The following is a 72,089-nucleotide window of genomic DNA, read 5'->3' as shown; positions in this document are numbered from 1 at the left end:
AATAAATAAAAACCATAATTTAATGGTTATCATCTTTTCTAGCTGAAAATTAGAAGGAAGAACACCATTTTTAGGATTTTTAAGGTTTGAAAATTGTTCTTGCAAAATTGTAAGTCGTTTTGACTCGATTTTTAATGATTTCTATGTTTTTTTATCATTATATCTAGTACTAGCTAGCCAGGGACTATTTTGCAAAACTATTAAAGATTTTAAATGATGCCATTATTGAACACATGTGTATTTTGAAGTTTCTTGATAGATTATGAATGGTTGTTGATAGTTAAGAAAGTTTTGTAAAGTGATTTTTAGTGAAAATGCAATATAGGGATTAAATTGAGAAATATATAAAGTTAGTGGTTAAAATGTGAAATAAATGAGAAATATGGGCTGCTAGGGGCATAATGATAATTCGAATAGCTTGGGTATATTTTGGATTTCATTGATTTTTTATTTTATGAAACAAGGACTAAATTGTGAAATATGTGAAATTTGTGGGGCAAAAGTGAAAATGTGTTTTAAAGTATGTTTTGGATTAAATTGAATGAATAGATTATTGAATAACTCAATTTTGAATATAATTAGATTAAGAAAGGAGAAATACTGACTTGGATCGAGGAAAAGATAAAGTTATCGACTAATCGACTCGGTTCACCGTTTTAATATTTAAGGTAAGTTCGTATGTGACAAGCATCGTTACAATTATAATTTAAATGCTTTGATATTGCATAAATAGTATATGTGAGATTATAGTCATGTAGAGGACGATTCAGATATATATATGGCACTTAGTGTGCGATTTGAGATAGCTTCGGTTATATATGACACTTAGTGTGAGATTCGAAATAGCTTTGACTATATATGGCACTTACTGTGCGAGAATGAGGTATTCAACTCCAGGGATGAATCGAAAAAGAAATCTTTATCGGCTCTACCTCCTATTTTTTATAAAGAAAATAAATCTTTTTATCGAAGGATCAGAAAAAAATGGGTCCGGATCTCCTACGGGAATGATTTGGAAGATCCAAAACCAAGTTTTTTAATAACCTTCTTTCTAACAGTCAAGTATTGGAGAAAATGTGATTCTTGCTTTTGATTTTTAATGATTTCTTAAGATTGGCTCTCGAACAACTGTGAGATTGCTGGATCTATTCTACCGAGTTATTTGATCTATCGGGTTATTTGAAGATGCACGGTAGATTCAAAAAGATTAGTTTATTTGTGTTATTTAGAATATTCATGATATTATTAGTATTTTCGTAATATTATTATTAATGATATTCTTTATTTTTATTTTTTTATTAGAATCGAAAAGTTTAATTAGAATAGAAAAGTATAATAAAAGTTTAAAAAAATAAAAAAATATTGCATTCAGACAATCATACAATGTGGGGTAGTTTGAATTCTTATTGAGGCTTTTTCTTCCTAAATTATTTATTTATTTCATATAGCATATAGAAGGAAATTGATTTTATATAGAAAGTATAGATAGATTACTATGTATCGACTGAACCAATGACTATTCATGATTCCATAATCGAATCAATGCTCCAAACTAGAGGAATGTTATGGTAAAACTTCGTTTGAAACGATGTGCTAGAAAGCAACGTGCGACTTGAAGGACATGATCAGCTGTGGATGTCAAAACCCAACACTTTCCGTTATGTAGAAATGAAGGTGCTTTTTGCTCGACATCCTTTGTTCTATTATAATCCGTCTTTTTGTTGGGTTGTAATGTAAATAGTACAGGATGGAGCTCGAAGAGAAACATCCATTTTTCAGGGGCAAGGATCTAGGGTTAGTTAATGGAAATCAATAAGTTGGAACAACTTCGTAAGTCTATTTGTGATATAGAAATCGAAAGGATCCGATTCAAACTATTTCAAATCAAAAAGAAAAGTTGTTGGAATTGGTAAAACTCTTTCGATCAAAAGTGTATCATGTGGGAATTAATCGTTCATATGATTCTTTGATAGAAAAAAAAAGAGAGAAAAAAGGGCATGTTGCTGCCATTTTTGAAATGATTTAAGAAGACTATGCCTTCGCCATATGAAATATGAATTAGTAAGTAATAATAGCATGGCACTTCGAATTCGATATGAAATTTTTTTTGATTTCTTTTTTTTTTCAAAACATTAGATTATGTATCGAAAGAGTAGTATGAGAGAAAGGGCATTTCCAATTTTATCTTAGCTTTCGTGGGCCCATCTCAGCGTCACAAACTTTTTTTCTTTTCACACCAGAGGCTGAATACGAATGAAACCTCAATTCCTCTGTTTGAGCTAGAAGAGAATGTACAAATATTCCTTGAATATTCGAAGTTGTAATTAGTTTCTTATCATTCAATGAGCGTCTTGTATTTCATAAAAATTGGGGGCAATGTAATCCTTACGTAAAGGCCACCCTATCCAACTTTCGGGCATTAAGATATGTTTCAGTCGTGGATGATTTTCATAAGAGATTCTTTTTATTATCTGAATATTCAGGAACTAAGACCATTCCAATGCTCCTTTTTGCCATGCATAAACTGAACCAACAATTAGGATAAGCACGAAAATGAAAGCTTCTATGAATACGGGTACGCCCAATACAAATTACTTCTTTTCAATTTTAATGGAAATAGGAACATTAATAAAAATATTATTGAAAATAAAAAAGGGACTCCCTTATAGCACCAAACGAAAAACAAATTATTGGATTAGAGAATCGAAATCAAGAAGAAAAAGAACCCATAGGTGAAGAGGGTCTTGTATCAGATGCACAAAAACAAGGAAATTTTAAATCCGTTCTCTCAAACCAAGAAAAAGATGTTGAAGAAGATTATGATAAATCAGACAAAAAAAACGTAGAAAGAAAAAGCAGTACAAGAGCAACACGGAAGTAGAGCTTGATTTCTTCCTAAAAAGGTATTTGCGTTTTCAATTGAGATGGGATGATTCTTTAAATCAAAGAATAATCAATAATATCAAAGTCTATTGCCTCCTGCTTAGACTGATAAATCCAAACGAAATTGTTATATCCTCTATTCAACGGGGAGAGATGAATCTGGATATTTTGATGATTCAGAAAGATTTAACTCTTAGAGAATTAATGAAAAAAGGAATATTGATTATCGATCCAGTTCGTCTATCGGTAAAAAATGATGGACAATTTATTCTATATCAAACTATAAGTATTTTGTTGGTTCATAAAAATAAACACCAAATTAATCAAAGATACCAAGAAAAAACTATATTGAGAAAAATCATTTTTATGAATTTATTGCAAGACATCAGAAGATGACAGAAAATAAAGACAAAAATCATTATGATTTGTTTGTTCCTGAAAATATTTTATCCCCTAACCACCGGCGAGAATTGCGAATTCGAATTTCTTTCAATTCAAGGGATAAAAATGGTATGCATAGAAATGCAGTATTTTTAAATAATGTAAAAAACTGTGGTCAAGTTTTGACTAAAAACAAACATCTTGATAATGATAAAAAGAAACTAATTAAATTAAAGTTCTTTCTTTGGCCCAATTATCGACCGAACTTATTCCAATTCAATGAGCATTCTCAATATTATGCCTTGAAGAGGACTCGAACCTCCACGCTCTTTAGCACGAGATTTTGAGTCTCGCGTGTCTACCATTTCACCACCAAGCATCTTGAAAGTGAATCGTATTCCATGAATATGATATCTATCTAGTGTGATGTATGGAATATATGACAAAGGTGGAGTGTTGGAGTATTTCTATTGATCGGTCATGTCATATAGGCCCGAGTCGGACATCCAATTGCTTTGATTTGAAGTATCCGGAGGATGTCTATATTAAGATTATATTAAATATATATAGATTATATTAAAAAGATGGACAATCGCTTCTATTTGTCTAGATGTAATCCAAGCGGGTTCAAGTGCTTGAAGAGCATATCCACCGAAACAAATCCGATTACCTCGATAAGATATCCCCTTCATTCTTCCTCTATATTGTTTACGAAATCGGGTTCTTTTGGGGTTATAGTTGAGGGTTGTTGTTTATGAATTCCATCTCTACTACAGAACTGGACATGAGAGTTTCTTCTCATCCAGCTCCTCACGAAAAAAAATGAATAAAAAAATATTTAATTCTTAATCTTAAGATATACAGGTAGTTAATGAATAATTGAATCTTGGGATTCTTTGCTTTTCGATTTTATCTGATCTATTAGAAATTTGTATATCTTGTTTGGATCTATTGGATATATATATAAGTATAAGGAATTAAACACGGATTCTATTTTTAGATAATGTCTTATCTTGGTTTTGTTATAATGTTATAACGAATCTTTATTTTGTTTTTTATCATATTCATATCAGATTCAGATCCACAAAAATTGAACAATCAAATAAAATTAAACTCAAATTTTCGCGGGCGAATATTTACTCTTTTTCTAGTTCAGTTGTCGAGTTAACCCATGACCTCTCAGAATCAGAATAAAAAGAAATGCAGTGGTCTCTGGTTTGTTCCGCCATCCTCCCCGAGAAATCATTAGGATTCGTTTTCAATAGAATCCTCCGCATTCACGGGTTCTCGGGTTCGAGCCCCGTCAGTCCCGACGGATAAAATTTTTAAAATACATCAATTGATCCCTCCGTTTTCTGTCAAAGGGGATACAAATGACAGAATTTCATTCCCAACGATATCTTTATCTTTTTATTTATTTATTTTTTCCTTTCTCTTTTTTGTTGGAGATTATTTGCAAACTATTTGTAAACGGTGAAAGTGGAAAAGCAGTCAGATGATACATCATCAGATGATTGTACAAGGAAGGCGGTAGATTATCGAAAAGAATGGGTGGAAAAGAATATAAATATATATAAATAAAGGAAAGGAATTCTTCTGATTGGACCAGGCATCACTTTTTTTATTCGGTGTTCTGAAAAGGTATGAGTTCATTACAAAATTGTACAGGTATGTACATGTAAAGTATGAAATTCATATAGAAGAAGTTATGAATTTGCATATAAGTATATGATTGAGTATATGGAAGGTTGTTGTTATCATAAATTATATGTTGTATAGTTCAAATTGATGATTTGTGTATTATGATTTGTTGAGTATATTTCTTACGAGCTTACTAAGCTTTATAATTCCCTTTGTGTATTTTTCATGTCTTATAGTGATTTCAAAGCTAGCTCAGACTCGGGGATTGTCGGAGGCTACGTCACACTATCTAACCTTCATTTTGGTACTTTTAATCTCATGGTTTGTTCATATGTCATGTATAAGATTATGGTTATGTTTTGGTTTATATATATAGCATGAAATTTGGCTTAATTTGGTGTATTTGGTTTTGTGCATATATGTGCATATGTGGTTGATAATTAGGTTCATGAATGGATGTGTGAATGACTTATATATTGAGTAAATGAAGTTGAATTGATGCATGTTGGAATGGTTTCACCATATGAATCACATATGTGAATTATGTTTAGTAAAGCAAGTTGAGTTGTTAGGTACTTGAATAGGTCAATGACATTGAATTGAGTACTGAACAAGTTGAAAAGGATATAGTATGATTCTATATTGGTTTATAACTTTTGGCTACATATTTGTGTCTTAAAATGGTACCAATTGGGCTTGCATACGTATGTGCAAAATGGGTGGCAAAATGGCTTGGTAAATGGTCTATTTTTGTCCACAGGGGCAGAGACGTGGGTGTATGTCTCAACCATATGCGACACAAGGTCATGTTGCATAGCCTTGTGTCTCCTGGTGTTGAAATTAAAATAAAGTCAGTATGCTTCACACGGTTTCACACATGGGTGTGTGACTTGGCCGTGTTGCATAAGTCAATATACCTGACAAGTTTGGCATGACCTAGTACACGTCCTGGCACATGGGCGTGTGTGGCCACTTCGAAGGGCACACGGGCTAGACAATAGGCGTGTGGTTGGCTGTATGACTTAAGTCAATATGTACTCCATGTTTTTACACGAATTGTGACATGGGCGTGTTTGGCGGTCGTGTGAGACACACGGTGTACCCACACAGGCGTGTGTCCTCTATTTTGAGTAAAATTTTCAAAGGTTTGTGAAAATTTTATAAGTTATCGGTTTAGTCCCGAACTACTCCTAAAGCATGTTTTAGTCCTGGTAGGCTATTATAAGGGACAAATTGATTGAGATTGAATGAAAATTGTATGAATTGATCGAATGTATGAGAAAAGTACGATTGTATGTGTTAGAAGTTCGGTAATGCTCTGTAACCCTATTTCGACATTGAATACAGGTGAGGGGTGTTACATTTATTAGTATCAGATCTATGGTTTAGTCATTCTAAGGCTAATGTAGCATATGTGAGAGTCTAGCTATACATGCCATATTTAAACTGTGATAGTGTGATGACTCCTGACATTTGAAAATATGCTTTCATATATAAATGGATCCTAATCAAGCTATAGTTGATGAGGTTGAGAGTAATGTTCCTGCTCCTGCACAAGGGACATCGCCATCTGATTCTAGACCTGATGGGTAGCTAAGGAGGAAAGGCTAAAGAAGCCTTCTTCCAAATGATGAATGAATAGTTCACTTAATAAATTCGAAAAACCAGACTGCTCATCAACCTCCACCCTTTCCTAATTCCCAACCGATATCTATAGCTCCTCAAGGAGTTGAGCTTTTAAGATTGAATAAGCCTCCAGTTGACAAGATCTGTAAACACGGGGCTGAAGAGTTCAGAGGTAATGTTGATGATGATCCTGAGAGAGTCGAGTTTTGGCTTGAAAATATGATCCGAGTGTTTGATGAACTTTCGTGCACGGCAGTTGAATGTTTAAAAGTTTCACTGTTGAGAGACACAGCATATCAATGGTGGAATACCTCGGTGTCTGTAGTATCGAGAGAGCGAATGACTGAGGAATTCTTTCAGATGGAGTTCTAAAAGAAATATATAAGTCAGTGGTTTCTTGATCAAAAGCATAAAGAGTTTCTAGAGTTGAAACAGGGTCGAATGACCGTGACAGAGTATGAAAGAGAATTTGTACGGTTTAGCAAATATGCTCGGGAATATGTTTCCACTAAAGAAATCATGTGCAAACAATTTGTAGATGGGCTTGAATGAAGACATTAAACTTCTCATTGGAATATTAGAACTAAAGGAATTTTTTTTTAGTAGACAGTGCTTGCAAAGCCGAGGAACTTAGGAAAAAAAGAGAAGGCTGATTCAGAAGCAAGAGATTTGAGGAAGAGGTCGATGAGTAAACCTTACCATTCCTCATTGAAGAAACCCAAAGATTATTTTAACCGATAGATTACTTCAACGGGATATTCCAAAAGAGATCGCGAAAAGTAATACACTAGCCCTAAAGCTCAAGCCACATCAATATCAAGTGTTGGCAACGTAAAAGATATCAAGCCCGACTGTCAAAAGTGATAGAGACAGCATTTTTGAGATTACTGGGTTAAAAATAATAATAGAGCTTGTTATAGTTGTGGTTCACGAGATCATTTTTTCAAAGATTGTCCTGAGCTAAATGAAAAAGATAAATCTCAGCATGCAAGATTAAGCAATACGACAACGAGAGGGAGACCGCCAAGAAATATGGGAAATGTATCTAGTGTGATAAGAGATTCTACTGTGAGATCTAAGGCACGAGCACCTGCCCGAACTTATGTTATTCATGCACAGGAGGACTCATCATCGCCAGATGTTATTACCGGTACTTTTTCCCTATTCGATACTGATATAGTTACGTTGATAGACCCTGAATCAACTTATTCATATATTTGTACGAATTTTGTATTTAAAAAGAGTTTACATACCATGCCTACAGAGTTTGTAATTAAAGTATTGAACCTCTTAGGCAAGTTTGTTTTAGTTGATAAAACTTATAAGAATTGTACTTTGATGACTAGGAGTTATTGTTTTTTTGCTGACTTGATGCTTCTACCATTCAACAAGTTTGACGTGATTCTGGGTATGGACTGGCTAACTATGCATGATGTAGTTGTGAATTGTAGACAAAAGATTATCGAATTGAAATGTCAGAACAGTGAAATTCTTTGGATTGAGTCTGATGATTCGAGTGAGTTACCTACTGTGATATCATCTGTGTTAGCTTAGAAATGTATGAAAAAGGGCTGTGATGCATATCTTGCATACGTACTTGATACAAAGGTGTCAGAATCAAAGATTGAATCTGTAACTATTATTTGTGAATTTTTTGATGTATTTCCAGAAGTGTAACGCCCCAATTTTTGGGAATTTTAAAAATGTTGGAAAAATTAAAAATTCTGTGTCCTATTTGTTTGTCATAGGATTAAGTACGTTAGTGGGCCTCTAGAAGGCCCAAGCTTAAGGTAAAACCCGGTAGTTTTAATTAATTTTAATTCCATAAGAAAATGGGGTTCTGGTTAATTGGGCTTTTAGGTATTAATTGTGTAAAATAAATCACAAGGAAGCATGTGGTAAAGTGGCTAAGTGATGCCACTGGGAATGCTATAAGTGGCATGTGGATGATTGGGAGGACCCAGGTTCAAGTCACAATGACAGCAAATAAGGGATTAATTTTTATGAATGGAAAAGGTAAGTAGTGGAACTGAAGTGAAAGACAGTTAGGAAGAGTTGGAGTTGCTCAGGAGATTGAGTAAGGAGGGGATAAGGGAGAGAATTTAGAAGCTGATTAGGAAGAGCTGTGTTGGCCGAATAATGGACTCTTGAGGAGCAAGAGTTGGCCGGCCAAGGGGAGCTTTAGGGACGCAAAATTCGGCTAGGGTTAAGGTCAGTATAAATTCGACATTAAGGGGAAGTTGGGCCGTTTGCTGACCATTTCCCTCTTCATTTTTCTCCCCTCTCTTCATCAACCTTTTTCTTATTCTCCTTTCTCCTTCATAGCCGAACCCTCCTAACCTCTTGTTCATCTCCATCCTTCCCTTCAGACGTTTCAAAACCTTCATAGCCTTTGGCCATAAAAAGCTGAAATCCCAAAAGCTACACTTTCTTCTGTGCCAATTTTTCCTAGCAAAATCTCTTATTTTTCTCATCATCTTTGGCTGATTCTCTCAACCTCTAAACCCCAGGTTTCTTTCGACAATACCACAAGTTAAAACCCTCATATTTTATCTTTCTCTACACTTTTGCAAAAAGCCGAAACTCCCACACTATCCTAGGGACATAGCCGAATACTGAGATCACTGAGGGATCGACTTTTGTTATCATTTGAGGGCTTAGAACTGCATCAGAATCAAGTAGGAACTAAGGGGGAACGTTGACTGGAAGAATCGGTGGTAAGTCTTTCCAACTTAGTCTATCTTGCATATTTTAAGAAAAGCCGGAATCCCTAAAAGGTTAAGGAGGTTGTCATTTTTTGGACTTGTAGCCCTAAGGGGTTGTGATAATAGTATTATTTTGGTAATAGTGTGATTAAGAGGCTGTTGATCAAGGGCTTGGACAAGTGGAACGAACGGATCTGGATCGAGAGACTATTTTCGCAAAGGTAGGAATGCTAAGGCCTAAGGTGTTGTTGGCCGAATATGGTAAGAAGTTAATATGTAGTTCATTTCGGTAGTAAGATTAACGTGGTAGTATTATAATTGTAGGCAGTTCGTGCATGGATCTCGTCAGTGAATCGTCATAAAACAGATGTGTAACTAACACCCTCTCATAGACTAGATCGGCAAAAGCTGAAAAGCCGAAATGCCGGAAAGTTGGTATCTCGGGAATTTACGAGTGTACGAATGCTCGTAATATAGTTGGGTTTGCATGTTTGGTATTCTGAAGGTAATAAACTACAGTACGTGCGATTTCTTACATTTTGATAATGTGGGCTTAATGGGCCAAAAATCGGGTTCATGGGCCAACGGGCTCTATTTGGTAAGTATGCGCGGTAAGTATTCTGATAGTACGTAAATGGATAGGATATGCATGAAAACCCTAGAAGTAGCTAAATCACTACAATACCCTTATGTATGGAAAATTCCATGATACCCCTAGGTGTAAATGACCAATATGCCCCTAGGGTTAATTTTGTCTGAAAAGCATGTTGATTTAAATCTGTATGATGTATGCCATGAATGAATATTTGGTGCATGGGGACATGGGTTATATTTTGGAGGAAGCGTCCTGGTGGCTATGCCACAATTATCTGATCTAGTGGCTCTGCCACATATTTCTGTTCTGGTGGCTCTGCCACGATTATCTGTATCTGGTGACTCTGTCACATTATCTATTCTGGCAGCCATGCTGCATAATTCTGTGGCGTGTAGCGGTTGGGTGGGTCGAGTAGTCTCCCCACATGGTGAAAGGTTGGTAGGGGGTGTATGTGGTTGGTTATGTGTTGGGTTTTGCATATACATGAAATATTTGATCTGATCTGTTATGGGCCTATAGGCTTAATTCTGTATTCTGTTATGGGCTAAGGCCAATTTATTCTATTTCTGTGGTTTGAGCTGATATGGGCTATGGTTGGGTTAATTTTACACACTGAGTTTCTCCAAACTCATCCCCTATTTTCATCCATGCAGGTAATCCCCAGCCATAGTGGGCTTGGAGCTGCGAGGGATTCGGAGTGGCCACTCGTTCTGCAATATGGATTTCTTTTGGTGATTTGGACTTCAATTTTCTTTACTTTGATGATTTGGGTTTTGTTATGTAATAAGGCCGCTTATGATTATTTTAATTGGGTTTCGATTTATAACTTATCATGATGACCTTAAATTATATTAACTATCAAAATGGGCTACATCTAGGGTTCGTTTTCCAAAAACATAAACTGATTTCGAAGTAACACGATTACAAACAAGGCTTCTGCTATGATAATGTTTTACAAACTTAAATACGTTTTATACTAAAATAGACATAATTTCAATGGTAACCTAAAAATATACGCGATGTTAGAGTGTGGCAATGGCGGTGTGCATGTCTAGGATTAGATCCGAAAGAGCTTGGTACTTAAGCAGTCCGATGGACTCACCTCCTTTTTCCGGTTTCCTACCTGGTGCACAGCTTCCATTCACTTTAACCCTTAATAAATTAATCCTTTGAACATCAAGTACGATTTTCTGAACTTAGAACAGAAAACTGTTTTTAACATTTTTGATGTGGCACGTCGGATCCGGTCATAACGTCTAGGCCGGGTTTGGGGTGTTACATTTTGTGGTATCAGAGCCAAGTTGCAACAACTCGCTGAGGAATGTGTTTACAAAAACGAAGATTTCAAAAAAAAAATCGATTTTTAAAATCTGGACTTCTGAAGGTGCCATTCCGAATCTCCGGCCCAAGCCTGTAAGTATTCTGAATTTTTCTGAATATATTCTGAATTATCTGTCTATACTGAAACTTTACTAGAATACTCTAGATAGGATGCTACTGAAATCCTAGAAAAGCTTGCTAAAAGACTGAAACTGTAGCTAGACATCGATTCTGCGAAAACCAACTCTGAATTACTGTCTGAATCATAAAACATCTGTAATAAACATTGGAATGATATTAATGCATAAAATTCATAATCAGATAATACGATATGAGTACAAGAGCCACTCGTAGAAGAGGCTGTGGACGTGGCCGAGGAAGGGCTCGAGCGGTATCTTCATTTTCAGGACATATGCCGACTGCAGATGCACCGGTACCATCGGCAACAGAAGTGGAGTCTCATGATCGTGGTGCTGGGGATGATGCCCTGTCGCAGGCTATGCTTCGAGTTCTAGAAAGGGTTGCCGGGGCAAGTTCGGGCAACGGAATTCGAGGATCGATTTCTGAGCGGCTCCAAGCTAACGGAGTGGAGATCTTTAGGGACGTATCTGGTGTAGCCCCGAATGTGGCGGAATATTGGTTGGAGGCCACAGAACGAATTATGGATGACTTGGAATACTCGGTGGAGCAGAAGCTGAAGGGGGCCGTATCGCTGCTGCGAGATGAGGCTTATCAGTGGTGGCTCACCGTGAGGGATGGAACCCCAGCTGATAGGGTTACTTGGGAGCTGTTTAAGACAGCCTTTAAAGGAAACTACGTCGGGGCAAGTTATGTCGATGCCCGCAGGAAGGAATTCCTGAATCTGGTCCAAAGATGTAAAACTGTTGCTGAGTATGAGGCTGGGTTTCTAAGGCTGAGCCGGTATGCTGTGGGGATATTCGCTACGGAGTATGAGCGTAGCGTTTGCTTTGAGGATGGACTCAGAGATGACCTTAAGGTCTTGATTGCTCCGCAGAGGGAGCGAGATTTCGCAGTTCTGGTGGAAAAAGCTAAGATAGCCGAGGAGGTAAAGCGTACTGAGAGGCAGAACCGTGAGAAAGATCGGAACCGTTTTCGGAGGGATTCTGGACCTTCGGGTGGAGCAAATAAGAATGTCAAAAGGGTGAGAGTGGAGGAGCCAGTTCGAGCAGCTCTGGTGAATGTGGTTAAACCGCCAATTTGTGGAGACTGTGGAAAGGTACATTTGGATGAGTGTAGGAAATGTTCCGGTGCTTGTTTTCGATGCGGATCTATGGAGCATAGAGTTAAGGACTACCCACAGAGAGCTGATCATGCTCAGGTTGCTGTACAGAGGGTTGTTCAACCCGCGAGAGGTGGACCACAACCACCGAGAGGATGTGGACAAGGTAGGGGCGGAAATGGAAATGGAAATGGTCAAGGTCGAGGGGCGCCTGGCAGGGGTGCCGGAAATGCTGAGGCTCGATAGCCAGCGTTGGTGTATGCGGCTCGTCATCGAGAGGAGGGCGACGCACCTAACATCATAACTGGTAAGTTTTTGGTTTCTAGCATGCCGTATACTGCTTTGATGGATATTGGATCTACTCATTCCTATGTTGCATGTGCTATATCTGGGTCTTTGGGAGTGCATTTTGAAAAGATAGTGAGTGGGGTCTCTGTGTTAAGTCCTTTGGGCCACTCGGTTAGGGTAGACAAACTGTATAGGGATGTAGCCCTAGAAACTCAAGGTAGGATCTTTCCTGGAGATCTAATGGAGTTGCCGTTCGGAGAGTTTGACCTCATTCTGGGAATGGAATGGCTTGTTAAGCATAGGGCGACTTTGGATTGTGCTGCAAAACGAATGGTGTTAAGGACCATGGAGAGTGAGGAGGTTCTGATGATAGGTGAGCGAAGGGATTATTTGTCTAACGTGGTGTCGACATTGAGGGCCGAAAAGTGGATTCGAAAAGGTTGTGAGGCCTATTTGGCATTTGTAAGCCAGTCGGAAGAGAAGGGATTGACAGTGGATAAGGTAAGGACCATAAAGGAGTTTCAGGATATTTTTTCGGATGAGCTTCCGGGATTACCTCCAAACCGAGAAGTGGAGTTTGGAATCGACTTGTTGCCTGAAACGGCGCCAGTGTCTATCGCACCGTATAGGATGGCACCGAAGGAGTTGGTGGAGCTAAAGGCACAAATTCATGAGTTGTTGGATAGGGGCTTTATTAGGCCAAGCGTGTCTCCATGGGGAGCACCGGTGTTATTCGTGAAGAAGAAGGATGGTACAATGCGGATGTGCATTGACTATCGCCAGTTGAACAAACTGACCATTAAGAATAAGTATCCACTGCCAAGGATTGACGATCTGTTTGACCAGCTTAAGGGGGTTTCTGTATTTTCTTAGATCGACCTTAGATCTGGATATCATCAGTTAAGGGTCAAGGAGACGGATATCCATAAGACGGCTTTCAGGACTCGGTATGGTCATTACGAATTTCTGGTTATGCCATTTGGGCTGACGAACGCTCCTGCGGCATGATCTGATGAATCGGGTGTTTCAACCATTTCTGGATCAATTCGTATTCGTCTTTGTTGACGATATTCTGGTATATTCTGAAACGGAAGCAAATCATGATGAGCATCTCCATATAGTGCTACAAGTGTTAAGGGAGAAGGAACTTTATGCAAAGTTTAGCAAGTGTGAATTCTGGTTGAGGGAGGTAACTTTCTTAGGACATGTGGTCTCTGCTGAGGGGATTAAGGTGGATCCTCGAAAAATTGAAGCAGTTTTGGAGTGGAAGCTGCCTAGGTCAGTATCGGAGATACGGAGTTTCTTGGGGTTGGCAGGATACTATAGAAGGTTTGTGGAAGGTTTTTCGGTGTTGGCTGCACCTCTGACTAAACTCATAAGGAAAGGGGTATCATTTGTATGGACTGAGACCCAGCAAGAAGCTTTTGAAAAGTTGAAGAAAGTTTTGACTGAAGCACCTGTGTTAACTCAGCCGGAGTCTGGGAAGGATTTTACTGTGTACAGCGATGCATCACATGTAGGTTTGGGCTGCGTGTTAATGCAGGAGGGTAAGGTGGTTGCATATGCGTCACGGTAGCTTAAACCTCACGAGGGGAACTATCCTACTCATGATTTGGAATTTACAGCAGTGGTTTTTGTACTTAAGATTTGGAGACATTACCTGTACGGAGAGAGGTGCATTATATACACAGACCATAAGAGTCTTAAGTATTTGTTGACTCAGAAGGAGCTGAACCTTAGGCAAAGGAGATGGATTGAGTTACTCAAAGATTATGACTGTTCAATCGAGTATCACCCAGGAAAGGCTAATGTGGTAGCCGATGCTTGGAGTCGTAGAACCGTATCTGATTTGAGAGCAATGTTTGCTCGTTTGAGTCTGTATGATGATGGCAGTTTGTTGGCTGAATTGCAAGTAAGACCAACCTGGGTGGACCAGATTAAAGGAAAAGCAGTTGGAAGATGAGTCTTTGGTCGCTCGTTTTCAACAAGTTAAGGAAGGGGAAACTTCGGAGTTCAGTTTAATTGGTGATGGAGTTCTGTGTTTCCGAGGAGGAATTTGTGTTCCGAAGGACTTTGATCTAAGGCAGACAATATTGAAGGAAGCTCATGGGGGACTATGTGCCATGCATCCTGGAGGGAATAAGTTGTATCATGACTTGCGGGAATTGTACTGGTGGCCTGGACTTAAGCGACAAGTGACGGAGTTTGTAGGAAAATGTTTGACGTACCAACAAGTGAAAGCTGAGCATCAATTACCTTCTGGACTGTTGCAGCCGGTAAAGATACCACTTTGGAAGTGGGAGAGGGTAACCATGGACTTTGTGAGTGGGTTGCCATTGACACCATCGAAGAAAGACTCGGTATGGGTGATTGTGGATAGGTTGACCAAATAAGCCCATTTCATACCAGTACGTACCGACTTTTCGCTTCAAAGGTTAGCCAAACTGTATGTGGCAGAGATTGTGCGACTTCATGGAGTCCCAAATTTGATTATCTCTGACCGGGAACCCAGATTCACATCTCAGTTTTGGAAAAAGTTGCATGAGGTATTGGGGACGCGGTTGAACTTCAGTACGGCTTTCCATCTCCAAACTGATGGTCAATCGGAAAGGGTCATTCAGATTCTAGAGGACATGTTAAGGGGATGCGTGATTGACTTTCGAGGTAGTTGGGAGGACTACTTACCGTTGGCAGAATTTGCGTACAATAACAATTATCAGGCGAGTATTTGAATGGCACCATATGAAGCACTGTATGGTCGAAGGTGTCGTACACCTAGTTGTTGGACAGAACTAGGGGAGCGACAAGTTCTTGGACTGGAATTGGTGGCTGATACTGAGGCTAAGGTCAGAATAATTAGGGACTATTTGAAAGAAGCATCTGATAGGCAAAAATCGTATGCAGATTGTAAGCGTAAGGAGATTGAGTACTCAGTAGGGGATATGGTCTTTCTAAAGGTTTCTCCTTGGAAGAAGATATTGAGGTTTGGTAAGAAAGTCAAGTTGAGTCCACAGTTCATTGGGCCTTATTGGGTTTTGAAGCGAGTAGGCCCAGTAGCTTATCAGTTGGAATTACCTCCATAGTTGGACAGGATTCGCGATGTTTTCCACGTCTCCATGTTAAGGTGTTATCATTCTGACCCTACCTCTGTCGTGCCGGTTGCAAAAATTGAGGTGCAAACTGGTTTGACCTTTGAGGAGGAGCCTGTGCAAGTTTTGGATCGAGATATTAAGATTCTGAGAAGGAAATTTGTTCCATTAGTAAAGGTGCTTTGGCATAATCGTGCCAGAGAGGAAGCTACTTGGGAGCCAGAGGAGGCGATGCAGCAACAATACCCTCATCTGTTCAGACCAGGTAAATTTCGAGGACGAAATTTCTTTAAGGAGGTAGAGTTGTAACGCCCTAATTTTCGGGAATGTTAAAAATGTTAGAAAATTTAAAAATTCTGTGTGCTGTTTGTTTTTCGTAGGATTAATTACGTTAGTGGGCCTCTAGAAGGCCCAAGCTTAAGGTAAAACCTGGTAGTTTTAATTAAGTTTAATTCCATAAGAAAAAGGGGTTCTGGTTAATTGGGCTTTTAGTTATTAATTGTGTAAAATAAATCACAAGGAAGCATGTGGTAAAGTGGCTAAGTTACGCCACTGGGAATGCTATAAGTGGCGTGTGTATGATTGGGAGGACCTAGGTTCAAGTCACAATGACAGCAAAAACGAGATTAATTTTTTTGAATGGAAAAGGTAAGTAGTGGAATTGAAGTGAAAGACTGTTAGGAAGAGTTGGAGTTGCTCAGGAGATTGAGTAAGGAGGGGATAAGGGAGAGAATTTAAGAGCTGATTAGGGAGAGTCGTGTTGGCCGAATAATGGACTCTTGAGGAGCAAGAGTTGGCCGGCCAAGGGGAGCTTTAGGGATGCAAAATTCTGCTAGGGTTAAGGTCAGTATAAATTCGGCATTAAGGGGAAGTTGGGCCGTTTGCTGACCATTTCCCTCTTCATTTTTCTCCCCTCTCTTCATCAAACTTTTTCTTATTCTCCTTTCTCCTTCATAGCCAAACGCTTCAAACCTCTTGTTAATCTCCTTCCTTCCCTTCAGACGTTTCAAAACCTTCATAGCCTTTGGCCATAAAAAGCCAAAATCCCGAAAGCTACACTTTCTTCTGTGCCGATTTTTCCTAGCAAAATCTCTTATTTTTCTCATCATCTTTGGCCAATTCTCTCAACCTCTAAACCCCAGGTTTTTTTCGACAATACCACAAGTAAAAACCCTCATATTTTATCTTTCTCTACACTTTTGCAAAAAGCCGAAACTCCCACACTATCCTAGGGACATAGCCGAATATTAAGATCACTGAGGGCGCGACTTTTGTTATCGTTTGAGGGCTTAGAACTGCATCAGAATCAAGTAGGAACTAAGGGGGAACGTTGACTGGAAGAATCGATGGTAAGTCTTTCCAGCTTAGTCTATCTTGCATATTTTAAGAAAAGCCAGAATCCCTAAACGGTTAGAGAGGTTGTCGTTTTTTGGACTTGTAGCCCTAAAGGGTTATGATAATAGTATTATTTTGGTAATAGTGTGATTAAGAGGCTGTTGATCAAGGGCTTGGACAAGTGGAATGAACGGATCTAGATCGAGACACTATTTTCGGCAAAGGTAGGAACGCTAAGGCCTAAGGTGTTGTTGGCCGAATATGGTAAGAAGTTAATATGTAGTTCGTTTCAGTAGTAAGATTAACGTGGTAGTATTATAATTGTAGGCAGTTCGTACGTGGATCTCGTCAGCCAATCGTCATAAAACAGGTGTGTAACTGACACCCTCTCATAGACTAGATCGGCAAAAGCCAAAATGCCAGAAAGTTGGTATCTTGGGAATTTGCGAATGTGCGAATGCTCATAAGATAGTTGGGTTTGCATGTTTGGTATTCTAAAGGTAATAAGCTGCAGTACGTGCGATTTCGTACATTTTGATAATGTGGGCTTAATGGGCCAAAAATTGGGTTCATGGGCCAACGGGCTCAATTTGGTAAGTATGCGCGGTAAGTATTCTGATAGTTCGTAAATGGATAGGATATGCATGAAAACCCTAGAAGTAGCTAAATCACTAAAATACCCTTATGTATGGAAAATTCCATGATAACCCCTAGGTGTAAATGACCAATATGCCCCTAGGGTTAATTTTGTCTGAAAAGCATGTTGATTTAAATCTGTATGATGTATGCCATGAATGAATATTTGTTGCATGGGGACATGGGTTATATTTTGGAGGAAGCGTCCTGGTGGCTATGCCACAATTATCTGATCTGATGGCTCTGCCACATATTTCTGTTCTGGTGGCTCTGCCACGATTATCTGTATCTAGTGATTCTGTCACATTATCTGTTCTGGCAGCCATGCTGCATAATTCTGTGACGTGTAGCGGTTGGGTGGGTCGAGTAGTCTCCCCACATGGTGAAAGGTTGGTAAGGGGGTGTATGTGGTTGGTTATGTGTTGGGTTTTGCATATACATGAAATATCTGATCTGATCTGTTATGGGCCTATGGGCTTAATTCTGTATTTTGTTCTGGGCTAAGGCCAATTTATTCTGTTTCTGTGGTTTGAGCTGATATGGGCTATGGTTGGGTTAATTTTACACACTGAGTTTCTCTAAACTCATCCCCTATTTTCATCCATACAGGTAATCCCTAGCCATAGTGGGCTTGAAGCTGCGAGGGATTCGAAGTGGCCACTCGTTCTGCAATATGGATTTCTTCTGGTGATTTGGACTTCAATTTTCTTTACTTTGATGATTTGGGTTTTGTTATGTAATAAGGCCGCTTATGATTATTTTTAATTGGGTTTCGATTTATAACTTATCATGATGACCTTAAATTATATTAACTATCAAAATGGGCTACATCTAGGGTTCGTTTTCCAAAAACATAAACTGATTTTGAAGTAAACCGATTACAAACAAGGCTTCTGCTATGATAACGTTTTACAAACTTAAATACGTTTTATTCTAAAATAGACATAATTTCAATGGTAACCTAAAAATATACGCGATGTTAGAGTGTGGCAATGGCGGTGTGCATGTCTAGGATTGGATCTGAAAGAGCTTGGTACTTAAGCAGTCCGATGGACTCACCTCCTTTTTCCGGTTTCCTACCTGGTGCACAGCTTCCATTCACTTTAACCCTTAATGAATTAATCCTTTAAACATCAAGTACGATTTCTGAACTTAGAATGGAAAAATGTTTTTAACGTTTTTGATGTGGCACGTCGGATCCGGTCATAACGTCTAGGCCGGGTTTGGGGTGTTACAAGAAGAATTATTGGGTTTTCCACTGATCAGAGAGGTTGAATTTGGTATTGATTATTACTAGGAACAACACCGATATCGATAGCTCCATATAGAATGGCTCCAACAGAATTAAAAGTGTTGAAAGCTTAGTTGCAAGAATTGATAGACAGAGGTTTTGCACGACCAAGCTATTAACCATGGGGTGCACTAGTATTGTCTGTAAAGAAGAAAGATGACACGATGAGAATGTGTATCGATTATAGACAGTTGAATAAAGTGACTATAAAGAAACAAATACCCTCTATGGCGGATTGATGATTTATTTGATCAGTTGAAAGGGGCTACAGTATTTTAAAAGATTAATTTGAGATTGGGTTATTATCAATTGCGAGTCAAAGATTCAGATGTACCTAAGACTGCGTTCAGAATAAGGTACGAAAATTATGAATTCCTTGTTGTGCCTTTTGGATTAACTAATGCTCTTGCAGTTTTCATGGACTTGATGAACCGGATATTCAGGCTGTATTTAGACAGATTTGTTGTTGTATTCATTGACAACATTTTGATCTATTCGTGAGATGAATATGAACATACTGTAACACCGCAAACCCGGCCAGGACGTTATGGCTGAATCTGGCAATGTCACATTGGATGTTTTTCGTAAAGTGAATATAGTTGAAAAACCCGTTCTATATTTAACCTCTATGTGATCTTAAAGATGATTTTAGGATGTCTTGTTCATTTTTGAAAATATAAGTCATTTTTCAAGAAGATAATCATATTAAATCGTTATTAATTTCCAAAACATAAATTCTTGTGGAAGCTCTTAAAACAGGTTGAGTATTCGTGGTATTTTTGAAAAACTCTTATCGTTTTGAAAACCCGCATCTTTTCCTACTGCTAGCAGTTATAAAGCAAAGCAATTAAAACCCCCAAAATAAAATCCAAAGAGGCCTCATTACAATAAAATACCCCCAAAATTAAATAGAAATCATAAAATACTATTTAAAATTTGATAGATCGTATGCCCTCCTCTGAGTCCTCTATTGCACCGGTCCGCCTATGTCTAGGGATTACCTGTACAGTTAAACAGGAAGGTGAGCTCTCGAAAACTCAGTTTGTAATCCCATATAAGCAAATAGTCAGAAAAAAAAAGCACAATCTGGGCCTAAGCCCTTTTTAGTAACAATGACAATATCAGTTTAGGCTTTAGCCCATCTCAATACAAAAACAGTCATGTGTTTAGGCCTTGGCCCATTGCAGTAACAATAATCAGTGCAGGAACAGTTTAAATAGTATATAAGTCCTACTCATCCAGCCTCTACAATCTAACTCCATCCAACCTTACATTACATCTGGGGATATAATCAACCCACCCATCCCTACACTCCAGAAAGTACCGAAAGCGACACTATACAGTAATATGCAGTTGGGCTGCCAGTAGTTTAGGCTCGAAGCCTCTCAGTACACTTCCTCTGATCAGTATAAACCCATCCTCACGTAATGCATCATACAATCATGTCATGTCATATCATAGAATCGTACATGTATCCATTACAGTTTAAATAGCATGCTAAAATACGGTCATACATGTACATATATATATATACAGTACATAGGGGAAAAATAGTCATTTTATACTATATAAGGGGTCTAGGTAAGCTTACGACCCAATAGTAGGTCCACAGTCGTATCGGGTGATCCGTGCAACCTTAATAGTCAAATAGTGAAAATAGGCCCATGGCCCATATTGCGGGCCCATTGGGCCCACACGCTCATGTGGCCCACGTAGCCCATAATGGCCTTGGTCGTGTGTATTACACAGCCTGACCCAATAATTTCCACACGTCTGTGTACTTTACCAGTGTGTGCCCACACGGCCCAACTTGGCCCAAAATGGCCCAATACCGCCTCGGCCCAAGAAATTACTCACGACGGCCTCGTCGACCATCTGCCCATGTTTAGTTTTATGGGCTACCATACGGGTAGCCGCATGTCCGTGTGGTGTCGACTAATCGTACTTTTCATCTTTTTGTCGATTTATGATTTTAGAGTTGTGTTTACACACCTGGCCTGCTTTATTATCACCTAACCCCACGCAAGCACTCTAAGTACCTAATATTTGATCAAACTACCATTCAATTATTCACTGCACAATCAATTTGATCTTAAACCAAAACAAGTTATCCAACCTCCAATGGGACAATCCATGCCGTCAATCCAATAATAGAAAAATTCCACTGCCCTAACACGTCAATGACAGTCCCCAGTCCTTTGCTCGACTCCTAATCAAAATAATACACAACCCTTTAAAAACTAACTTCAAGTAACTGAGCAGTGAAGAAACGAATACTTACCAAAAGAGTGTTAAAGAACATGTAGCAGATGATAAAAAACGAAACCAAGAAAGAGAAGGCAACCATAATTTCGGTTGCAAGGATAAACCAAACGAAAATCAATAAGAGACCATAACAATATTGTAGGGAGATGGTAAATCGACGTTAGAAGGAAAAGCATAGAGAGCCCAAAATTCGATAAGGAAAAGAGAAAGTAGACGACAGCAACAGTTTGGGGGAGAGAACTTTTGTCGTAGGGAAGAACAAAGTCAGAAACGACAAGAGGAAACAAAAAAAAAGCTAATAGGAATCCTCAACAATATTTGGCCCTCCAAAATGGAAAATAGTCGACAGAAACAAAATGAAAAGAAAACAAATCCCCAGTTGAAATTTGAGAAAGCAAAAGTAATTCAATTTGGCACTAACTCTCTCTTCATATCCTTAAGATTTCTCCATAAAATCCTCACTACTAACCCACCATAATCTTCTCAACAATTGAAACCAACCCCTAGTCAAACTCTTTAGTATTTCGGGTGAACTAAAATACCTACATGGCATAAGCAATAAAAAAAGTCCTTTGTTTGCGTAAAGACTCGAACTCCAGACCTCCAGCTTATTTACACTCCACTTAACCACCAAACCAGAAAGCCCTTTCTGACATATTTTTCCAATATTTAGTAATAAGCCCACTAATTAAAGCTAGGGTTTTATTCAATTAAGAAATAAAAATTTGCCCAAGCTAATTTAATCATCCTTATTTAATCACACGGACTTACCTTGAATGCAATTTCGGCTAACTACTCCATTTTAGTCCATAACCTCGTACTTTCCGATTTAAGCCCGAATCTCGATTTTATCAATCTATAATGATAAAATTCACTACTTTAATCATCATATTAAGCAATACATTCCATAATTTATACTTTGGAAAAATGACCATTTTGCCCCTAGACTTTCACAAAAATTATGATTTTACCCTTAGGCTTGTAAATTGGTTTTTATCGAATTTCCTCATTAATCAAGCCTAGAAAAATTAATTTTAAGCTTATAGCAGCCCACAATTTCATTCATTTCACACATTTATCACCTTTTTATCAACCTTTACAAAAAGGTCAATTTAGGTGTTTTTAATGAAAATCCTTTCACAAAAGTTGTTTATTACACAACCATGACTTATTTTCTTCCATAAAAATTTAGCAAACAACATAAATATTCACATGGTAAAACCCTAGACTTTCAACCATTTTGCAAAATAATCCCCCATTAGCTAGATTAAGCTACAAGGGTTCCAAAAATAAAAAAAAATCATAAAAAATGACCATCAAAATCACTTACTTGCAAGGGAACTAAGTGGTTGAAAATTTAAGCTTCAAAACCACTATGTTTGCTGCCATTTTTGGTGGAATAAGAAGAAAAAATGAAAAAGATGACAACTTTTTCTTTAATTTATTTTATTACCAAAAAAGTCACCTAATGTCCACCAAATTTGACTTTTCAACTTTCTTGTCCCCTATGGCCAGCCATCACTCCCCAAATGGCATATTTGCACTTTAAAGACCTTCAATTTTGGTTCTCTAGCTATTTAACATATTTGGGTAGTAAAACAAAACTTTTGCCCTTTATGCCATTTAATCCTTTTTCGCAATTAAGCTCACAAACACTAAAATTAATTCACCAAAAATTTCATGCACCCATATAATCATGCTAGAACACATAAAATAATATTAAAACAATTTATTAACCTTAAATTTTTGGTTCTAAAACCACTGTTCCGACTAGGCCCAAAATCGGGCTGTTACAGTACCAAAATGTACAACGATTTGAAACAATTTTACTAGTAGCAAGGCATGAAACGAGATATCTCAGAGTTTATTTCTAAATGTTTGATTTGTCAGCAAGTCAAAGCTGAACATCAAGTACCATTTGGTTTATTGCCGCCTGTGATGTTTCTCGAGTGGAAATGGGATAGAGTTACAATGAACATTGTGTCAGGATTGCCCCCAACTCCAAAAAAAAAAGATGCTATCTGGGTTGTCGTTGATCGACTAACGAAATCTGCTCATTTCATACCAGTACGTAAAGATTTTTCACTTGATAGGTTAGCTGAATTGTACATCTCTGAGATTGTTCGATTGCATTGGGTGCCACTATCTATTATTCCTGATAGAGATCCAAGATTTACATCACGATTCTGGAAGAAACTGCAAGAAGCTTTGGGAACACGGTTGAATTTCAATACTACTTTTCATCCTCAGACCGATGGTCAGACTAAGAGAGTTATTCAGATTCTCAAAGACATGTTGAGATGTTGTATTGTAGAGTTTGAGGGTAGTTGGGAAAAGTACTTACCATTGATAGAGTTCATGTATAACAACAGTTTTTAGACGAGAACTAAGATGGCATCGTATGAAGCTTTATATGGTCACAAATGTCGAACTCCACTATACTGGACTAAACTAAGTGAGAAAAAGATTCACGAGGTTGAATTGATTAGAGAAACTGAAAAAAAAAGTGAAAACAATTTGCGACAATTTAAAAGTAGCTTCAAATCGACAGAAATCATACACGGATTTGAAGCGTAAAGAAATTGAGTTTCAAGTCAGGGACCAAGTGTTTCTAAAGCTGTCATCATGGAAAAAAGGTTCTTTGATTAGGCCGTAAAGGAAAGTTGAGTCCGTTATTTATCAGACTGTATGAGATTGTCAAAAGAATTGGGTCTGTAGCATACTGACTAGCTTTATCGTCAGAACTTGAAAAGATTCATAATGTCTTTCATGTTTCTATGCTACGACGATACAGATCTGATCTATCACATGTGATTTCTCTGGTAGGTGTAGAGATACAGAGTGATTTGACATATAGTGAAGAACCGATTAGAATTTTAGCTCGCGAAATCAAAGAATTAAGAAATAAACGCATAGCCCTAGTGAAGGTTCTTTGGCATAAACACGGGATTGAGGAAGCCATGTGGGAGCTGGAAGACACTATGAGAAAACAATACCTTGACCTATTCACTTGTAAGGTTTTCAGGGATGAAAATCCCTAAGGGGGGAGAGTTGTAACAGCCCGTTTTTGGTCAAATCAGAACACTAGTTTCGAGACCACAAATCTGAGGTCAAAATATTTATTTTATTATTATTTTAATTTTTATAGCATGATTGAATAATTGTGTGAAAATTTCATTAAGAAATTTTATTGTTTAAATGGTCAATTTAAGAAAAATGACTAAATCGAGTAAAATGCAAAAGTGATGTTCTATTAGCTAAAGGTGCCTAATAGCTATGGAACTTCAAAGAGGAGGTCCTTATGTTGTAATTAGACCATTAATGACATGAGTGGACATATATGGACATTAAATGGATGATATTAATGGCTTTTCATTAAGGTTATAATGGTAATTAGCATAATTATCATGAAATAAATAAAACAAAAACCATAATTTGATGGTTATCATCTTTTCTAGTTGAAAATTAGAAGGACGAACACTATTGTTAGGGATTTGAAGGTTCGACCATTGTTTTTGCTAAATTGTAAGTCGTTTTAACTCAGTTTTTAATGATTTTTATGTTTTTGTGATCGTTGTATCTAGTACTATCTAGCCCAGGACTATTTTGGAAAATTATTAAAGATTTTCAATGATGCCATTGTTGAATGCATGTGTATTTTGAAGTTTCTTGATAGATTATCAATGGTTGTTGATAGTTAAGCAAGTTTTGTAAAGTGATTTTTAGTGAAAATGCAATATAGGGATTAAATTGAGAAATATGTAAAGTTAGTGGTTAAAATGTGAAATAAATGAGAATTATGGGCTGCTAGGGGCATAATGGTAATTCAACTAGCTTGGGTATTTTTGTAATTTCATTAATTTGTGATTTTATGAAACAAGGACTAAATTGTGAAAAATGTAGGGTAAAAGTGAAAATATGTTTTAAAGCATGTTTTGGATTAAATTGAACGAATAGGTTATTGAATAAGTCAATTTTGAATATAATTAGATCAAGAAATGAGAAATATAGATTTGGATCGGGGAAAAGATAAAGTTATCGACTAATCGACGCGATTCGCCATTTTAATATCTAAGGTAAGTTCGTATGTGATAAGCATTGTTACAATTATACTTTAAATGCTTTGATATTGCATAAATTGTGTATATGAGATTATAGTCATGTTGACGACGACTTAGATATATATATGGCACTTAATGTGCAGCTCGAAATAGATTCGACTATATATGGCACTTAGTGTGCAAGAATGAAATAGCTTGAGCTATGTAAGGCACTTAGTGTGTGAGATTATAATAGCTTCGGCTATGTAATAGCACTTAGCATGTGAGATATAAAGCATTCGATGGTATTCCAAAAGGGTATGAGTTCATTACGAAATTGTACAGGTATGTACATATAAAGTATGAAATTCAAATAGAAAGAGTTATGAATTTGCATATAAGCATATGATTGAGTATATGGAAGGTTGTTGTTATCATGAATTATATGTTATATAGTTCAAACTGATGATTTGTGTATTATGATTTGTTGAGTATATTGCTTACGAGCTTACAAAGCTTTATATTTTATTTATTTTTCAGTGTCTTATATTGATTTCAAAGCTAGCTTGGACTCAGGGATTGTCGGAGGCTACAACACACTATCCAACCTTCATTTTGGTACTTTGGATCTCATGGTTTGGTCATATGGCATGTAAAGGATTATGGTCATGTTTTGGTTTATATATGTAGCCTTGAAATTTGGCTTAACTTGGTGCATTTGGTTATGTGCATATATATGCATATATGTTTGATAATTAAGTTCATGAATGGATGTGTGAATGACTTATATATTAAGTAAATGAAGTTGAATTGATAATGCATGTTGGAATGGTTTAACCATATGAATTATATATGTGAAGTATGTTTAGCAAAGCAAGTTGAGTTGTTAGGTACTTGAATAGGTAAATGACATTGAATTGAGTATTGAAATAGTTGAAATGGATATAGTATGATTGTGTATTGGTTGATGACTTTTGGCTACATATTTTTGTCTTAAAATGGTACCAATTGGGCTTGTATAGGTATATGCAAAATGGGTGGCAAAATGGCTTGGTAAATGGCCTATTTTTGTCCACAAGGGCAGAGACGCGGGCGTGTGTCTCAACCGTATGTGACACATGGTCATGTTGTACGGCTGTTTGTCCCCTAGTATTGAAATTAAAATGAAGTCATTATGCTCCACACGGTCTCACACACGAGCGTGTGACTTGGCCGTGTTGCATAAGTTAGTATACCCTACAGGTTTGGCACGGCCTGGAACACGGACGTGCGTGGCCACTTCGAAGGGCACACGGGCTAGACATACGAGCGTGTGGTTGGCTGTGTGATCGAAGTCAGTATGTACCCCCTGTTTTCACATGGCTTTTGACATGGGCATGTTTGGCGATCGTGTGAGACACACGGCCTTCCCACACCGACGTGTGTCCTCTGTTTTGAGTAAAATTTTCAAAGTTTTGTGAAAATTTTATAAGTTATCAGTTTAGTCCCAAAATGCTCCTAAAGCATGTTTTAGGCCTAGTAGGCTATTATAAGGGACAAATTGATTAAGATTGAATGAGAATTGTATGAATTAATCGAATGTATGAGAAAAGTATAGTTATATGTGTTATAAGTCTGGTAATGCTCCGTAACCCTATTCCGGCATTGAATACAAGTGAGGAGTGTTACAATGATCAAATGTCAAGCCCTATCTATGGCGTCATCTCTTGTTAAAATTAGCTAAGGAAGAAGATGGACACAAAAATTATGATTTTGTTTTATTTTAATTAACCTTTATTAACTAATTTACTTATATAACCTTATAACATATTAAAAATTTCAAGTAAACCAATCCCATAAATCTCCACTAACACAATAATGGTCTAATTATTACTTAAAGACCTCCACTTTAAAGTTCTATAGCTATTAGACACCTTTAGCTATTAGAACTCAAGTTTTACACTGTACGCAATTTAGTCCTTTTTTATCAAATTAAACACTTAAACAATAAAATTTCTTAACGAAACTTTCACACAATCATATCATGCTGTAAATATTAAAATAATAATAAAATGATTATTTTGACCTCGAATTTGTGGTCCTGAAACACTGTTTCGATTTGATTAAAAATTGGTTGTTACAAATAGCTTGTAAAAGGAAAATGTTAAGGTTAGACTATGATGAATGAATATACATTTTTGAGAGATTTCTCTTGAGTTCTTTAAAACATAAAAATTAAACTTATCAAGGCTTGTTGCTTTGTGGCATTCTTCTTTCTTTTCTATACCTTCGGCTCTTGTTTCGTTTTAAACAATGGGTCGGGTCTGTTAAAATCTATTCTTGTTTCTGATTATTCTTCATATAGAAAATGGGTCACGTTCCAATAACGTTGGTTCTTTTCTCGTATAAGTCATTGATTCAAGATTCATATCATATTTCTTTAGTTATCAAATATTTTTTTAGAAACGATTGGGCAATCAAGTGACTTGTAATTTTAAATCGATTATGAGCTCAAATCATTTGGTATCAGAGCTATTATTCTTCATAAGTATAATTTTATTTCTCTTTCCTAGTATCAAAAAAAAAAGAAACTCCAAGAAAAAAAATTGTAGTAAAAAGAGAAGAAGTGCGGAAGTAAAAAACGAATTGAGATTAAAAAAAGAACAAAAAAATTTGATTAAAAAAAGAGTCTGGAAGCTCACCAATTTTTTTTCCTGAATTTGTATTTTTGAGCCTATTTTTAATATTTTGGTTGGTTTTGACGGTAACAAAAAGCTTTTTTTTCTTTCAAAATTTTCAGTTTGTCCAAATCATCCAAATTATGTTCCATTCATCATTTTGAGTTTGTTGCGTCTATTTTGTCAGAGTAGTATAAGCCTTTTTGTAATTTTTTTATTTTTCGTATTTGAGTCATTTGTTCCATTTTCACCTATTTGTTTCTATTTCCTTCAACTTGTCAGATCTTATAAACATCCATAACGTTAGGGATTTTGCTAAGTTCATTTCTAGCATTCTTGAGGAGCTTAAAAGGAATTTTGAGCAAGATAAGGCAAGAACGAGTGAGATCAATTGAGTGGTAAAAGCCTAAATTCTGTGCAACCACGAGAGGATTAATTTTCCTTTCAGAGTGAAAACTGTGAGGTTTGTTTTGGATAGGTATTTCATTTTTTTCTTAAACATTTTTTTAAATAATTTGTAGAAATTAAATCATGTCGAAAGAAATTACTGTTAAGAGAAAGGTTTTGAGTGCACATATTGACAATGAAGACTTCCAAAGAGAAACTTGTCCCAAACCCGATGTCTCATGAATGAAAAAGTTTGTAGCTTGATCATTGATGTCGAGAGTTGTACTAACCTTGCAAGTTCTACCATAGTTGAAAATTTTAACTTACCCACATTGAAACACCCACAACCATATAAGCTTGAATGGTTGAACGCATGTGGAGGAATCAAGGTCACTAAGCAAGTCATGCTATCATTTTCCATCGAAAAGCACCAAGTTGAAGTTTTATGTGACATTAAGCAAGCCGAACATATTCTATTGGGGAGACCATGGAAATTCGAGAGACGAGCTAATTATTATGGAATTACAAATCGGTACTCAATTAGATTCCATGGAAAGACCATCACGTTGGCATCGTTAATTCCAAAACAAATTCCTGAAGATCGAACTAAGTTAAAAGCTAGTTAGAAAAGAAAATAGAGTAAGGACATTGTAACAACACAATTTTGGGTTCAATCAGAATGGTGGTTTCGAGACCACCAATCCAAAGTTGGTGAAATTATTTTACTATTATTTTAGAGTTATAGCATGTTTATATTAGTTCATGAAAAATTTGGTGAAGTAATTTTAGTGTTTGTGGGCTTAATTGTGAAAAAAGACTAAATCGCATAAAGTGCAAAGTCTTAATTTAATAGCTAAGGGGCCTAAATTGCTATAAAGCCCCAAAAATCCCGAAACCCAAAAGTCCCAAAATCTTGAATTTTCTTTTTTTTTTGTCTATACTTAGCGACTCCGGTTAAGTATTAATTACGCAAGGGTAGGTCTTGGTCAAGGTTTGAGTTCAAATTAAGGGGTAGAAGAAATTATAATTTAATTATCAAAAGAATCAAGGTTGGCAAGTAGTTGGGCTTTTAAATAAAGATAGGGGAAAATAGCATCAAAATGCCTTGTGGAGGAGTGGCTAAATGACGCCACTTAGAGTGTAGGGAGGTGGCATTAATAGCTAGTAAGGAGGTCCAAGGTTCGAATCCTAGCTTAGTGTTTCTAGAAGTTTAATTTTGGCCTTCTAGAAGGTTGGAAGTGGCATGGAAATGGACTCCAAGGGAAGTGTTCAGGATAGAAATCTGAGGAAAAGATCAATGGGTTATCAGGGAGAAAAACAAGGAGATAAGAAGTGAGGAGCAAGTGGAGCCGAAATGGGAACTTGGGCTTGAGGAGTTCAGCCCTAAGGGTTATAAATAGGTGTAGAATGCAAGGGTATGAGGCTAACGCCAAAATCTTTTTCTCACCTTGTTGCCTGAAACCCTCTTCCCTAAAAGTTGAAAACCCTTTTATTTTCTTCCTTTTCTTTCTATCGATTTCTCCAAAAGTCGAAAACCATTGTTCTCCTTTTTATTTCATTGTGCCAAATTCTTTGTTTCACTTTTGGGTTTAGCCGATTCTTCTTCCTCTCTCCCTTGGTGCCGAATAAGCAATTATTGCCATTCAAATCTCTAGAGCCGAATACTCTTTGACCGAATCTAGTGTAAGTGTTACTCTTCCAATCGGTTTTCTTTGCTAAGTATTGAATATTGTCCCTCACTCTTTCTAATCAACTATGGTAGGGAATTAGTATTAGATCTGGGATCTTGGCTCATTGCCAAATTGCTTCTTAGGTGTTGTGGTATTGGTAAGTATTCCTCTCCCATTGGCTAAGGTGGCCGAATGTTCATAGTTAAGGTAAGGGGACTTGTGTTAGATACGAGTCACCTATTATTCTGCTTTTAATGAGTAAGATTAATGTAGATCTAGGGAGTACGTGATCAAGGAAAGATATTAAGGATTGGTGTTCAAGGTAAGGTTAAGGTGAGGTTTCAGTTTTTTGGTAGAATATTGATAAAGCATACAATTAATGGAAGGGTGATATCGTTTTAGGTTGGTGACTAAGGGAATCACGGCACGCTTGCTTACCAGGTGTGTACATACACTGCAAACACACTATGAATCGGCAAAAGCCGAAATACCGAAATGTTGAAAAGTTAAAAGTTTGGCTATGGTAGTCTTACGAATGCGCGAACACTTGTAAGGGGCAGACCAATAGGTTGTCTGAGACCCACGGACGATTCTGTGGACGTGGGTTGTGATTTGACCATACAGGCCATAATCGGCTAAATGGGCCCGATGGGCTGTTAGACCCATAATAGGCAAAAAAATGAATATTGATGCTGTGCGATAAGAATTTGTAGGTAAGCATGAATATGAATGTGACTCGGCCTAACGGGCCATATAAATGTTATTTGTGCCTAATGGGCCATATACAGGTGACTTGGGCCTAATGGGCCATACGAATATGATTGGGCTTAATGGGCCAAATACAGCTATGTGAATTTGTTTGGGCGTTGTAATGGGTTTTGGGCCTAGTATATGATAACTACATAAGACTAAACTAACATATTGCGACCGTGGACAAGTCAAAGGGTTAAGGTGTGGCAATGGGTATATGCATGTCTAGGATTGGATCTAGGGAGAGCTTGGTATTTAAGCGATCTTAATGACCCACCTCCTCTTCTCTGGAATCCTACCTGGTGCATAGTATTCGTTCATCCCAGATCGCGGGACTTGTTAACAGGTCAAGGTAAGTGAAAACCATAATTAAGGGAAAATTATCGAAACGCCACTAGGCGCAAAAATGACCAAAATACCCCTAGCTGATGAATATAAGTTTTATGGATGTGACATGCATACATATGATGTTATGCTTAGGTTGCATATGAGGATCGCATGGTTTCCTGACAATCGTGGATCCACCGATGGCTTTTAAAGCCTAATGTGTAAATGAAGGTAGTTCCGCAACCGGGCTATCATTGGTGTGTGGGCTAGGTGGGTCGATATTTATATCTCCACATGGTGTGACAGGGGGACGAAGTTGGTGTGTAGGGAATGGATAATTTGGATGGGATTGCATTGGATGTTTGATGATTTCTCTTTGAATGCTTGTTTTTCATCGAGGGTTGTACAAACTGAGTTTGCGAAAACTCACCCCCTCTTTTATTTTATTTTCAGGTGATGCTCAGTAGAAGGTTCGATGTTTGAAGGGACTCTGGGTGGCCGGCTAGCAAGATAATTCGGACTTGGCTTTTTTTAAGCAATTAAGTTTTTATTTCTTTTTAAGTGTGTTCATACCAGATTGTAATAAGGTTTTCATTATGTTATTATTACTTGAATTATTAATATTATTTTCACTATAATTATGAGAAGGTGAACATGGTTTCTTAAACTATAGTATGTCTTTTCTATGTTTTCGCAACTAAGTTTTTAAGTGACATGTTTTCATCAAGTCTTATGTTTAGAACAAGTGATTGAAAGGAGCTTATTTTTAAGATGTTCTTTTATTTTCAGAAGTGGTTTCAATGAAAGCATGATTTTCGCTAAAACACTTCAATGGGACATGCCAAGTTCGGCCATAATGTCCGAGCTGGGTTTGGAGTGTTACATTTAGTGGTACCAGAGCCCAAGTTGCAAAACGCGGGCTGTGATGTGGGCCTTATTACTTGATTTCTTTTTGTGTGTTAATTTTTTTTTTGGAAAAGGAGAAGTCTTGCTAAGCGGCACACTGAGCCTCCGACGTCGAACCAAGTAAGTACTTTTATTCTTAAATTTGTTTAAATTGTTATACAGTAGATAGTTAGAGGGCTACTTTAGATGATTTTGTTAGAGTGGAATTGAAGCCTGTAGGATCCTGAAACTGTAGAGGATTTACGAAAATAATATTCTCTCTAAATACTTTCATAAAACATCTGGTTAAATATTGAAACTAACTAAAACTTCATAAAAATTTTAATCCAGATAATACATAAATCGAAGATAAGTGCTAGAAGAGGTGCGAGAGGTCGTGGCCGAGGTCGCGGAAGTGTTAGGGCTGAGTCGTCAGTGTCAGGCCATGTGCCCAATGTTGGAGTAGAAGTGGCTCCGGCCTTAGCCGTGGCTGAGAATGCACAGTACGATAGGGCCACGGAGGATGATGCATTGTCGCAAGCAATGCTAAGGATTTTGGAGAGGGTTGCTGTGCCCAATAATGGCACTGGAAAACTAGGGTCCATTCCGGAGCGACTTCGATCGAACGGGGCTGAGATCTTTAAGGATGTGGCTGGCGTGGCTCCTAACATGGAAAAATATTGGTTAGAGTCTATTGAAAGGATAATGGAAGACTTGGACTACTCACCGGAACAAAAGCTGAAAGGGGTAGTGTCACTGCTTAGGGCCTACCAGTGGTGGCTAACAGTGAAAGAGGGAACCCAACCGGAGTGGGTCACTTGGGAGTTTTTCAAAGCTGCATTCCAAGGGAAGTATGTGGGTACAAGCTATGTGGATGCTAGAAGGAAGGACTTCTTGAACTTGACCCAATGAAACAATTCGGTGGTAGAGTATGAGGCAGAGTTTCTACGCCTTAGTAAGTATGCAAGAGTAATGGTAGCAAAGGACTATGAACGTTGCGTTAGGTTTGAGGATGGACTTAGATATAGCCTCAGGGTGTTGATAGCTGCACAAAGGGAATGAGTTTTCTCAGAATTGGTGGAGAAAGCAAAGATAGCGGAGGAGGTAAAGCGAACTGAGTGCCTAAACGGGGAGAAAGAAAGGGGTAAGAATAAGAGGGAGACTGAGACTCCCGGTGTGGGACAAAGGCCTAGGGCTAGGGCCAAAAATAATGGGCTACTTAGAGCAAGGCTCCCTACTGCTAATCTAGGGGTGCCACCTTGTACTGATTGCGGAAGAAGACATGGAGGCGAGTGTTGGAAGAGAATGGGAGCTTGTTTCACGTGTGGGTTTATGGAGCATAGGATCAAGTATTACCTCTGAATGCTAGGACAAGGGCCAATAGTGGGCCAAGGTGGTGCTCAACCACCAAGGGGTGGTCAGCTGCCGCCAAGGGGTCGTGGGCAGGCCAGGGGCGGTAACGAAAATGGACTTGGACGTGGAGCACCAAGCGAAAATATAGGCCATGCGGAGGTGAGGCAGCCAGCTTTGGTTGATGCTGCTCATCACTGAAAAGACGGGGATGCCCCAGATGTGATAACGGGTATGTTCTATAAATATGAGTTACCTTACACAGCATCATTAATATTGGATCAACGCATTCATATGTTGCATGCAAGAAGACTGAGTCTTTGGGTGATATATTTGAGGTTATAGCAAATGAGATGACTGTGGTAAGTTCGTTAAGGTAGCCTGTAGGAGTAAATAAGATGTTTAGGGAGGTACCCTTAGTAGTCCAAGGGGTTACCCTTTTAGCGAATTTGATGGAGCTGCCGTTTAGTGAGTTTGACTTAATCTTGGGTATGGATTGACTGGTGAAACACCGAGCCACCTTGGATTACGCTGCAAAGAAAATGGTGTTAAGAACGACGAAGGATAAGGAAGTAGTGGTGATTGGTGAACGCTGAAACTATTTGTCGAACGTGATTTTGGCGTTAAGAGCTAAGAAGTTAGTACAAAAGGGATGCGAAGCCTTTTTGGCTTATATTAGTGATACGGAGGCTCAGACGCTACTATTAAGGAGTTGAGAATGGTTAGGGAATTTTTGGATGTTTTTCTCAAGAAGTTGCCTGGGTTGCCACCCAACAGAAAAGTAGAATTTGGAATCGAGTTATTACCTATGACGGCTCTGGTGTCTATCGCTCCTTATCGGATGGCACCAAAGGAGTTGGTAGAACTTAAGGCATAGATTCCGGAATTGTTGGATCGATGATTCATTCGACCAAGTGTGTCTCCATGGAGAGCACTGGTGTTATTTGTGAAGAAGAAGGATGGAACCTTGCGAATGTGCATCGATTATCGATAATTAAACAAGTTAACTGTTAAAAACAAATACCCTCTACCGAGAATCGATGATCTTATTGACCAGTTTAGGGGAACTTCGGTGTTCTCGAAGATTGACTTTCGTTTGGGGTACCACCATTTAAGTGTTAAAGAGGTAGATATGCATAAGACAGATTTCAGAACTCGTTATGGGCACTACGATTTGTTGGTGATGCCATTCGGGCTGACAAACGCACCTGTAGCTTTCATGGATCTCATGAATCGGGTTTTCCAACCCTACTTAGATCGGTTTGCGGTCGTCTTTATAGATGACATTCTGGTGTACTCAAAAGATGAGGAGGAGCATGATGCACACTTAAGGATTGTGTTGCAGACTTTGAGGGAGAAACAGTTGTATGCCAAATTCAGTAAGTGTGAGGGAGGTTACTTTTCTAGGACATGTGGTGTCAACCGAGGGGATTAAGGTGGATCCTCGGAAAATTGAAGCGGTGTTAGACTGGAAAACACCTAAGTCAGTATCAAAAATCTAAATTTTTCTGGGCTTGGCAGGATACTATAGGCAATTTGTTGAGGGCTTTTCAGTAATTGCTGCACCCTTAAGTTGTTGAAGAAGGGGGTACCGTTTGTTTGGACGGACAAGCAGTAGGAGAGTTTTGGAAAACTTAAGAAAGTTTTAACTGAGGCCTCGATGTTGGTTCAGCCGGTGCCTGGGAAGGAATTTATGGTTTATAGTGTCGCGTCGCATGTGGGCTTAGGATGTGTCTTGATGCACGAAGGAAAGGTGGTTGCATATGCGTCACGACAACTTAAGACTCACAAGGTGAATTACCTAACCCATGATTTGGAGCTAGCTATGGTGGTTTTCGTGCTAAAGTTATAGAGGCATTACTTATACGGGGAGAAGTGCATAATTTATTCAGACCATAAGAGCTTGAAGTACCTCCTTACCCAAAGGAGTTCAACCTTAGGCAGCATAGGTGGGTGGAATTATTGAAGTATTATGATTACACAATTGAATACCACCCTTACAAAGCAAATGTGGTAGTCGACGCGTTGAATTGTGCTATGCTCGCCCGTTTAAGCTTGTTGGATGATGGTAGCTTGTTAGCTGAGCTTCAAGTAAAGCCGGTGTGGGTCGAACAGATAAGGAGTAAGCAATTAGTGGATGAGACTTTGAGTGCTCGTTTTAAACGAATAGAGAGTGGGGAGACATCGAACTTTGGGATGAACAGTGAAGAAGTGTTGTGTTTCTGTGGGAGAACGTGTATACCTAAAGACAATGATCTAAGACAGTCTATTCTGCGGGAAGCACATAACGGCCTCTATGCTATGCATCCTGGCGGGAATAAGATGTATCAAAATTTGCGGGAGCTTTACTGGTGGCCTAGATTTAAGCGCGAGGTTATGGAGTTTGTAAGTAAGTGTTTGGTCTGTCAAAAGGTGAAGGAGGAACATCAGTTGCCTTTGGGATTGCTTCAGCCAGTGAAGATTCCACTCTGGAAGTGGGAAAGGATCACTATGGACTTTGTTAGTGGGCTACCCTTGACGCCTACTAAGAAATACTCGATATGGGTTATAGTGGATCGGTTAACCAAGTCAGGCTATTTCCTACCGGTTCGTACTGATTACTCGTTACAAAAGCTGGCTAGGTTGTATGTGGTGGAGATTGTAAGGTTGCATGGAGTGCCAGTGTCCATAATATCCACATTTCACTTCGTGATTTTGGAAGAAGCTGCATGAGGCGTTAAGTACTAGGTTGAACTTCAGTACGGCATTCCACCCTCAAATTGATGGATAGTTGGAAAGGGTGATCCAAGTACTGGAAGATATGTTGAGGGCATGTGTGATTGAGTTCCGAGGTAGTTGGGAGGATTATTTACCATTAGCCGAATTCGCGTATAATAATAGCTACCAAGCAAGCATTGGGATGGCTCCATACGAAGCACTGTATGGGTGAAGGTGTCGACCTCCAGCATGTTGGGCGGAGTTGGGCGAACGAGGAGTTTTGGGCCCTGAGTTAGTAGCCGATATTGACGATAAGGTAAAATTGATTCGGGATGGTTTGAAGGAGGCCTCGGATAGGCAGAAGTCATATGTTGACCTTAAGCATTGAGAGATAGAGTATGCAGTGGGGGACTTAGTTTTTCTTAAGGTCTCTCCGTGGAAGAAGGTATTAAGGTTTGGACGAAAGGGGAAGCTAAGCCCAAGCTTCATTAGGCCATATTGGGTTCTAAGGCGAATTGGGTCAGTCGCTTATCAGCTGGAATTACCTCCTGAACTAAGCCAGATCCATGATCTATTTCATGTTTCCATGCTGAGATGGTATCGCTCAGATCCTTCGCATGTCATGTCAGTTGAAGAAATCGAGGTTAGGCCAGACCTAGCTTTTGAGGAAGAGCCCATACAAATAATTGATCGAGATGTCCAATAGTTGATAAGGAAGTCCGTTCCATTTGTCAAAGTGCTTTAGCAGAATTACAAAGCTGAGGAAGCTACTTGGGAACCTAAGGCAGCGATGCGACGCCAATATCCTCAACTGTTTGAATCAGGTAAAATTTCGAGGATGAAATTTCTTTTATGGGGGTAGAGTTGTAATGACCAAAAATACCGAAACCCAAAAGTCCCAAAATCTTGAATTTTCTTTTTTTTTGTCTATACTGAGTGACTCCGGTTAAGTATTAATTATGCAAGGGTAGGTCTTGGTCAAGGTTTGAGTTCAAATTAAGGGGTAGAAGAAATTATAATTTAATTATTAAAAGAATCCAGGTTGGCAAGTAGTTGGGCTTTTAAGTAAAGATAGGGGAAAATAGCATCAAAAAGCCTTATGGAGGAGTGGCTTAGTGACGCCACTTAGAGTGTAGGGAGGTGGCGTTAATAGCTAGCAAGGAGGTCCAAGGTTCGAATCCTAGCTTAGTGTTTTTAAAAGTTTAATTTTGGCCTTCTAGAAGGTTGGAAATGGCGTGGAAATGGACTCCAAGGGAAGTGTTCAGGATAGAAATCTGAGGAAAAGTTCAAGGGGTTATTAAGGAGAAAAATGAGGGGATAAGAAGTGAGGAGTAAGTGGAGTCGAAATGGGAACTTCGACTTGAGGAGTTCGGCCATAAAGGTTATAAATAGGTGCCGAATGCAAGGGTATGAGGCTAATGCCGAAATCTTTTTCTCACCTTGTTGCCAGAAACCCTCTTCCCTAAAAGCCAAAAACCCATCTATTTTCTTCCTTTTCTTTCTGTCGATTTCTCCAAAAGCCAAAAATTGTTGTTCTCCTATTTATTTTCCTTCTGCCGATTTTTTTGTTTCACTTTGGGGTTTAGCCGATTCTTCATCCCCTTTCCCTTGGTGCCAAATAAGCAATTGTTGCCATTCAAATCTCTAGAGCCGGATACTCTTTGACCGAATCTAGTGTAAGTCTTACTCTTCCAATCAATTTTCTTTGCTAAGTATCGAATATTGTCCCTCACTCTGTTTAATCAACTGTGGTAGGGAATTAGCATCGGATCTCGGATCTTAGCTCATTGCCGAATTGCTCCTTAGGTGTTGCGGTATTGGTAAGTATTCCCCTCCTATTGGCTAAGGTGGCCAAATATTCATAGTTAAGGTAAGGGGACTTGTGTTGGATACGCGTCATCTATTATTTTGGTTTTAATGAGTAAGATTAATGATGATCTAGGGAGTATGTGATCAAGGAAAGCTATTAAGGATTGGTGTTCAAGGTAAGGTTAAGGTGAGGTTTCAGTTTTTGGGTAGAATATGGTTTAAGCATACAATTAATGGAAGGGTGATATTGTTGTAGGTTGGTGACAAAGGGAATCGTGGCATGCTTGCTTACCTGGTGTGTACATACACTGCACACACACTATGAATCAGAAAAGTCAAAATGCCAAAATGTCGAAAAGCCAAAATGCTGAAAAGCTAAAAGTTTGGCTACGGTAGTCTTGCGAGCGCGTGAACACTCATAAGGGTGAGACCAATAAGTTGCCTGAGACCCACTGGCGATTCTTTGGACTTGGGTTGTGATTTGGCCATACGGGCCAAAATCGACTAAATGGGCCCGATGGGCATAATAGGCAAAAACTGAATATTGATGCTATGTGATAGGAATTTGTAGGTGAGCATGAATATGAATGGGACTAGGCCTAACGGGCCATATAAATGTCATTTGGCCCTAATGGACCATATACATGTGACTTGGGCCTAATGGGCCATATGAATATGATTGGGCTTAATGGGCTAGATACAGCAATGTGAATTTGTTTGGGCGTTGTAAGGGGTTTTGGGCCTAGTATATGATAACTACATAAGACTTCATTAACATATTGTGACTGTGGACAAGTCAAAGGGTTAAGGTGTGGTAACAGGTAAATGCATGTCTAGGATTGGATCTAGGGAGAGCTTGGTACTTAAGCGGTCTTAATGACCCACCTCCTCTTCTCTGGAATCCTACATGGTGCATAGTATTCATTCATCCTAGCTCGCGAGACTTGTTATCGGGTCAAAGTAAGTGAAAACCATAATTAAGGGAAAGTTATCGAAATGCCCCTAAGGGCGAAAATAACCAAAATACCCCTAGCTGTTGAATGTAAGTTTTATGGATGTGACATGCATACATATGATGTTCTGCTTAGGTTGCATATTGGGTGGGAACTATGGAACAGAGGAAGTATATGAGGATCGCATGGTTGCCTGACAATCGTGGATCCACCGACGGCTTTTAAAGCCCAATATGTAAATGAAGGTAGTTCCGCAACCGGGCTACCATTGGTGTGTGGGTTGGGTGGGTCGATATTTATATCCCCACATGGTGTGACAGGGGACGGAGTTGGTGTGTAGTTGATGGATAATTTGGATGGGATTGTATTGCATGTTTGATGATTTCTCTTTGAATGCTTGTTTTTCATCGAGGGTTGTACACACTGAGTTCGCGAAAACTCACCCCCTCTTTTATTTTATTTTCAGGTGATGTCAGTAGAAGGTTCGATGTTTGGAGGGACATCGGGTGGCCAACTAGCAAGATAATTCAGACTTGGTTTTTTTTAAGCATTTAAGTTTTTATTTCTTTTTAAGTGTGTTCAGACCATATTGTAATAATGTTTTCATTATGTTATTATTACTTGAATTATTAATATTATTTTCATTGTAATAACAAGAAGCTGAACATGGTTTCTTAAACTATAGTATGTCTTTTCAACGTTTCGTAACTAAATTTTTAAGTGACATTTTTTCATCAAATCTTATGTTTCAAACAAGTGATTGAAAGGAGTTTATTTTTAAGATGTTCTTTTATTTTTAAGATGTGACACGTCGAGTTCAGCCATAACATTCAGTCCTAGTTTGGGGTGTTACAATTGCCATGTATCATAAATTGGGGGTCTTTAAAGGGCAAGTAGACCCTTAGATTATAGCTTGGCCGGCCATGAGACAAGAAAATTCATCTAGTCAATGGGTTAGGTAAATTGATGACTTAATGTTATCTAGAAATAAAATAAAAGAGAAATGTTGTCATCTCTTCTTACCTTTCCTTCTTCCACCAAAAATATCAGCCATTAGAGGAGTTTTTGAAGCTTGAAATTTCAGCCACTTAGGCTCTCTACAAATAAATAATTAAAAATTCGAGCCTAGACTGGGGAAAAGCGAAGCAAGTGGACTCAGTCGAACTAGTCGCCAGATTTTGAGTATTGAGGTAAGTTGTATGTAAATAATAAAAATTCATTAATATTATATATGTTTGAATTGATATAGCATAAGTTTCTTAATTGTGGTAATGAAAATAGTTGATAATAATTTAGATAATAGAACTCCCGGGTGTACGTTAGGAACAAATCGGATATTCGTGCCATGACATTTGGGTTATTTTTGCGCTAGTGAAAGACATGTTTGGGACATGAATCCGCCTCGAGATGTAAGCCAGTGTAAGACATGTCTGCGACATGTATCGGCTATGAGATGTGTCAGTGTAAAACCATGTCTGCGACATGGCATCGGCACAGAGATGTGAGAGCCAGTGTAAGACCATGTTTGGGACATGGCGTCGGCCTTGATTTCGATAGTCAATGTAAGACCATGTCTTGGACTTGGCATCTACTTGATGGATGAGCCAGTGTAAGACCATGTCTGGGACATGGCATCGATATTACACGCTATGTTTGAGGGTTAATTAATATCCGATAGCATTCCAAATGGTTCAACTGTGAGAGTCATAGTTTAAGTTAAACAAGGAAAGTATAACCATGTTGTGAGTGGTACAGGTACCTATTTGAAATATATAAGATGTGAGCTTAATATATGCTATGTGAAATGTATTGGCTAGTGATGAGTAGGTTGTGCTTATGCCTACTTTAATACTATGAGCAGGATGATGAATAGGAAAGCTGTTGTTATATTTATTGCATACAACTTCCTAAGCTTGATGCTTACCCTATTTCTTTCCATTTTCTTATAGTGCCGCTTAATTAGCTTGTGGATCAATGGACGTCGGAGGCATCGATCACACTATCAATCGAAGCACTTGGTATAGTTAGATCTATTTATTTTGATTATGGCATGTATAAGACCCTAACTTTAGAATTTTGTCTCATTGTTAATTAGCCAAATGTGTTGGCTTATTTTAGCATTTTGATTCATTTTTTATAAGGCCACGAAAATGGCTAAAGTTGAAAGTTGTTATATGAATACAAGAAGTTATTTCATGAATGGGTGATTTATTGGTTGTTTTAGTAAATATGAAATGTGTAAAGGCTTTAGATGTGGTGGTTGGATTGGGTAATCATATTAAGATGATCTTTAGCATGATGGATGTTGTTATTTTGTGTTTCACGGTGGCAAAGGGCTTGGTAAATAGCCCTATGTTGTCCACACGGGTAGACACACGGGCGTGTTGTTTGGCCGCGTGTCCCCTACACGTAAAAATTTCAACTCAGTATGCATGGTAGTAAACCCATGCGCAGAGACATAGCCGTGTGTCTCAGCCGTGTGAAGGACACGGCCTAGCATATGTGCCTTGGCTGTGTGACCTTTACGGATTGCCGATGTTAGAAATAGAATGTCAAGATTTTTAGACACGGTCTAAGACACGGAAGTGTCACGACCATGTGGGGGACACGGGCCATGGACACGGGGCATGTGTCAAGCTATGTGAAAACCCCTGTAGGTTCGAATTTAGATTTTAATTTGCACGGATGTGAGACAAGGGCGTGTCCCTAGAGGCTTAGGTCGTGTGTGTCACATGGGCCATCAGTACTACCTTGTTATAATGAACACATGGGTGTGTTACTCTTCCATACAGGCGTGTACACTATTTCATGGGTCATTTTTCTTATTAAATCTGATTAAGGATTTGAGTTAGTTCCAAATGGTTTCTACTGAGAGTTTGAGGCCTCGTAGGCCCACATTAAGGAGTTTAAACATGGTTAGAAAAAAGTTTTAAACTTGATCAAGTCTTGGTGACTCAGAAATGATTGTATGCATATGGTTAAGTATGGTAATGCCTAATGCCTAGTCCCGGTCTCGGACTCGGGTAAGGTATGTTACATTTAGTGGTATTAGAACTATGGTTTAGTCAATTCTAGGACTAACCTAGCACGAGTACAAGTCTAACTATAGATGTCGTAGTTTTATATTGATAGTATGATGACTCCTGACTATTATAAATTATGTTTGTCATATAGTAAATGGATCTTGACGTAGCTATGATAGATGACGTGGAAAGTAATGTGTCAGCTCCCATGGAAGGGACTACGCCGGTTGATAGTGGGCCTGTGACGATGAGTCAGGGCAGAGGAGCTAGAGGAGCTTACCTCCATATGATGGATGCGTGGTATTCGGAGTTCATTTGTGCAAATCCAAATGCTCCACCTCCCTTACCTTCTCCGATTCTTTAGTTTATCCCTGTAGCTCCGCAAGGAGTGGATTTGGTTGAGAGAGAGAATCCCCCAGTAGATAAGATACGAAAGCAAGGGGCTGAAGGAATTTTGGGTTAAGATTGATGATGACCCAGAGAGAGTAGAATTTTGGTTAGAAAATACCATTCGGGTATTTTATGAGTTATCGTGAACGTCTGAAGAGTGCGTGAAGTGCGCAGGTTCACTCCTACGAGACTCAGCCAATCAATGGAGGAACTCCCTTGTGTTGGTTGTACCAAGGGAAAGGATTACATGGAAGTTCTTCCAGGAGGAGTTCTGGAAGAAGTACATTAGTCAGAGATTTATGGACCAGAAAAGAAAAGAGTTTTTAGAGCTGAAGCAAGGTCGTAGGACGGTAACTAAGTACGAACGTGAGTTTGTGAGACTTAGCAAATATGCACGGGAGTGCGTATCTACAAAAGCCATTATGTACAAGAGGTTTGAGGATGGTTTGAACAAAGACATTCGTCTATTAGTTAGCATAATAGAGATAATGGAATTTGTGATGCTCGTGGAGAGAGCATGTAAGGTCAATGAATTGGCCAAAGAGAAGAGAAGAGTTGACGTCGAGTCCCGAGACTCAAGGAATAGACAAATAGGGAAATCACAACAGACCTCATCTAAGAGACCGAGAGTTTCCTACCCGATCAAATGCGTCAGTTGGGTTCTCGAATAAGAGCAAGAATAAGCAACATACGATGTCTAGAGCCCAAACCACTTCTGTCACGAGTGTTGGTAGTGCTCGGCCAAACAGACCGAAGTGCTCACAATCCAGTAGATGTCATTTCAACAAATACCGAGAGAATGATAGAGGTTGCTTCAAATGTGGATCTTTGGACCACTTCATTCGAGACTACCTTAAATTAGAAGAGAATGAGAAAAAGCAAAACGTAAGGGCAAGTATCAGATGAACCGGATAACTCACCAGTACTGATTTCGTCTTTGATTGTTGAGAAATATTTGAGAAAAGGGTATGAGTCCTACCTAGCATTTGTATTGAACACCAAAGAGTTAGAAGTGAAAATTGAAACAGTGTCGGTGGTACGTGAGTATCTGTATGTGTTTCTGAAAGAGTTGCCCTGATTACCTCCAACCAGAGAAATAGAGTTTAGCATCGAGATAGTCCCTGGTACATCACCTAACTCAATTGCTCCGTATAGAATGGCTTCAGCAGAGTTAAATGAGCTGAAGGCTTAGTTACAAGAGTTAACAGATAAAGGTTTTGCAAGACCGAGTTATTCACCGTGGGGTGCTCCGGTACTTTTTGTGAAAAGAAAGTCGAGTCGATAAGATTGTGCATAGACTATAGACAGTTCAGCAAGGTAACTGTGAAGAACAAGTATCCCTTGCCAAGGATCGATGATCTATTCGATCAGTTGAGAGGAGCCACTGTGTTTTCTAAGGTTGACATAAGGTCAGGCTACTATCAGTTAAGGGCTAAGGAGCAAGATGTGCCAAAAATCGTATTTAGGATGAGGTATGGGCACTATGAGTTTCTTGTTATGCCCTTCGGTTTAACAAATCCTCTTGCGATGTTCATGGATTTGATGAACCGCACTTTCCAACCGTATTTGGATAAATTTTGTCTTCATTTTTATCGATGACATACTGATTTATTTGCGTGATTAGAGTGAGAACGCAAAGCATTTGAGGACAAATTTACAAACCTTGAGAGATAAGCAGTTATACGCCAAGTTCAGTAAGAGTGAATTTTGGCTTAAAGAGGTCACATTCCTAGGACACATTGTGTCTAGTGATGGGATCAGAGTTGACCCAAGCAAGATCCCAGCTATTGTTGAATGGAAACCACTGAGGAATGTGATAGAGGTTCGAAGCTTTTTGGGTTTAGCTGGGTACTACAAAAGATTCGTGAATGCACTCTTTAAGATAGCTACTCTAATGACCAGGTTGTTACAAAAGGACGTCAAGTTTGAATGGACAGAGAAGTGCCAACAAAGTTTCGAGAAATTAAAAGCCTTGTTGACTGAGGATCCAGTTCTGGTGCAACCAGAATCGGGGAAAGAATTCATGGTATATATCGATGCCTCCTTAAATGGATTGGGGTGTGTGCTCATGCAAGAAGGTAAAGTGATAGCATATGCCTCAAGACAGCTAAAGCCACACGAGAAGAATTACTCGACGCACGATTTAGAGTTGGCCGCCATTCTGTCCATGCTGAAAATCTGGAGATACCATTTGTATGGCGAAAGATGCCGAGTGTTCACTAACCATAAGAGTCTAAAGTATTTGATGACTCAGAAGGAGATAAATTTATGGCAACGAAGGTGGTTGGAGTTAATAAAGGATTATGAGTTGGTGATTGACTACCACATCGAAAAGGCGAATGTAGTCACCGATGCTTTGAGTACAAAATCAATATTCTCCCTGAGGGCTATGTGTGACACCCCTAATTTGACCCTAGTCGAAAGTGGTTTTGGAACCCCAAAACCGAGTCACAAAAATAATCAGATGTTATATTTTGTGCTTATTGAATGTGGAATTTTTATGTGCGAATATTTCGTGCCTTGATTTAATTTATAAGAAAGGACCCATGTGATAAGACTTGAAAATGTGATAGGTGAAATTTAAAGTGGCCAAATAATGCATGAGTTATTGACATGAGGGACTTGCATGTCAAGTGGACCACTTTTAATTAGTGGCCGGCCATAATGATAGTTGATAGATATTATATGCATTTTATTTTAGCATGATAATAGTTAATGGCTTTATATTATGGAAGAAAGAATAATTAAAAGAAGGAAAGAGTGATAGAAACAAGGTATGTCCATCTTTCTTTTCCCCATTGCCGTAACTAGTGAAAGAAAAAAAAAGGGAGAAGAAGAGGCCAAGGCATTCGGCAATGGTTAGTTCATAAATCAAAGGTATGTTAATGTGATTTTTATGTAATTGTTCATGAATTTAAACCATAGTGCATGTGTGAAAATTTGATGTTTTAATTTAGACTTATGAAGGTGAATTTCATGTGATTGACTTAGTTGAGAACCTAAGAAAATATGATAGAGGAATATGTAAGGATAAAATGATAACAAAGTGAGGAAACTTGGGTTTGCATGTCAAATCACCCAAACCTCAAGTAGTGGCCGGCCAAGCAAGGATGGTTCTTCCATTAAGTTGAATTTTTAATGATGCTTTTATTAGTAAATGATTAAAATAGATCAAAAAAAAAGAAAGGGGGAATAAAATAAGAAAGCAAGAGAAAGTCTTCATCTTCTTTCTTTTCTTGAAGTGCCGTGAGCTAGGGAAGGAGGGGAGACTTCATTGTTTTTGGGTTCTAGCCGAAACTAAAGAAAGAAAAAGGGGAAAGTGTTTTGGGAATGTTCGGTCTTTTGGAGGCCAATTTCTAAGGTAATTTCATTGTAATTTTGTTAAATTTTGATGAATACGAGCTTCACTTCTTTATCTAGCCGAAACCCATTTGCTAATTTTGGTCTAAGTGGCGTATTAAGTTCGGTTCATGTGTTTTTGAGCTAGGGATTTGTTTTTAAAGTTAAAAGTTGCTGGATAAGTGTTGGATGGACTTGATAATGTTAAAATTATTGAGTGTGTAAAGTTATAAGTTTAGTTTATGATTGGGAGCTTAAATTTAGCTCAAATTTAACTCAATTTCTTATATTAAGCATTTCAGCTATGGTGTGGATTGCATAAAATTTGAAGTATTTGATGTTTGAGAGTTCTAAATAGTTAATTATTAAGTGAGGCTTAGTAATTTTGTGTTAAAGATGAATTTCATTACTAAAAGTGGTATTCTGCTATGTGGCATTGTGTTAAATTTTGGATGTTGTTTTTTTTAATTTTAAATTGACTATTAAGTAAGCTTTAAGGTTGTTAAATGGTAAAAAGAGACTTGAGAGTGATGTTTAGGTAGCTTTCGGCCTTATAGTGAATTATGATTGTTAAAGGATGGACTTAAGTTGTGTATATGGGATTTAACCTTGCCGATTATGTGTTAACAAGGTGAAAATGGTTATGTTGCGTTAATAGAGTGCCGAATGTGAATTTGGTGTTAAGCTATATTTGAATACTTGGTTGAATGATTTTTGATATACCCGAAATAAGGTGCATGAATTATGGATTAGTAATGATTTGAATTTGTTTAAATCTAGCTCAAGAAAAAAGGACACCAACTTCGGATAGGGAAAAGAGAAAGTAGTTGAATAGCCGATTTGTACTAAGTCGATCAAATTCAAGGTAAGTTCTTAAGTATTTGAGTTTGATTCCTTTGTAAGTTTTAAGTGTTTAAACGTTGAGTAAATTCAATTATAATAGGACATGATGAGTTGATTTAATAAGATATGATGTGACCATGATATGTTCTAAGCTCAAATGGTAAGTTCTTAAGTGTTTGAGCTTGGGAATTTAAGGGTAATTTGAAATAGTCTGCTTCGGACAGCAGCAGTAACGTGACTTTAGAAAATCACCATAAATTTATGGACTTGAATTAGAGGCTGAATGAGACATGAAATTAAAGCTTAATGAGTCTAGTTTCTTATAAAAGAAACCGTGTAAGCAAAGCAATTTCCGATAATGAGATATTTAAAGTTGTGTGTGACGGTGTCAGAATGACTCCGAAATCCTCTGTTCTGTTTTTAGAAAATACTTATAAATTGTACAAAAATGGTTATAAGATAAAATTTATATGCTTAGACTCCTTACTGAGTCTAGTTTCAAATGAAATCAAATACAACACATTTTGAATTCTGTAAAACGAGAAATCTGATTCGTAGTGAAGAGTGGTCAGATTAGTCAAACAGTGAAACAGGGGAAACTTTAAGGTATTGATTGGCCAAACCTAAAATTCTGGAAATTTTATGGATGGAAGATATACGAGTCTATATTCAGGAAAAATTAACGGAAAGTGATTTGGAGTTTTGTAGCTCCAGTTATAAATGATTTAGTGACTATTGCTCAGGAAAAACAGCTTGTGCTGAATTTGAGATTGTGTTGTAAACCTTGATAAACTTGTTCTAGTTGCTCATAAGCTATTGATTAAACCCATACGTGAATTCTAAATTGTGATATTGGAAAATGATAGATGTAGATTCAGCCAAGACAGTATATATGTGATAAGGCCTAATGGCCGATGTGATGAATGTGAAAGTGTATATATATATGATAAGGCCTAATGGCCGATGTGATGAATGTGAAAGTGTATATGTGTGATAAGGCCTAATAGCCGATGTGATGAATGTGAAAGTGTATATATGTGATAAGACCTAATAGCCGATGTGATGAATGTGAAAGTGTATATATGTGATAAGTCCTAATGGCCGATGTGATGAATGTGAAAGTGTATATATGTGACAGGGCCGAGTGGCCAACGTGATGGATGTGAAAGTGCATAAATGTGATAAGTCCCGAAGGGCATTTGTGTCAGTACTATATCCGGGTTAAAACCCCGCAGGCTTTATGCGAGAATATTATCACTGATTAATGTCCGTAAGCTTCGTGCTCATACTATATCCGAGCTCTAAAGACCCGATGACTACGTGTGGAAATTTTGTCCGGGTAAGACCCGATAACTTCGTGTGGAGATTATGTCCGGGTAAGACTTCGTAATAAGAATTGCTTATAAATATATTCAATGCGAAAGGTTAAACAGGTATGTACTCCAAGTTTATATGTGAGCTTGATTTGCACTAAATCATAAGGTAGTTATGTGATGCATACGAGAGCAATCTATGAGACTATTCCTATGATTATGTGACATCGGATTAGTGTGAGAGGTGATGTAAAATCATACGATATATCTATGTCACATGAGCTCACTTTTATGTGAAAGTTTATCTGCCTATTGTATATGATGAGATGTGCATATTCGGTAAAGGGATGGTATGCCTGAAGGAAGAGAGAAATAAAAATACGAACAACTATGTTATAATTTGATTGTTATCTGTTGACACTGCTTAAAACTTACTAAGCATTGTAATGCTTACTCCGTTTACTCTGTTTCCTCTGTTTTATAGATCTCATTGCGAAGCTACAGGCTCGGGGATCATCAGCAACTAGTCACACTATCACTATCCACTGTTTGGTACTGCTATGTTTTGGATTATCTTATGGCATGTATAAAATAGACTAGTGGCGGAAGAATATTTTGGTTAATGTATATAGCCATGCGAAAATGGCTTATATATGTTTGAGCATAATGTTATAATCATTTGGTATGGAATGGTTAATCACTATCATAATTTGTGCTATTTATGCTAAAAGGGCTAGTTGAATCATGGAAACTATGAAATAGGTAAAGTCTACCTTAAAGGCAGATGCTGGCAGCAGCAGTGATGTAGATTTGGAAAATCACTAAAAATAGTAGAATTGGAATTAAATAATGAATAAATTATGTAAACGAACCTTGATGAATCTATTTTCATAGGAAAGTAACGAAACGATCATATGGACAGTATGTTAAGAGATATTCAGGTTCTCGTGAGACAGGGCCAGAACGGTTTCTGGATTCCCTATTCGGATTTTGGAAATTCATTATAAATTAACCAGATATAATTAGGAGTCATGCTATATATGTATAGATTCCTCTATGAGTCTAGTTTCTATAGAAACAAACGGCATCAGTATTGAAGCTCTGTGCAGGGAGATATCCAAGTCGTAATGCGCAAAGGTCAGTGTAGTCGATCCCTGTCACATGGGAGACTTTGACTAATAAACTGTACTAATTGGCCCGACCAAAAATTCTAGAAAAAAATATGTAGATGTGAATTTTAGTCTAGTTTCAGAAAAAAATTACGAAACTGATTTTCGAGTTGTGAAACTCAAGATATGATTTTAAGGTGACAGTGTCGCAGTTAGCCAACTGCCTAGAAAATTTTAAAATGGACTGCGATAGTAAGCGAATTTAGTCTGTGAACCCCTCGTGTCCGACTCCGGCAACGGTCTCGGGTCCGGGGTGTTACACTATGAATACTCAGCTGACCGTGATTTATGATGGCTCAATTCTAGCTAAGATGAGAGATAGACCGATGTTCTTTCAAGAGATATGCAAAGCTCAAAAAGGTAATAAGGACTTGCAAACTAAGATGGCTCAGTGTGAGATAGGAAATAAATCAGAATTTCGTATTGGTATCAACAGGTGTATAATGTTCCGAGAAAGAATTTATATACCAAGGATAATGAGCTTATTCAGAAGATTTTATGAGAGGTGCATAGTGGTTGCTTGTCTATCCATCTGGGTAGTGTAAAAATTTATAACGACATGAACAAAATGTACTGGTGGTCGGGAATGAAAAGAGACATTTTTTAGTTTGTTTCTAAGTATCTAGCTTGTCAACAAGTGAAGGCCGACCACCAAGTACCCTTGGGTTTACTTCAGCCTGTGATGGTTCCTAAGTCGAAATGGGACCGGGTAACCATGGATTTTGTGACAGGGTTGCCTTTGACGCCTCAGTTTGGTTCATTGTTGATAGACTTACTAAGATGACACATTTTATACCAGTGAGTACCGACTTTTCCTTTGAAAGATTGGCTGATCTTTACATTTCTGAGATCGTGAGACTTCATAGAGTACTTTTGTCGATCATTTCGGATAGAGATCTGAGGTTTATCTTGCAGTTTTGGAAGAAGTTGCAAGAGTCATTGGGAACAAAATAGAATTTTGGTACAACATTTCACTCGTAAACCGACAGTCAGTATGAGAGAGTCATTCAGATATTGGAAGACATGTTACGGTGTTGTTTTCTTGAGTTTTAAGGCAATTCGGAGAGGTATCTACCACTGGTCAAATTTGCCTACAACAACAGTTATTAGTCAAGTCTGAAAATAGCGCCTTATGAGGCTTTGTATGGGCATAAGTGTCGAACACCCTTGTATTGGACTGAGCTGAGAGAAAATATAATTCACGGGGTTGACTTAGTCAGAGAAACTGAAGGAAAGGTTAAAGTGATTCATGATTGCATAAAGGCCGTGTCGGATAGAAAAAAATACTAAGGGAATTTGAAATGGAAAGAGATCTAGTTTCAAGTCGGGGATAAAGTGTTTTTGAAAGTATCCCTGTGGAAGAAAGTTCTTAGATTCGGTAGAAAAGGCAAGCTAAGTCCACGGTTTATTGGACTTTATGAGATTACCGAGAGAGTAGGGCTCGTTGCCTACCGTTTGGCTTTACCCTCAGAATTGGAAAAGATTCAAGACATGTTTCATGTGTCCATGTTACGTTGATATAGATCAGATCCTTCGCATGTGATCGCGCCAACTGAGGTTGAGATTCAGCCGGATATGACTTATGGTGAAGAGCCGGAAAAGATTTTGGCTTGGGAGATTAAGCAATTGAGGAATAAGAGCATAGCACTGGTTAAGGTATTATGGCTTAGACATCGGGTCGAAGAAGCCACATGGGAACCCAAAGAGACCATGAGAGACCACTACCTGAATTTGTTCACCAATAACATTTTTAGGGACAAAAATCCCTAAGGACAGAGAATTGTAACAGCTCGATTTTGGGTTCAGTCGGAACAGTGGTTTCTAGACCACCAATTAAAGTTGGAGATATTATTTTATTATTATTTTAGAGTTTTAGCATGTTTATATTAGTGCATGAAAAATTTGGTGAAGTAATTTTAGCGTTTGTGGGCTTAATTATGAAAAAGGACTAAATCGCATAAAATGTAAAAGTATTAATTTGATAGCTAAAGGGGTTAAATTGCTATATATCATAAATTGAGGGATAAAGGGAAAATAGACCCTTAGATTATAGCTTGGCCAGCCATGAGACAAGAAAATTCATCTAGTCAAAGGGTTAGGTAAATTGATGACTTAATGTTTTCTAGAAATAAAATAAGAGAAAAATGTTGTCATCTCTTCTTACCTTTCCTTCTTCCACCAAAAATATCATCCATTAGAGAAGTTTTTGCAGCTTTAAATATCAGCCACTTAGGCTCTCTACAAATCAAGAAGTACAAAATCTAGGCCTAGACCAGGGAAAAGCGAAGCAAGTGGACTAAGCCGAACTAGTCGCCACATTTTGAGTACCGAGGTAAGTTGTATGTCAATAATAAAAATTCATTGTTATTATATATGTTTGAATTGATATAGCCTAAGTTTCTTAATTGTGGTAATGAAAATACTTGATGATAATTGATATAATAGAACTCCTGGGTGTACCTTAGGAACAAATCGGATATTCGTGCCATGACATTTGGGTCATTTGTGCGCTAGTGTAAGACATGTCTGGGACATGCATCAGTCACATTATGAGAGCCAGTGTAAGACAATCTCTAGGACATGGCAATGACATTAAGAAGAGAGCTAGTGTAAGACATGTCTGGAAAATGCATCGGCCTCGAGATGTAAGCCAGTGTAAGACATATCTAGGACATGCATCGGCTATGAGATGTGTCAATGTAAGACCATGTTTGGGACATGGCATCGACACGAAGATGTGAGAGCCAGTGTAAGACCATGTTTGGGACATGGCATCGACACGAAGATGTGAGAGCCAGTGTAAGACCATGTTTGGAACATGGCGTCGGCCTCGATTTTGTTAGTCAGTGTAAGACCATGTATTGGACCTGGTATCGACTTAATGGAGGAGCCAGTGTAAGAACATGCTTGGGACATGTCATCGGTATTACACCCTATGTTTGAGGCTTAATGAATATCCGATAGCATTCCAAATGGTTCAATGGTAAGAGTCATAGTTTAAGTTAAACAAGGAAAGTGTAACCATGTTGTGAGTGGTACAAGTACCTATTTGAAAAGTATAAGATGTGAGCTCAATATATGCTATGTGAAATGTATTGGCTAGTGATGAATAGGTTGTGCTTATGCCTACTTTAATACTATGAGCATGATGATGAATGGGAAAGTTGTTGTTATATTTATTGCATGCAACTTCCTAAGCTTGATGCTTACCCTATTTCTTTCCATTTTCTTATAGTGCCGCTTAATTAGCTTGTGGATCAACGGAAGTCGAAGGCATCGATCACGCTATCAATCGAAGCACTGGGTATAGTTAGATCTATTTATTTTGATTATGGCATGTATAGGACCTTTACTTTAGACTTTTGTGTCATTTTTAATTAGCCAAATGTGTTGGCTTATTTTATCATTTTGATTCATTTCGTATAAGGCCACGGAAATGGCTAAAGTTGAAAGTTGTTATATGAATACAAGAAGTTATTTCATGAATGGGTGATTTATTGGTTGTTTTAGTAAATATGAAATGTGTAAAGGTCTTAGATGTGGTGGTTGGATTGGGAAATCATATTCTGATGATCTTTAGCATGATGGATGGTGTTATTTTGTGTTTCAGAAAGGCTTGGTAAATAGCCCTATGTTGTCCACATGGGTAGACATACGGTAGGTTGTGTGTGACACATGGCCAGCCCCATGGGCGTGTTGTTCAGCTATGTGTCCCCTACACCTAAAAAATTCAAGTCAGTATGTGTGCTACTAGACACACGGGCAAAGACATGGCCGCGTGTCTTAGCCGTGTGCCTAGCACATGGGCATGTGCCTTAGCCTTGTGACCCTTAAGGATTGCTAATGTCGAAAACAGAATGTCAAGACTTTTAGACACGAGCTAGGACACGGGCATGTCACAACCGTGTGAGGGACATGGGCCATGGACACAGGTGTGTGTCAGGCCGTGTAAAAACCCCTATAGGTTCGAATTTAGAATTTAATTCACACAGACGTGGGACATAGGCATGTCCCTAGAGGCTTAGGCCGTGTGTGTCACACGGGCCATCAGTACAGTCGTGTTATAATGAACACAAGGGCGTGTTACCCTTCCACACAGGCGTGTGCCCTGTTTCAAGGGTTATTTTTTATTAATTTGGTTTAAGGACCCGAGTTTGTTCCAAATGGTTTCTAATGAGAGTTTGAGGCCTTGTAGGCCCACATTATGGAGTTTAAACAAGGTTAGGAAAAGGTTTTAAATTTGATCAAATCTTGGTGACTCAAAAATGATTGTATGCATGTGGTTAAGTATGGTAATACCTCGTGCCCAGTCCCGATCTTAGACTCGAGTAAGGGGTGTTACAGACGTAAAATCATGAGAGTTTGAGAGAAAAAAAGAAAGATAATGAAAAAAATGAAAAATTGAAAGAAAATTCGACTGAGAGAGAAATTAAAAAATCAAGAAAGAAAGAGCTTGAGAAAAAAAGAAAATGAGATTGAAGAACATGAAAAAAAAAGAGTGTGTGAGAAAAGAGAAAAAAGATGAAAAAGAAAAAGAAAGTTAAAGAAAAAGGGAAAGTGGGAAAAAAAGAGAAAGAATTTAAGAAAGTGGAAGGAAAAGAAAGTTTGATAGATGATGTGTTGAATGAAAATAAAATCTGAGGTAAAATTTGAGAGAATTTTAGTGAGGGAAGAAAATAAAGAGCAAGAAACTATTCAAGCAAAAGTTAGGAGTGAATTTTTACTAACCAATCATAACTTAGTTTTGTCTAGTTGTGTTTCTTTGCTACTTTCAAAAATCTATTGTCAAATTTTTCATTACATTACTCCACTCTCGAAAGATGAGTCCATTTGTGTGTGTGAGGTAAGTTGGAAACTAAGATTTCTCTACACGAACAAAAAGTTAATGAAGGTAAGAAAATTGGGGAATTTGATTTAAGAAGGCATTCTTTGAAATTTGATAATTAGTTTGTTTCTGATTTTGTTTTAAAAGAATTTCCTTACGATAAACTATTTTTGTGGTCTAATGATTTCAAAAATGAATCATCACATACATATTTTATTTATTTGATTGTAATTGTTATGAGACACCTTTAATTCATTGTGGAAAGTTTTTATGGTTGATCATACCTCTTCAAGAAAAGTTCGTGAGTGATTCTTATGTGAAAATTCATCCACCCAACTTTTCTTTAGTTGATATTGGTGGTATATTTTTGCAAAGAAGACATTTTCTTCATGGTGAATCAGTAGATCAAAATCATATTCTTGAACCCAGAGCTTATTTTTCTAAGTCATTGTTGAGAGAAGTCAAGCATCAGGAATTAATTTGGAGTAATCCTGTGAACAACTTTTGTTTGCTCAATGTTTCATCTTTGTTCCAAGAATGAAGTATTTGAATTGTGATGAATTGCAAATGTAAACCCAAGGTTTTGATCTCGGAGTTCTTTGTGTTCAAATTTTGAATAGGGATTTGGGAAAATTTCTTGTATTCATAATCTGTAATGAATTTGATCTATTTCATTTCTGTGTAGGTGACAACTTGAAGACATACCTTTTTAAAGAGGGAGGGTTTGAAAAGGCTTTAACGATATATCACCTTATAATTGTACATTCGTACAATGAGGGGTGTTCAATTAACCATTCATATTTTCAAACATGACTCTTTGACTGCCCATCAAGAGTTATAACTGAATTTTAAGGTTTTGTTAATAGTTGGTGTGAATGCCAAATTTGAATAGTCATATTTATGCCTATAAATAGATTGTAAAAGGAAAACTATGATGAATGAATATACATTTTGTGATAAATTTCTCTTGAGTTCTTTAGAACATAAAAATTGAACTTATCAAGGCTTGTTGCTTTGTGGCATTCTTCTTTCTTTTATATACCTTTGGTTCTTGTTTCTTTTTAAACAACAGGTCGGGGTCTATTAAAACCTTTTCTTTTTTTTGATTATTTGTTATATAGAAAATAGGACATGTTCCAATAACACTGGTTCTTTTCTCGTACAAGTCGTTGATTTAAGATTCCTATCGTATTTCTTTAGTTATCAAGTACTTGTTTAGAAATAGTTGGGCAATCGAGTGACTTGTAATTTTAAACCGATTATGAGCTCACATCACACATTCATCCACCTTATTCCTTATTATTATGTTATTTGTCAATGTGATGTGGTTTAAGTTTAATTAACTATATACTTTCATGTCGGCTTATAAATGTAAATATGTGAGTATATGGTTCACCACTTGTGAATGCCTTGAGATTTAGATGGCTTTTAGTTCATTTAAGTGTGAACGAAGTATATGGTTCGCCACTTGTGAATGCCTTGAGATTTAGATGGCTTTTAGTTCATTGAAGTGTGAACGAAGTGGTTAAATTGTAGATGTGTGATGTAAGTTTAAGGTATGAATTTATGGCATTGGATTTGAATTGATTTGGATGTTAAATTGTGGTACCAATGAGGGTATATTTTATAGACATTTAGATTAAATGATTTGTTTGTGTTTAGGCATGTAATAAAGCTTGAATGTTGATTTGATAATTCGGTTTGTTTGAGTTTGTGCTAAGCTTATTTGTGTCTTAATGTCCTTAGTTGATAGATTCCAAATGAAAGTGTAAAAATATGGTACATGACACTTTTGTTTGCTCATATAAAAGTAGGTAAAATATGGCTGAATGGTATGCTTTGAAATGGTTATTTGATATATACGAATTGTGCTTAATGAATGAACTTGAAGTTTTGAATTGAGTCAAGTTGATGTGTTGAATTGTGGTGTCAATTGATGGCATATTCGTTAGGCACCTAAGTTGGTTGGTTTTAGTATATTTTTGGTATGTTTGAAAGTGTTATGAGTCATGTGAAAATGATTGGAATTGTATGTTTTGTTATGCAAGAAAAGGTTAATGCTTTGGCTTCTTTTATGGTCAGTCTAGAAAGCACATAGCCTGGGACACGGGCTTTGCCACGGCTATGTCCCACACACGATCGTGTGTCATTATTGTTTTAGGTGTGGGTTTCAAAAAGTCTAAGACATAGACTGCAACATGACTATGTGTCCCACGTCAGTATGTAACACAGTTTGGCATACCACTTGCGACACAACTGTGTGGCCTTATTTTGAAAATCCAAATGGGAGGACACACGGGCTCGGAGATGGCCGTGTGACATTTGTTTACAAAATATTTAAAATTTTCTAAAGCTTTCTGTTTTGTTTTAAATTGATCCAAGAATGTTCCCAAACTGATTTTAGAGCCATGTAGGATCAATTTAAGGCCTGTAGGTGTATTGTATGCTAGAAATGGAATGTGTAAATGATTGTTATAATTTAAATTAAATAAATGTTCTATTTAAAATCAAATTTTCTGAATGTTCTGAATTGTACTATAATACTTTGTAACCCTAATCTGGTGACAGAGACGGGTTAGGGGTGTTAAATTTAGTGGTATCAGAGCTATGATTTTATCAGTTCTCAGAATGGACGTAGCATGCATGGAGTCTAGAAATACATATCATTTTATAACCTGTGATATTGTGATGTCTCCTGATTCAAGTGGGTTATGTTTTTCAAATAGATAAAAGATGTCTTCCAACCAAGCTAATTCTAATGAAGCAGAGTGTAATGCTCAAGCCTTTGATTGAGGGGCTACTCAAAATATGCTGAAATTCAAGAAGTCTAGAGAAAAGGTTCACAATACTTTTATTAATAATGAATAATATGTTTATTATGCGGATGAAAATCAATTTTTGTGGCTCTATGACCTCTACCCCTTGTCCTCAAAGTCCCACGATAGAATATTAACAGGATTTCTATTGATAAAATTTGAAAATGCGAGGCTAAAGAGTTTAGAGGTAAAGTAAGTAATGATTCAGCCAGAACTAAGTACTGGTTAGCAAACACAGAGGATTTCAGATAAAAGGTTATGTCTTTCTAAAGATTTTCTATGATATGTCGTGTCACTATTAGAAGGAGGAGGCTTTTCATAGGTAGTTGACTTTAATTATTATGGTATCAATGGAATGAAATAATTGGATTTCTTCCAAACTAAATTCTGAAAGAAATAAGTCAACAAACGAAATTCTTGAGTTGGTGCTGGGAAACATATCGATTGCGGATTACAAACTAGTGTTAGTTCAACTTAGTAAATATGCTCAAAATGATAGTGCCGATTGGAAATAAATTGTGTATTCATTTCGAAGATGGATCCTAATTTGTTACTAAATTTATAGATTATTATGAGAAAGAATGTTGTATCGAGTTGATTTGAACAAAAGTTTGAATGTTAGACTTATTGTTACTTTTACAAGAGGTAAACAACCATGAATTTGAAGGACAACTAGTCATTTGATTTGAAGTTCGAACTCCTGTCAAGGCTTATGTGACCAGAGTGAGCTCGAAAGCCTCAATTCTTAACGATATTACTGGTACTTTTTCTATCTTTGATGTTATTATTTATGATTAATTGACACTGGCATGACACATTTGTATAACTATGCACTATGTTAGTTGCATAAAAGAGTTTACTGGTTGAGTCAATTGATAGATGACCTTATTTGCAAATAGTGTCTACTAAAAATTCAAGGTTATGACTTTTCTGTTAATTTGATGTTGTTTCCTTTTAATGAATTTGAGGTTATTGGTGGATATTGAAGCACTCAAAGCTCATTATGGTGGTTGTTCAAATGGACCAATAGTGAGTCTTCAAGTCTGATCGATTTCATGCATTCAAAGCTAGTTATGGTGCCAATTAAAGAGATGAATATAATCGCATTAAGGCATATTTTGTTAGGGGAAAATGAAGGGACATCAAACAAAACATTTAAAGGACCATTAAGACTTCGTCAAGTTAAGAGGTATGGCTTTTCAACTATGCATGAATCAAGTGGATGGACATGACTTTTTGGCTGCCCATTAAGAGTTATATCCAAATTTTAATGTTTTGTTAATAGCTGGTGTGAATTCCAAATTTGAATAGTTATATTAGTGCCTATAACTAGCTTTTAAAAGGATAATGATAAGGTTAGACTATGATGAATGAATATACATTTTATGAGAATTTTGTCTTGAGTACTTTAGAACATAAAAATTGAACTTATCAAGGCTTGTTGCTTTATGGCGTCCGTGTTTCTTTTCTATACCTTCGATTCTTGTTTCTTTTTAAACAACGGGTTAGGGTTTGTTAAGATCTGTTCTTGTTTTTGATTATTTGTCTTATAGAAAATGGGCCACATTCCAATAACACTAGTTCTTTTCTTGTACAAGTAGTCGATTCAAGATACCTATCATATTTTTTTAGTTATCAATTACCTGTTTAGAAACGGTCGGGCAATCGAGTAACTTGTAGTTTTGGTATCAAAGCTATTATTCTTCACAAGTATCATTTTATTTCTCTTTCCTGGTTTCAAAAAAAAAAGAAACTTCAAGAAAAAAAATTCATAGCAAAAAGAGAAGAAGTGCGAAAGTAAAAAAAAAGACAAATTGAGCATCAAAAGAAAAGAAAAGAAAACCGAATTGTGATTCAAAAAAAAGAGTCTGGAAGCTCATTAAAAAAATTCTTCATCAATTTGTGTTTTTTAGCCTATCTTTCATTTCAAGTAGGTTTTGATGGTAGCAAAAGTTTTTTTTCAAAATTTTCAGTTTGTCCAAATTGTCCAAATTACGTTCCATTCATCATTTTGAGTCTATTGCGTCTATTTTGTCAAAGTAGTATAAGTCTTTTCATATTTTTTTTTATTTTTTGTATTTGAGTCATTTGTTTCATTTTCACCTATTTGCTTCTATTTCCTTCAAGTTGTCACATCTTATCAACTTCCACAAGGTTATGAGTTTTGCTAAGTTCATTTCTAGCATTCTTGAAGAGATTAAGAGGAATTTTGAGCTGAAAAAGGCAAGAGCGAGTGAGATCAATTGAGTGGTAAAAGCCTAAATTCTCTGCAAACACGAGAGGAGTGATTTTCCTTCCTGAGTGAAAACTGTAAGGTTTGTTTTGGAAAGATGTTTCATTTTTTTATTAAACATTTTTCTAATATTTTGTAGAAAATAAATCATGTCGACAGAAATTATTGTTACGAGAAAGGTTTTGAGTGAACATAATAACGGTGATGACTTCCAATTAGAAAACTTGTTTCAAACCAGATGTCTCATGAATGAAAAAGGTTGTATAGCTTGATTATCGATATCAGGAGTTGTACAAACCTTGCTACCATGGTTGAAAATTTGAACTTCCCACATTAAAGCACCCACAACCCTATAAGCTTGAATGGTTGAACATGTTTGAAGGAGTCAAGATCACTAAGCAAGTGATGTTGTCATTTTCCTTCGGAAAGTATAAAGATGAAGTTTTATGTGACATTAAGCAAGCCGAACATATTCTATTGGGGAGACCATCGTAATTCGAGAGACGAGCTAACTATTATGGAATTACCAATCGGTACTCATTCAGATTCCATGAAAAGGCCATCACGTTGGCATATTTAACGCTACAACAAATTCTTGAAGATCGAACTAAGTTAAAAGCTAGTGAGAAAAGAAAATAGAGTAAGGACGTAAAATCACAATAAAAAAGAAAGATAATGAAAAAGATGAAAAATTGAAAGAAAATTTGAGTGAGAGAGAAACTACAAAATCTAGAAAGAAAGAGCTTGAGAGAAAAGAAAAATAGATTAAAGAACATGAAAAAGAAAAAGAGGGTGTGAGAAAAAAAAGAAAGTGAAAGAGAAAATGAGAAAAAAAGAGAAAAATAATTTGAGAAACTAGAAGGAAAATAAAGTTTGATTGATGGTGTGTTGAGTGAAAATAAATCTAAGGTAAATTTGGAAAGAGCTTTAGTGAAGGAAGGAAATGAAGAGCAACAAACTATTCAAGAAAAACTGAGGAGTGAATTTTTACTAACCAATCATTACTCAATTGTCGAGTTGTGTTTCTTTGCCACATGTTTTCAAAATTTCATTGCCAGATTTTTCTGTACATTACTCCACTCTCGAAAGACGATTCCATTTGTGTGTGAGAGGTAAGTTGGAAACTAAAGTTTCTCCACACGAAAAAAAAATGTAAGAACTATAAAAAATTGTGGAATTTGATTTAAGAAGTCATTCTTTGAAATTTGATAATAAGTTTGTTTCAGGTTCTGTTTTAAATGAATTTCCTTACGAAAAACTATTTTTGTGGATTAATGATTTCAAAAATGAATTGTCACATACAGATTTTATTTATTTGATTGTAATTGTTATGAGACACCTTTGATTCATTGTGGAAAGCTTTTATGGTTGATCATACATTTTCAAGAAAAGTTCGTGAGTGATTCTTTTGTGAAAATTCATCCACCCAACTTTTCTTTGGTTGATATTGGTGATATATTTTTGAAAAGAAAACATTTGCTTCATGGTGAATTGGTAGGTCAAAATCATATTTTTAAACCCAGAGCTTGTTTTTCTAAGTCATTATTGAGAGAAGTCAAGCATCATGAATTTATTTGGAGTAATTTTATGAACAACTTTTTTTTGCTCAATGTTTCATATTTGTTCCGAGAATGAAGTATTTGAACTGTGATGAATTGTGAAGGTAAAACCAAGTTTTTGATCTCAGAGTTTTGTGTGTATAATTTATGAAAGGGGATCCGGGAATATGTATTGTATTCATAATCTATAATATCTTTGATCTGTTTCATTTCTGTATAGGTGACAACTCGAAGACATGCCTTTTTAAAGAGAGAGGTTTAGAAAAGGCTTTAACAATAGATCGCCCTATAATTGTTCATTCGTACAATGAAAGGTGTTCAATTAACCATTCATCTTTTCAAACGATGTTTGGTTTTCAGGTCTACTAAAGTAGTTTCCTCAATTCAGCTTTTGAAGAGTGTTCTTAATGATTGGATTAAATATTTTTCGAGTAAATGGCATGATTTGAGGACAAATCAATTTCAAGAGGGAGGATATGATGTGACCATGGTCAGATGATGTGACTTGACATGAAGGACTCCGGATTGGCCTAAGCTCGAATGGCCCAAATACGATATGAAAACGTTCAAAACCCATGCAATGTTTGCATGTGGGGTTTTTTAGACCAGACTGTCCATCTCATTTTATTTATAATTCTATAGCTTTTATTAATTCTTATTTAGCATGAGTCATTAATATGTGTCTTACGTGTTTATAATGCAGCTAGCTTTTAGTTATGTTAGTTGTCAGTTTCAATTATGTGTTAAATGCATCTTGAGAACTAGTTACTAAATATGTCCTATTTTATTACATGTTTAATATGTGTGAAGTGTGTCATTAATTAAGTGTTATTTTCATTTAATAAGTTTTCATTTAATTAAGTATGCATTAAAGCATCTCATTTGTTCATTTATTTTTAGCATGAGTTAGTGTCATAAGTGTGTGAAATGTGTTATTTATTTTGGTTGTTACTTTTTATGCATAAGTTATAGTATGTTAATTTTCATTATAAATAAGGTGTTTTATGTTGAATATCTTATAAGAAAAGTTGCAAATGATTAATGTCTATTTACTTATGACGTAGGTGACTGTTCATTTCATTTAAGCTTATTAGCCTGATTAAATTGTCTTAATTGATGTTTAATGTGTCGTAGGGATGATTTAAGGCTGATAAGAAGATCTAAGGATATACAGACATAAAGGTTGTTCGTTTTTGGCATGAAAGAGTGTGCATTCAGTCACTTAAATTTCTAGTACATGAAGAGGATTTTTTCGTGGATATTGAAGCACTCAAAGCTCATTATGGTAGATATTCAAATGGACCAAGAGTGGCTCTTCAAGTCTGGTCGGTTTCATGCACTTAAAGCTAATTATAGAGCCAATTAAAGAGATGAATACACAAGCATTAAGGCATTTGGTTAAGGGGAAAATGAAGGGACATCAAATAGCACATTTAAAGGACCATTAAGCCTTCATCAAGTGAAGAGGAAAGACTTTTTAGCCATGCATGAATCAAGTGAAAAAACATGACTCTTTGGCTGCCCAACAAGTGTTATAATTGAATTTTAATGTTTGTTAATAACTAGTGTGTATGGCAAATTTGAATAGTCATATTAGTGCTTATAAATAGCTTGTAACAGGATAGTGTTAAGGTTAGACTATGATGAATTAATATATATTTTGTGAGGATTTTCTTTTAAGTTCTTAAGAACATAAAAATTGAACTTATCAATGCTTGTTGCTTTGTGGCATTCTTCTTTCTTTTCTATACCTTCGGTTCTTGTTTCTTTTTAAAAAATGGGTTCGAGTCTGTTAAAATCTATTCTTTTTTTTGTCATATAGAAAATGGGTCACGTTCCAATAACATCGTTGATTTAAGATTCTGGTCATATTTCTTTAGTTATCAAGTACCTGTTTAAAAATAGTTGGGCAATCGAGTTCCTTGTAATTTTAAACTGATTACGAGCTCACATCATGCATTCATCTGCCTTATTCCTTATCATTACATTTTTTATCAATGTGATGTTGTTTAAGTTTAATTGCATGTATGCTTTAATGTTGGCTTATAAATGTAAATATGTAAGTATATGGTTTCATCACTTGTGAATGCCTTGAGATTTAGATGGCTTTTAGTTCATTAAAGTGTGAACGAATTGGTTAAATGGTAGATGTGTGATGTAAGTTTAAGGTATGAATTTATGACATTGGATTTGAATTGGTTTGGATGTTAAATTGTGGTTTGAATGAGGGTATATTGGATAGACATTTAGATTAAATGATATGTATGTGTTTTTGCATGTAATAAGGCTTGAATGTTGATTTGATAATTTGGTTTGTTTGAGTTTGTGCTAAGCTTATTTGTGTCTTAATTTCCTTATTTGATAGGTTGGAAATGAAAGCGTAAAAATATGGTACGTGACACTTTTGTATGCTCATATTTAAGTAGGTAAAATATGGCTGAATAGTATGCTTTGAAATGGTTATGTGATATATACAAATTATACTTAATGAATGAACTTGAAGGGTAGAATTGAGTCAAGTTGATGTGTTGAATTGTTGTGTTAATTGATGGCATATTGGTTAGGCACCTAAGTTTGTTGGTTTTGGTATGTTTTTGGCATGTTTAAAGGTGTTTTAAGTCATGTGAAAATGCTTGGAATGGTATATTTTATTATGCAAGAAAAGGTTAATGCTTTGGCTTGTTTTAGGGTCATTTTGGAAAGCACATGACCTGGAAAACGGGCTGGTGCACGGCCGTGTGCCACACGTGACCAGTATACACAATTCTGTGTCATTATTGTTTTAGGTGCAGGTTTCCCACAGTCTGAGTCATAGCCTGCGACACGACTATGTGTCTCACGTCAGTATGTAACACATTTTGGCACATGACCTAAAACATGGCCGTGTAGCTCTATTTTAATATCCCCATGGGAGGACACATGGCTTGGGATATGGTTGTGTGTCTAGACTTTGAATGTCCACATGGCCGTGTAACCCCTGTTTACAAAATTTTCAATTTTTTTCAAACTTTTTGTTTTGTTTTAAATTGATCCAGGAATGTTCCCAAACTAATTTGAGGGCCTCGTAGGTTCAGTTTAAGGAAAATAAGTGTATTGTATGGTATAAATGAAATGTGTAAATGATTGTTATAATTTAAATTGAATAAATGTTCGATTTGAAATTTGAATGTTCTAAATTGTACTGTAATACTTTGTAACTCTAATTTGCTGACAGGGATGGGTTAGAGGGTGTTACATTTATTGGTATCAGAGCTTACATTTAGTCAGTTCTCAGACTGAACGTAGCATGTATGGAGTCTAGAAATACATGTCATTTTATAACCTCTGATAGTATGATGTCTCTTGATTCAAAGGGATTTTGTTTTTCACATTGATAAAAGATGTCTTTCAACCGAGCTAATTCTGATGAAGCAGAGTGTAATACTCAAGCCTCCGATCGAGGGGCTATTCAAAATGTGCTGAAATTCAAGAAGTCTAGACAAAAGGTTCACAATACTTTTATTCATAATGAATAATATGTATATTGTGTATATGGAAGTCAATTTTTGCGGCTCTATGACCTCCACCCCTCATCCTCAAAGTCATACGATAGAATATTCATAGGATTTTCTTGATAAAATCCAAAAATGCAAGGCTGAAGACTTTAGAGGTAAAGTGAGTAATGATTCAACCATAACCGAGTATTGGTTTCAAACATAGAGGGTTTTACATAAAAGGTTATGTCTTTCTAAATATTTTCTATGATATGTCGTGTCATTATTAAAAGGAGGAGGCTTTTCACTAGTAGTTGACTTTAATTACTATGGCATCAGAGGAATAGATTAACTGGATTTCTTCTTAACTAAATTTTGAAAGAAATATGTTAGCAAATGATATTTAGACAAAAAAAAGAAATTCTTGAGTTGAAGTTGGGAAATAGATCAGTTGCGGATTTCGAACGAGTGTTTGTTTAGCTCAGTGAAAGTACTCATAATGATAGTGTCGATTGGAAAGAAATTGTGAATTCATTTCGAAGATGGATCCTAATTTGTTTTCAGATTTAAAGATTATTATGAGAAAAAATGTTGTATCGAGTTGATTTGAACAAAAGTTTGAATGTAAGACTTATTGTTACTTTTACAGGAGGTAGGCGACCAGGAATTTGATTCATAACTAGTCATTTGATCTGAAGTTCGAACTCTTGTCAGAGCTTATGTGATAAGAGTATGTAAGAAAGCCTAAGTTCTTAACAATATTACTGGTACCTTTTCTATCTTTGATGTTATTATGTATGTATTAAATTGACAATAGCATGAAACATTTGTATAAATATGTGTTACGTTAGTAGCATAAAAGAGTTATTAGTTGAGTCAATTAATAGACGACCTGATTTGCAAATAGTATCCATTGAAAATTCAAGGTTACGACTTTTCTGTTAGTTTGATGCTGCTGCCTTTTAATGAATTTGACATTATTCTGGGAATGAATTGATTGACTGTTCATTATGCTATAGTGAATTATTGTCAGAAACAAATTGATTCAATATTCTAGAATGATGAATTGATTTCAGTTGAATCTATTAAGTTTGATTGTGTTTGAAAATGAATTCAACAGTATCTGTATAGAATTTGATTTGAAAAGGCTGTGATGCATTTTTTTATTTGTATGTCCTGGATACCAAAGTATCAGAAATGAAAGTTGATTAGGTACTGACCATTTTGGGACACACTTGCATTGCATTGTGAAAAAGAAAGACAGATCGATGAGTTTGTATTTAGATTCAAGTAGTTGAATAAAGTCACGAAAAGAGCTATAAGGTTCTCAAAGACAGATTACTAATTTGATTATTATCAGTTGTGAGTTACAGATGTGGATGTCCCAGAAACAGTGTTTAGAACCTATTATGGATGTTATGAGTTTTAGGGAAGCTTTAAAAATTAACTAATCCCTCTGTAGTGTTTATTAATATGATGATCCAAAATTTTGGCCATATCTTGACAGATGATTCATTAGGAATTTCTCAATAATTGTAATGCAAAATGGTGAATTTCTTTAGTCAAAACAAGCAATTGTTTCAACCTAACTCTAGAGAAGAATTCATTATTTTCCGTAATGCTTCACTCAGATGATCTTCAATTATGCTAGTTTGATTATTATAGAATTAAGAGTGATGTGATGATAAGGAATGAGAGGGATGAATGCGAAAGCGGATCGTAAACTTTTTCAAAGTTGAGGATTTATCCTAGATCTCTAGACGAACATAAATTGAAACGAGAAACAACAAAAATAGATTTGGTTGTCACAAAAAAGAGTCAAATGAAATTAAAACAAAAGAAAGATGAACTGAATGGTAAGGAGTCCAAAAGAGAATGAATTAGGGTTTTCCTTGGACCTCAAGAAAATGCCCCAACCAGATCTAGAAAAACAAAACACAAACATATTTGTTAAAAGTGATTTTAAAGACAAAAGCACAGTATTTTGTGCAAGAATGTTTGAAACAACAGAAAAAGATTAAAAGTCTTAATTTTGATGTGTTTCTTGATGGAACAAGACAGGAGAACGTCTTTCTTGAAGCAACTTTAACCTAGAATAAAAATCAATAAAATCATCAAGCCAAAACAACAGTAACTAACTTAAATATGCAAGAAATGATAAATTAAGGATAGAAAAGAGAAGATGACGTCCTAAGAAGCCTTGGAAAAATTAAGAACCCACAATTCCTTTCTGATAAAGAATGAGATGGTTGAATGCGGAAGTGGATCATAAAGTTTGTTCAAGTTGCGAATTTAACTTAGGGATCTAGACGTTAGGAAAGAAACTTAGATTTTGGACACAATTTGAAACGCAATCAAATCCAAGTTAGATAAAACAATTAAAATAAATAACTAAGATAATTAAAATAGAAAAATAAATCTACAATTAGAACAATAAGGAAGAAAATAAAAAAAAGATGGAAAGATAGAACGTAGTATGTACAAGTCCTAAGAAGCCTTGGAAACACGAAAAACCTACAACCCCCTTCAAGCCTCTCTAATTTCTTCTCCAAGAAAGAAAACTTGGCAAGAAAAATTTTGAATATGATCCCCACAATCTGAAAAGATGGTTAAAACTCTTCCAAAATATACTCAACAGAAATTCTTAAAAAGAAAACTTAAAAAGAATTTATAAACTCAAATGAGAACTTAAATAATAATGAATTGAATGAATTGTGTACAATGCAAAGGCCTATATATAGGCTAGCTAAATAAATCTAAATAAAACTCTGAAGTATACTAGAACTCTAATTAATTTAAACAAAAAGTAGTTTTAAACTAAACTTTCTTATTGACATAAAACACTTAAATAACTTAAACTACTTAATAATTATTAAAAATTCAGAATAATGAAATAATAAAATAATAAATGCTGATAAATACAATATTGAGCTCATATATAATAAAAATTAAGCCAAAAACCCGAACCGAATATGATTTAAACTTGAATTAAAAGCCCGAAACTCGTAATTCCTGTCATAATCTCGTTAAAAAAATCTTCTTACGCAGTCTTCACTAAAACAGTCATAAGTTGACCACCTAAACTCAAAATTGAGTGATTTTGTAACATCTTAAAAATCGAGGGTTAGTAGAAACGGGTTTGTGAAATGAGAGAGTGTGATCATGCCTTAAATTTTAAGATTATCTATGCATTTTTAGGAAATAAATGAGGTATTAGTTTGTTGGTTAAGTGTTAGTGAAATGTTCCTTGAAACCTAAGTTCAAATCCCTTCTCTCTCACCATTTTTATAATTTTACAAATTTTGCCTTAAACCCTAGTTAGTGACATGCCTTTTTTAAAAATAAATATTGTAAAATTATTTTAAGAATGAGGAAAAATCCTAATGGTTAAAAGAAATATGAGAAAGCATGGAAATTAAATGAGGTCCCAAGTTCGAATCCTTTTCCTTATGAAATAATTAAATTTTACAAAATCTCTTATTTTTTTAATGTGTGTGCCATCCATACTCTTGAACCCTAAGTCTGAATACAACTTTTTATTGTATGTTTCAACCTTCAATTCAATTTTTCCCTACCCTATCCGTTCACCCTCTTCCTCTCCTTTTTTCTCTTCAATTTTCTTTCTTTCTTCGATTGTTGTCGTCGCCTACTCCTAGCATTTTACCATCTCTTTCTTCTTCTTTTTGCATCAAGATTGTGCACCCTCTCCTTTACACTATTGCTTTAATTTATTCTCATCTAAATCAACCTAAAATCTGAAATTGTGAAAGCCATGATCGATCCCGAACATTGCAAGGAAAGTATCGTTGTCGTTTCTCTCAACTAGCTTGGGTAAGATCTCTTTTCTCTTCAATTTCTTGATTAACCTTGTCAATTAAAAATAAAAATTTCTAGATATATAATTTTTTGGATTTTAAATGATTTCAAATTTATTTTCCCATATTTTAATGAAATCTCAAACCGTTTTAAAATTCAGTCCCAATTTTGGCCACCTTGGGTAGAGGTGCGTGCGCCTATGCGTAAGAAAGGGGGTTGCTTTGTTTCTTGGGTCTTGCCCATATTTTTCAAGCATTAAATTTAGTTCTTGAAATCCTCATAATCAATATTTAATCATGTGTTAATTAATTGAAGACATTCTTGATCAATTAGCCATTCGGATCTCACAATTCGTCAAGTGTAAGTGTGATTAATTGTAAACTAGTTTGTTATTTCGACATAGGTGTTGGGTAAATATTATCAATTGATCAAATGAATGAATTTAATCATTAATTAGCTATTAATTTTTTAGTATATTATTGAATTAGGTGCTGACCCAAATGCCCCAAATCATCCTTAAAGGCGAAGAACGGTTGTATGTACGGTTCACATAAATACAGTGTAAGGAATCTAACTAGTTTGGATTCGTAAAATAGTTATAATTTAAATGATTGGTTTGAACTCATAAGTGGGTGTTTTGGGTATGGTTTAATGGTAAATTGATTGAATCTATAATTAATTTTGGTTTAGGTTCGTTTAAGGAATTATTAAGGAAAATTGGAAGATTCGCTAGTGTGCTGCGAGGAAGCGAAAAATAAAGTTTGGGTCCTAAACATATAAAATTGTTTTAAATGTTAAATATCATGTTATAATTGATAAATTAGATTCTGATTGGATTGTCTTAATAGCCAAATTATTGATTTTGTGAGTGGCCAAACTAGGTATGTTTCGAGCCTTAAAAGATTGACATGTTGGAAAAATTGCTAGTTTGATAGTATGAATGTTTGATTGAGTTTGTAATTGCATATTTGAGTTATGAGATATGAGAATTTTTGATTGAATGATATAATTTATTGAGATATTAAGCTTATGTATGAGTTAAACGCATGATATATTTTTTATATTGTGTACTGAAAAGGGTGCTATTTATGCAAAATGAAAATCTGTAAAGTATGTGAAATTGAATGATATTGATTGATACGAACACAATGGTAATTTGAAAGATTGAAACACTGTATCTATTTAAGGAAAGTATGTGATTACTGAGGAGATGCTAAGCATGTCAACTGAATGTGAAAAGTATTGAGATATGATTATGTATGAGATTGTGTGACATATTGCATATGCATTGGGTTGGGATTTTGTGGTTGACGGAGAAGTTCCGTGAAGTACCAATAGCATATTAAGTCCACATTATTTGTAGTCAGTGCACTGCACCTGGAGTACCAAGGGGAATGGTGATTTATCACATTTTTACTGGTAGCTTGTCTGCATTTTTGTTGGTATAAATTTCTGAATATTATTATCAATGGTTTTCACCACAACGAGCTTAAGCCCATAATGTTTTGGGGTTCAGATGACGGGTTATGGGGAACCCGTGGTGTGTAGCGGATGGTATGGGTAGGAACCTTTTTGCATTGCATCATGCTCACGACATATTGGAATTTTATTGATTTATGATATGTGTTGTATTGGATGGTATCAAAATTAATGATTGTTCTCTAAGTTTCGCTGCATTGCAAATGAACCATTTTTGAAAAACATATCGATAATGCAACTAAGTTTCTAAAATGACTTGAAAAATGGTTTTTCCATTGCATTAGTTTAACATCGAGTTTTTTTTAACAAAGAGTGACACGCAAAAGATTTTTCTAAAACAACACTATAAAAAATATGAATCCCAAGTATACACGACCTAATGAATGAATGCTTTTAAGTTAACTCAAAGTACAACTAGGGTTTTCTCTAAAATGAGTTTACTTAAGTTCTTTAAAAGTAACGTAAGTTAGCTTAGCCATTTCGATGGCTAATGTAGCCTTCTCAATCTAGCTATAACCTCTAGGCTAGGTTAGGGAGGTTGCAAATTCAATGTGTGTTTCAAAGCTGAGAGATAGATCTTCAAACGCCTTGAAGACGTTTCAACCCAGAAATCCCAAGATCTCATCCAAAAAGTCCTCGCAAGTCTGCTGATTTCCAAAGCTTCAAAATTACCAACTTTGGTGAATAGATTTTGATAAATTTTACCCCATCCGTGCATGTATCATTCCCCCTTTCCTCAAAAAGATTCATGCTAAAATATTGTCTTTGATAAAACCCTGATTTGATGTGCTGGGCTTTTGACATTGTTATTGGACCATGAGGTAATGTGAGCTCATCACATCCATGGATCTGAAATTACTCTAATTCCCCCTCTAAGAAAGAGCTTTAGGCAAAGAAAAAGCTTAAAGATGATTCCCACAACCTAAAAGATTGTTAAATCAACTTCTAAAAGAAACACAAGAGCAATTCTTAAAGAAAAACCTAAAAGGAATTATTTTTTATTCAAAATATCAATTGTGTGTGTATAAGGATGGATGACCATGCTACTTATAGGCTCCCAAAATATTTTTTCCTAACCCTAATAGAATAACTAACATGACAACTCATAAAATAAAGAAACAAAATAATTCTAAGTGTAGACATTTAATGGGAATTTGGCCAAAGGAATTAAATCAGCTCCTTGGGCTGAATTGTTACATGATGGTCCACCTATTAAAATAAGATTGGACTTATAGTTAAAATATTTTAAAATTTGGCCCACTTTGATAATTTGGCTTGATATTCAATTAAATTACTTTCCAAAACTTAGGATGGGCTTGTAGACATCTTAATAGCCCATTTTTAGAACTTGGTCTTGTAATCTGTTTGCTCCCAAAATTAGCTTGTTCAAGCTCGTATATGAAATCCAATGTCCCTTGGCTGCAAGGTTAAGTTTCTTGGACCAAGATTTCCAAGATTTGAAATCTTGATTTTCTTAATTCTTGGAATTGTTTAAAATAGTAAAATTGGATTGAGATTCAGTTTCTTGATTTTCTTGAAAACAAGAAAGTGAATCCTGATTTTCTTATTTGGTCGTGTGCGCATCTAGGGCCATGGTAACAAAGTCTTGGAAGGTCCCATTCAATCTTGCTCGGATTTGGTTGGCTTTCCACTTCGTTATTAAGCTTTGAGGAAATTTGAGACCATCATATTCATAAGCCTAATTTTGGGCCTTGAGACTCGTATCATTCCCCCTTCATCAAGAAGATTCATCCCTGAATCTTTAGCTACACAAAAATAAAAAAGGATTAGAATAAATAACAATAAAATAAGATAAAAATATTTACCTAAGCTTTCTTTTGCACCAAAACCATCTCCAAGATGAAAGACATTATTTCGGTCCTTCAAATTAGCTTTGATCATGGATGTCTCTTTTAAAAACAAGGTATCAACACTAAACAAAAAAATGTTAGGCACATTAGTCTTTGAGTAAAAAAATGTATTGTAACTTTATTTGAATATGCATGGTCATCCATAAGAATTTCCAAAGATTAGTTAATAATTTCACATAATAATAAAAATTCAAAAGTTTAATATTACTATTTAAAAATTCATATTTAAAGTCAAAGGTAGAAAATTTTGTTGCAAGATCAAATGGATAAAGTTCTATAATAAACCTATCGAATGCAACAAAAGTAACCTTGACATACCTAGATAAACCCATAAAATCAATTGAACTTTTAGACCAATGTTTAATAAAATTTGACAAACTAGAAAACATATTGCAAGGAAATATTTTTACAAACAAAATCAGTAGCATACTTATAAAAAAAAATTCAAGGTATGTTTTCTTAAATAAATTTCTATTTTTTTTTACCTTTCTTACCTTGTAACACTTGTAGAGAAGTATCAATATTCAACTTACCTCTCTCCTACAAGTAAAATCGTCTATCGATGGTAGAGTAATATAATTGAAAGCCTGTCAATGGATCATTGAAATACTGTAATAAAGAAACACCACTAAACAAATTTGAGTTAGGGTTAGTTAAAACATAATCATTCCTCACTTCTGTATAAGTATTTTCTGTTTTTCTTTTTCTTTTTCTACTTGAGAACTCTTCAATTTTACCTCATATGGATTTTCACTCACCAAATTTAGACCATCAAGTAGACTTTTATAACTCAAGATCTCTTGTCTCTCGGTCTTTTCACATGATTCTACCTCACTTCCCATAGCCCCCTCATAAATATTATGAACATTCAATTTAGTACAATACATCTCAGTAAGAGAACATGTCATTTCTATCTTATCTAACTTAATAGATTCAAGGAAAAAATTCTCACCGTCATCTTTTTCCTATTCACAAAGTTCACCATCACAAGTCTCTTTTCCACTAGAGCATGAGTCAACAAAAGGTATAAAGTCATACTTACTTTCTTCTATAGTTGGATATTTAATTATTCATTGGAAACCCTTATGATCTTTGGAACTACACCAGTAACATTGCACAA

This window comes from Gossypium hirsutum, chromosome A02, assembly GCF_007990345.1.
Source record: "Gossypium hirsutum isolate 1008001.06 chromosome A02, Gossypium_hirsutum_v2.1, whole genome shotgun sequence".
Lineage (NCBI taxonomy): Eukaryota > Viridiplantae > Streptophyta > Magnoliopsida > Malvales > Malvaceae > Gossypium > Gossypium hirsutum.
Note: the sequence above shows the minus strand (reverse complement) of the source record.